This window comes from Mobula hypostoma, unplaced genomic scaffold (genome assembly GCF_963921235.1).
Source record: "Mobula hypostoma unplaced genomic scaffold, sMobHyp1.1 scaffold_60, whole genome shotgun sequence".
Classification (NCBI taxonomy): domain Eukaryota; kingdom Metazoa; phylum Chordata; class Chondrichthyes; order Myliobatiformes; family Myliobatidae; genus Mobula; species Mobula hypostoma.
The window spans coordinates 10435-82523 of record NW_026948213.1 but is presented as its reverse complement, the minus strand read 5'-3'; the positions used below and the strand labels follow the sequence as shown (position 1 = coordinate 82523).

The 72089-nt window shown below is 42.7% G+C and overlaps 1 protein-coding gene, 1 non-coding gene and 1 pseudogene across 2 annotated transcripts; 2 read left to right on the top strand and 1 right to left on the bottom strand.

The window, feature by feature from the left end:
* The first annotated feature begins 33290 nt into the window (after positions 1-33290).
* trnac-gca (transfer RNA cysteine (anticodon GCA)) lies at positions 33291-33372 on the top strand. The gene has a single exon. It is a non-coding gene; the product is annotated as a tRNA-Cys (tRNA).
* A 2920-nt stretch (positions 33373-36292) lies between these two features.
* LOC134341877 (NACHT, LRR and PYD domains-containing protein 3-like) lies at positions 36293-61437 on the top strand (annotated as a pseudogene).
* Positions 59690-69699, bottom strand: LOC134341886 (pancreatic secretory granule membrane major glycoprotein GP2-like). The gene is made up of 4 exons (XM_063039824.1): positions 69566-69699; positions 69184-69260; positions 65826-66032; positions 59690-59745 (listed from the first exon to the last, which is right to left on the bottom strand). Exons 1-4 carry the CDS (start codon positions 69637-69639, stop codon positions 59690-59692), a joined length of 414 nt encoding a protein of 137 aa, XP_062895894.1. The 5' UTR covers positions 69640-69699.
* Positions 69700-72089: the final 2390 nt, after the last annotated feature.

Here is a 72089-nt window from a genome sequence, read left to right as displayed (position 1 = left end):
GCTTTAAGTTCCTTGGCAGAAACATCACCAAGGATCTCACATGGTCTGCCCATACCGGCTGTGTTGTGAAAAAAAGCACAATAGCAACTCTTTCACCTCAGACGGTTAAAAAAGTTTGGGATGGAGCCCCAAATCCTAAGAACTTTCTACAGGGACACAATTGAGAGCATCCTGACTGGCTGCATCACTGACTGGTATGGGAACTGTACTTCCCTTAATCGCAGGAACCTGCGGAGAGTGGTGCAAATAGCCCAGCGCATCTGTAGATGTGAACTTCCCACTATTCAGGACGTTTACAGTGACAGGTGTGTCGAAAGGGCCCAAAGGATATTGGGGACCCGAATCACCACAACCACAAACTGTTCCTGCTGCTACCATCCAGGAAATGGTATCACAGCAAAAGGACCAACAGGCTCCAGGACATCATCTTCTACCAGGCCATCAGACTGATTAATTCATGCTGATACAATTGGATTTCTGTGTTATATTGACTGTCATATGTACAAACTATTTATAATATATTACACATTGCACATTTAGACAGAGACGAAACATAAAGATTTCTACTCTTCATGTATAGGAAGGATGTATGTGATAAAGTCAATTCAGTTCAATTCACCCTCTCCACTATCTGTTCTCTCATTCTGGCTCCCATTCCCTCTACAATTTATATTAACCACATCACCCCCTCTCCCCACACTAGCACTAGCAAGCCTTACCACTGGGATATTAGTCCCCTCTTGTTCTGTAACCCTAACTAACAAATCCCCTATCAGCCCTTTGACTTTCCTCTGCCAGGTAATTCCACCCCACTCCAACAGTTTCTAAAGTGGTCCACCTCTTGTTGTTGGGGGTGGCCACAAGAGTACTCTGCAGTGGCTATTTAACCTCATTCCCCTTCCTGACTCTCACCCAGTTTCCTGTGTCCCTGCACCTTCGGTGTAACTCAGCTCTCTTCATGTCATATCTATCACCCCCTCCAACTCCTGGATGATCCGGATTTCATCCATTTCAAGTTCAACTCCTTGAGTACAGGGTTACAAGCTGCAGCTGGATGCACATCTTGTAGGTGAGGGCATCAGGGACACTGGAGGTCTCACCGCCTTCCCACCAATGTCCCTTCTAATTTGCAATGACCAGTGTGCACATAAATCTTGTACTGTGCATTTTTCACCCAGTGACAACATGTGCACAGTTAATTTTATATAGAGAGGTATTCACTTGAGCAGCTAGTCGATAGGAACTGTAATCTCATCTGGGTATGATCGAGCAACACACATAAAAGTTGCTGGTGAACGCAGCAGGACTGTTAGTCCTGACGAAAGGTCTCGGCCTGAAACGTCGACTGCACCTCTTCCTAGAGATGCTGCCTGGCCTGCTGCGTTCACCAGCAACTTTTATGTGTGTTGCTTGAACTTCCAGCATCTGCAGAATTCCTGTCGTTTGGGTATGATTGAGTTCATCTGCACTCTCACACAACCTACATAGCAGGCTTGTAACGGGTAATGAATGATTTTCTCACCAGAGCTTTTGCACATTGTCCATATGTGGTTTGCTTGCTAAATTATGCTTTAAAAAGTTAGATTTCAAAATATCACTCCACTCCTTCCCACTTGCAAATTCTCCAGCAACTTTTGCATCACCGCAATACACACAGGTAATACCAGTTTCTGTATTGTACATAAATATTTCCCCTGAACCCTCCCCCAAATCTGGTGAACTCACTGATGGTAATGCCAATGAATATAAAGGGAAGCACAGCAGTCTGTCTCATTGGAGTCTGGTACATTTGTGATATGAAAGCTATTTGTTGCCCAGGACGAATGTGTTTGATGTCATTATGTACCCAGACAGAATGGGTCAAAACATGTTCTCACGGGTAGAAAGGTCCAGAACAAGAGGAGGTAGAACAAGCAACACACACAAAATGCTGGAGGAACTCAGCAGGCCAGGCAGCATCTGTGGAAAAGTCTACTAATGCTGAATTCCGACATTTTGTGTGTGTTGCTTGGATTTCCAGTATCTGCAGATTTTCTCTTGTTTGTTTTTGGAGGCAGAACAAAGGTGATTTTCTCAACAGCTGATGTAAAAGATTTTGTTCCCTTTCTCCGAGTCCCCAATCCTTGCATTTAGACAGCTGGAGCTCAGCTCTGTCTGAGAGATCCATCGGTTCCCATTCCCTCATCAGCCGGAAGCTCCCCGGGGCCCGTGTACGGATCGTGGGGCTGAGAGAGAGGGACGAGAGACTTCCGGTAGCGCTCATGGAGTGAAGTCGCGTTCTTGACTCGCTCCATTACCTCTGAGTTTTTTCTCTCTATGGTCAGCTATACTTTAATTAACTATTAAGGCATCAATTTTTACAATACTTTGAATTAAACTGAATTATCTGACAATTGGATGATACTGAGATCGGCTATGTCTAAGAACGGGAAAGACGGCAAGGATGGTAAACCTCCGGTTAAAGCGAAAGCTACGGATCTCCCTCCGACTGAATCACCGGTGACTTTGAAAGCTATATCGGAGTTAATTCAGAGGGAAATTTCAACCTCTGTTAGGGAGATGATTCGTACAGAAATTATGGGCTCTGTTAAAGACCTGATTCATACGGAAATCTCAACTAAGTTCCAGAAAATTGCCGATTTAATTGATAAGATGCAAACATGTATTGCGGAACATCAGTCGGCTATATCTGATCTTCAAAAATCCGCGCAACAAAGTGAGCTTAAGATGGGGAAAGTCGAAGAAACAATTAATGTAATGAAGAAGAAACTTGACTTTTTGACTTTTAAAAACTCTGACTTGGAATCTAGAATGCGACGGCAGAATTTACGAATGATTGGCGTCAGGGAAGCCGTGGAAGCTAACAACCCTATGAAATATTTCTCCCAACTTTTAAAAGATGCATTCCCTACTGTATTTCCTGACCAACCACCGCTACTGGATCGTGTTCACAGAATCCCATCATACTCGTCTAGGTCAGATAGACCTAGGCATGTTATCTTACGTTTTCATTACTTTCAAGACAAGGAGAGACTGTTTCGATTCGCTCGATCTAAAGGTTTCATTGATTTTTCGGATCTTAAGTTCCGATTCGTGGAAAATTTCAGTAAACCAATCTGGGACCAACGGGTCCGTTACAGATCCGTGATGTCGGAATTCTATAAGATGGATTTAAGACCAGCGCTGCTGTACCCTGCACGTCTAAGGATTCGCATGTTAGATGGAGCCCTTCGTTTTTTTGATTCTCCATCGGATGCCCAGAGTTATCTGGATCAACTTTCATCTTCAACATCTTAATTGCCTTTTTTTAATTTTCTCCGTTGATCGGAGGCTGTGAATTGGTTGGTTTTAACTTTTCTGTGCCCTATTTGGGCAGAAAAGTTTACTTTCGATTTCTTAATATGGCTGCTAAACTTTCTTTTTAACTGCGTCATTTCTTTCTTTTCCCAGGGGATTCTGGGTGGTTACTTCCCTTTTGTCATCTTACGTATTTCCTGTGCGGCCTTAAATTTTGTAGTTTTTTTTAAATTTTATTCTGTTTTGCTTTTTATAATCATTTTATGTTAATAATCCTATTTTTTTTGTTGCTGTGTCTATTCATGAGTTTGAGGTTTATTGTGGGTTTTTTTTAATATATACTTTCCGGCTTTTGTTCTGTTCTGTGTGTATTTTAATTGAGCTAACTTTTTTTTACTTATTTTTTTACTGTTTTACAATTAGCTGATCCTTTTCATATTTATACCTTTTTTTTAGGGAGCGTATACCGGAAGTCATGGGGGTAGTTTTAGCGCTTGCTTCTTTCTGGCGGGTCTGCTTTAGATTTCGCCTTGGGGTCTTGGGGTGGGGGGGGGTGGGAGGGGCTTCACGTTTTAGTTTGTTTCTCTTTGGGCTATATACATTATTGAAGTATTGGTTGCGTCCTTTTCCCCGGTATCTTTTGTATGTTCTGTTTCCTCTCCGGGTTTGTGGGTCGCGCCTATTGTCAATCCTCCTTGTTATGGGTTGACTTTAGGATTTATGGAGTCTATTATTAATTTTGTCTCCTGGAATACTAATGGTCTTAATCATCCTATTAAAAGGAAAAAAGTTTTTAAAGTGTTCCGGAGACTTAAAGCACAAATTTTATTTTTACAAGAGACCCATGTACGGAGGGGGGACAGACTACGTTTTTTCAAATTCTGGAAGGGACAACAATTTCATTCGAACTCCAATGCTAAGATTCGAGGCGTCTCTATTTTTATAGACTCCTCAGTTACTTTTATACAACAGGATATTATCTCTGATCCGAATGGTAGATTTTTATTGGTTAGTGGTTTACTATTTAATAAAAAAGTAGTTTTGGTTAATGTTTATGCTCCTAATATGGATTGTCCGGAATTTTATAAATCATTGTTTGATCAGTTTCCGAATTTGAACGAGTTTTCATTGATTTGGGGCGGAGATCTTAATACCTGTTTATCTCCAGCTTTGGACCGTTCGGCTCCTTTACGGACTTTACCTAATAAATCTGCAAATTTGATTAATTTTTTCCTTTCTGATTCTGGGTCGACGGACATTTGGCGTTTTCTGCATCCTCAGGAAAAAGATTTTTCCTTCTTTTCACATGTTCATCATTCCTATTCAAGAATTGATTATTTTTTCATTGATTCTCGTCTCATTCCTTCAGTGATTAAATGTGATTATGATTCTATAACCATTTCGGATCATGCTCCACTTAAGCTTTCTATTAAAATTATGGCCAATATACCAAACAATAGACAATGGCGTTTTAATTCGCTGTTGCTTCAGGACTCGGACTTTGTTAATTTTATGAATGAACAGATTGAGCTTTTTTTTACAATTAACCATACAGAAGATATTTCGGTTAACACTCTTTGGGACACTTTTAAAGCCTATATTCGGGGTCAGATTATTTCGTATTCCGTAGCTTTGAGGAAGAAACAGAAGCAGGAGGAGATGGTAATTGTGGACAAGATTAAAGAAATTGATAAGAAATATGTTATGGCTCCTTCTGAGGAGCTATACAAACAAAGAACTGAACTTCAAATGGAACACAGTTTACTACTCTCGTCCTCGATTGTAAACCAATTAAAGAAAACAAGAAGTGATTTTTATGTTCACAGTGATAAAATTGGCAAGCAGCTGGCTAATCAATTGAAATCTAATTATGTTAAATCTCAAATCAATCAGATTTATAACCAAAATGATCGATTGATATTGGATCATGTGGGGATTAATCAAACCTTTTGTGATTTTTATTCTTCTTTATATCAATCAGAGTCTCCTCGAGATTCTAAATATATGAATGATTTTTTAGATAAGTTAGACTTCCCTCTGATTTCACAGGATATGTCTTCTTTATTAGATACTTCCATTACAATGGATGAGATTAAGAATGTTATTTTTTCTATGAATCTGGGGAAAGCTCCTGGCCCTGATGGGTTTACCGTTGAATTTTATAAATGTTTTGCTTCTTTATTGATTCCTTGGCTCTATAAGGTTTTTGAGGCTTCTTTGAAACTTGGTAAACTTCCGGAATCTTTTAATAGAGCATCAATTTCTTTAATACTAAAGAAGGATAAAGACCCTGTTCAATGTGCATCTTATAGACCAATATCTTTATTAAATGTTGATTCTAAAGTTTTTTCTAAGTTATTAGCAAATAGACTAGAAAAAGTACTTCCTTCTATTATTTCGGAAGACCAAACGGGTTTTATTAAAGGTCGTTACTCTTTTTATAATATTCGTACATTGTTAAATATCGTTTATACTCCCTCACAAAATGTTCCTGAGTGTGTTATTTCTTTAGATGCCGAGAAAGCTTTTGATAGAGTAGAATGGCCTTATTTATTTAAGGTGCTTGAAATGTTTAATTTTAGCTTGAAATTTATATCCTGGATTAAACTGTTATATCACTCCCCTGTAGCCTCGGTTCGTACTAACTCCTTAAACTCACCTTTTTTTCCTCTCTTTCGTGGTACTCGACAAGGCTGTCCTCTTAGTCCCCTATTATTTGATATTGCATTAGAACCTCTTGCAATTGCTATTCGAGAATCTTCAAATATTACTGGGATAACTCGGGGATTAAAGTCCCATAAATTATCACTCTATGCTGATGATTTACTTTTATATATTTCTAATCCTGAGAGATCCATTCCTGCTGTTTTAGAGTTATTAGCACAATTTGGTCTTTTCTCAGGTTATAAATTAAATCTTAGTAAGAGTGAACTTTTTCCGATTAATAAACATCTTCCCTTATATTATAAATTTCCATTTAAATTGATTAATAATTACTTTTCATATCTTGGGATTAAAATTACTTGTAAACATAAAGATTTATTTAAGACTAACTTTTTACCATTAATAGACCATATTACTCAACTTTCATCTAAATGGTTTCCCTTATATTTAACTTTGATTGGTCGTATTAATGCAGTTAAGATGTTTTTTTTGCCAAAATTTTTATATGTGTTTCAGGCATTACCAATTTTTGTTCCTAAATCTTTTTTTGATAAAGTTGACTCTAAAATTTCTTCATTTATTTGGCAGAATAAGAATCCGAGACTGGGTAAAATACATTTACAGAAAGCTAAGAGAGATGGAGGTTTAGCATTACCTAACTTTAGATTTTATTATTGGGCTATTAATATTCGACATATGAAATTTTGGTTACTTGACCGGGACATACTATCTATTCCTAAATGGGTAGCATTGGAATTACAATCTGTTCAGGGTTATACACTTGGTTCTATTTTAGGTTCCTCTCTTCCTTTTGATTCGAAACGTCTTAAGCAGGTCTCTAACCCGATAGTTAAATATGCTTTGCGCATTTGGTTCCAATTCAGAAAATTTTTTGATCTTAATCAATTCGGGTTAGCGATTCCTATTTTAGGTAACATATTTTTTCCTCCCTCTTTTACGGACCGCGCTTTTCAAACTTGGAAGACTAAGGGTATTTTACGGTTTTTGGATTTATTTTTAGATGGTTCCCTTATGTCTTTTGAACAATTATCTAATAAATATAACTTATCAAGAATACATTTTTTTAGATATTTACAAGTTAGAAATTTCCTAAGTACTATACTTTCTTCCTTTCCAATGCTTCCTCCTATATATATTTTAGATTCGATAATTAATCTTAATCCATGTCAGAAAGGTGCATCGGCTATGATTTATAATATTATTATGAAACTTAGGAAAGCTCCATTTGATAAGATTAGGGTAGATTGGGAACAGGAATTGGGGCTTACCATTTCTGTGGATGATTGGGGGCAGATTTTACAATTAGTTAATACTTCCTCTATTTGTGCTAAACATTCCCTAATTCAATTTAAAGTGGTTCATAGAGCACATATGTCCAAAGATAAGTTAGCGCGTTTTTACTCGCATATTAATCCTTTCTGTGATAGATGTTCGGGGCAGATAGCCTCTTTAACTCATATGTTTTGGTCTTGCCCTACTTTGGAAACTTTTTGGAGAGATATTTTCAATATTATTTCTAAGGTATTAAATATAGATATCTCTCCTCACCCTATTACTGCTATCTTTGGACTACCTAAAATTTCTAGTAATCTTTCCCCTTCAGCCCGTAGAATGATTGCATTTCTTACTTTAATGGCGAAAAGATGTATTTTACAACATTGGAAAGAGCTTAATGCTCCAACTACCTTTTTTTGGTTTTCTCAGACGATTTTATGTTTGAATCTGGAGAAAATTAGAAGTAACCTTTATGATTCTTCATTTAAATTTGAACAGATTTGGGGACCTTTTATTCGATATTTTCATTTAATGTAATATTTACCCTTCTTGTTTTTTCTTCACTGTTTTAATGGAGGTCGGGATTGAGGACGTGATTTTAAGTTTAACTCTGTTTGGTTTCAAGTTAGCCCATTGCTTTGCTTTGCTTTTAGTTAGTTGCACGGTGGGTTTTTTTTTCTTTTTTTTTCCATTGATATATATAAAATCTAGTATACTATTATGTTATCTTGGTTTCTTATGCTTAAATTACATTGTTTGTAGTATTTTCTTTTTGGTATTGTTATCTTTTGGAATTTTATTATACTTTAACATTGTATTAATGTTTATATGGCTTACCTTTTTTGTATACTTACTCAATAAAAAGATTTAAAAAGAAAGAAAGAGAGGGACGAGAGCAGGACTGTCCCGAGATTGCGGACACGGTGTTCGTATCTCAAAACAAATGCCCCTCAGTCGGTGTTAAAAAGGCTCGCCCCGAGATTCTCTCTTACCTGCGCCCAAATTTCGCCGAGGCCTTTTGAATACTGTGCGCATGCGTGATATTCGGGCCATCCGCAGCCCTGACGCCTGCGCATTCGATCGATGCTTCAGCGACGGTGAGAATTGTTAAAGAGCTTTCAAATTAATCTCGGTGCCATAGAAAGTTTCTGCAAGCACCGGTTCAAGTACATACACGTTTTCTTTTGTGTGTAGAAAACTCAGCAGCTCTTTTAAAGCAGAAAGCAACTTCCATAAAATAATACAATTAATAACAGCAAACTTTCCGTGTGTTTAATGCCACAGTAGAACCTTCTTAAAAATGCAGATATAAAACACAAGAGATTCTGCTGTTGATGGAAATGTAGACACATACACACAAAATGCTGCAGGAACTCGGTAGATCAGGCAGCAACTAAGCAGAGGAGTGCACAGTCTAGATATGCTGAAGGGGCTCGGCCTAAATGTTGTCTCCTCTCCACATTTGCTGCCTGATCTGTTGATTTCCACCAGTATTTTGAAGAAATTAACCACCTTTTTTTTTCGATCAACCAGTTTCCAATGTGACAGGATCCTGAATTACCCCTATGAACTGTATTTCGAAAAGAGAGAGACAGAGAGAGAGTTATTGAACACCAACAAATTGTTTGTAAAAGAGAGAGAGAGACGAAGACTAACGGTTGGACTGTCACCTTAAGGCAATGAAAGTAACTTTGGGTTTCTACTGAGTTGGAGTTGGAGACAGCACCAAGCAGCTCGTAAGTTGCCATTGTGACCGAAGGCAGCGCTATTTAATGGACACCCGATGTTATAATTTTAGGCAGGTTGCTGATACTTTCTTCAAGGATTTTTGCCTGTTTGCATTTCTTTCACAGAGAGAGGAAGGAGGGATTATTTGAATGACAGTTGATGCTCAGCACAGGAAGATAAAATAGATGTCAGATGATAGACCTGAGACACAGGTTCTGGACACTGAATGAGCATTGTTGTGCCCGCATGAAAAGTAGGTTTTGGAGGATTGATCTTTTGTTCTTGCAGTGAAAAGAGGAAAGGGGATGACTGGTGGGGAGTTGTCCATGTGTCCACCCTTGGCTGGGAGATAGCTCCACCACAGAAAACCGGTCCCTTTTGTTAAATTCACAGTCGGTGACTTTTAAAGGATTTCAAAGGAAAACTAGAAGATCGACGGCGTCAGCTCACTTGAAGACTCAAATCTCTCCCTCTCTCTCTGTCATTACTCAACTCAATACCACAAACTGAAACTGAATTGAACTGAACTTTACTCATCATTGTAAGGCTGTATCTTTTAACCCTAGACTTAAATAAGCTGCGTTTTTCATACAGGGTGACTTGGATAGGTTAGGTGAATGGGAAAATTCATGGCAGATGCAATTTAATGTGGATAAATGTGAGGTTATCCACTTTGGTGGCAAGAACAAGAAAACAGATTATTATCTGAATGGTGGCCGATTAGGAAAAGGGGAGGTGCAACGTGACCTGGGTGTCATTGTACACCAGTCATTGAAAGTGGGCATGCAGGTACAGCAGGCGGTGAAAAAGGCGAATGGTATGCTGGCATTTATAGCGAGAGGATTCGAGTACAGAAGCAGGGAGGTACTACTGCAGTTGTACAAGGCCTTGGTGAGACCACACCTGGAGTATTGTGTGCAGTTTTGGTCCCCTAATCTGAGGAAAGACATTCTTGCCATAGAGGGAGTACAAAGAAGGTTCACCAGATTGATTCCTGGGATGGCAGGACTTTCATATGATGAAAGACTGTATCGACTAGGCTTATACTCGCTGGAATTTAGAAGATTGAGGGGGGATCTTATTGAAATGTACAAAATCCGAAAGGGATTGGACAGGCTAGATGTAGGAAGATTGTTCCCGATGTTGGGGAAGTCCAGAACGAGGGGTCACAGTTTGAGGATAGAGGGGAAGCCTTTTAGGACCGAGATTAGGAAAAACTTCTTCACACAAAGAGTGGTGAATATGTGGAATTCTCTGCCACAGGAAACAGCTGAGGTCAGTTCATTGGCTATATTTAAGAGGGAGTTAGATATAGCCCTTGTGGCTAAAGGGATCAGGGGGTATGGAGGAAAGGCAGGTACAGGGTTCTGAGTTGGATGATCAGCCATGATCATACTGAATGGAGGTGCAGGCTCGAGGGGCCGAATGGCCTACTTCTGCACCTATTTTCTATGTTTTTATGTCTCTATATTTCCATACTTACTGATTTACTTACTTATATAGTATATAATCATTGCAAACTTGTTTGATTTATTTACATTTATATTACTGTGTTGCGTAGTTAGCAATAAATATTATTCGTTTATAGCAATACTGGACTCCAAAGTGTTTTCCACCTCTGCTGGTTGTTTATCCCGTCACGGAGTACGTGACATAAATTGGCGCCTGCATCCGCGATATGAACAAATTGGTCGAGAGGCTGGTTTGAATTGATTGGGGGAAATCCCTTTTGATTTTGCTGTGTGGAAATACAGCAGAAATGGATGTTAGTGTTGAGAGGTTTCTGTTGGAACCAACCCCGGCAGTGTTGGATGATGCTACGAGGGCCGTGCTGTTGGGAATTGCTCTAAAGTTAAAACTAAAGCTGACCACTAAAATGAGGAAACCTCAGATGCGGACGGTAATAGCCCAGCATTATATAGATAAGGGAACGTTTGATGAGGTGGCGTTAGAGTTGTTCGTGGAAGGTGAATCTGCTGAGGATGAGCTTCAGCTTCGGTTGGAAATATTAAGAATGGAGCATGAATTGAAATTAAAACAGTTCAAGAGAGAGGCAGAAAGACAGAGACAGCTCGAGAGGGAGAAATGGCAACGAGCAGATCACGTGGCAGACAAGCAGAGGCGGTTCGAGCTGGAAAGGATAGAGAGGTTGCAGCAAAGAGGTTCAGTGTCGGACCCTGATAATTTTTACAGCTCGGAAGGGCTTGTTTTGTGTGAGGGCATACCCAGATGCAGAGGCGGTTCGAGCTGGAAAGGATAGAGAGGTTGCAGCAAAGAGGTTCAGTGTCGGACCCTGATAATTTTTACAGCTCGGAAGGGCTTGTTTTGTGTGAGGGCATACCCAGATGCAGAGACGGTTCGAGCTGGAAAGGATAGAGAGGTTGCAGCAAAGAGGTTCAGTGTCGGACCCTGATAATTTCTACAGCTCGTAAGGGCTTGTTTTCTGTGAGGGCATACCCAGATGCAGAGGCGGTTCGAGCTGGAAAGGATAGAGAGGTTGCAGCAAAGAGGTTTAGTGTCGGACCCTGATAATTTTTACAGCTCGGAAGTGCTTGTTTTGTGTGAGGGCATACCCAGATGCAGAGGCGGTTCGAGCTGGAAAGGATAGAGAGGTTGCAGCAAAGAGGTTTAGTGTCGGACCCTGATAATTTTTACAGCTCGGAAGGGCTTGTTTTGTGTGAGGGCATACCCAGATGCAGAGACGGTTCGAGCTGGAAAGGATAGAGAGGTTGCAGCAAAGAGGTTTAGTGTCGGACCCTGATAATTTTTACAGCTCGGAAGGGCTTGTTTTGTGTGAGGGCATACCCAGATGCAGAGATGGTTCGAGCTGGAAAGGATAGAGAGGTTGCAGCAAAGAGGTTTAGTGTCGGACCCTGATAATTTCTACAGCTCGGAAGTGCTTGTTTTGTGTGAGGGCATACCCAGATGCAGAGGCGGTTCGAGCTGGAAAGGATAGAGAGGTTGCAGCAAAGAGGTTTAGTGTCGGACCCTGATAATTTTTACAGCTCGGAAGGGCTTGTTTTGTGTGAGGGCATACCCAGATGCAGAGACGGTTCGAGCTGGAAAGGATAGAGAGGTTGCAGCAAAGAGGTTCAGTGTCGGACCCTGATAATTTTTACAGCTCGGAAGTGCTTGTTTTGTGCGAGGGCATACCCAGATGCAGAGGATGCCGCTACTTTTACTTTATACTTTATTATCTCCAAACAATTGATACCAGAACGTACGATCATCAGAGCGATATTTGATTCTGCGCTTCTCACTCCCTGAATTACAAATCGATAGTTAATATTAAAAATTCAAATTATAAATAATAAATAGAAAATATAAAAATGAAAAGTAAGGTAGTGCAAAAAAACCGAGGTGCAGTTCCGGATATTTGGAGGGTACGGCCCAGATCTGTGTCAGGATCCGTTCAGCAGACTTATCACAGTTGGAAAGAAGCTGTTCCCAAATCTGGCCGTACGAGTCTTCAAGCTCCTGAGCCTTCTCCAGGAGGGACAAGGGATGAAAAGTGTGTTGGCTGGGTGGGTCGTGTCCTTGATTACCCTGCTACCCTGCAGTGGTTTGATAAGAGAGCAGATGAGGAAGTTTTAACCCACGAGGTTGAGTTTACTCCAGGAAAGTGGTTGCCAGAGAATAGCTGTGAGGTTCGGGTGACCTTGAATTTGAAACTGGGACAAGTGGTGACAGCCCAGAAGAGGCAGCTGTTCCGATTGAATGTGTTCAGATTGTGTAAGTACCTGTGAGTTCACAGGAGTCTTAAACTTGTGTTAAAGCTCAGTTGAAGTCGGAGGTGTCTGAGTTGGTTGGAAAGGAATGCAGTTTCTGTGTGTCAGCTGATCTTGGTTCAGTGAATAAGGGGTTAACCTTGAGACCAGTGGAATGTGAGGATTTTCAGTCACTTGTATCAGGCCGTGTTTTAAAAGTTGGTGAAGAGGTAGAAATTGGATGATTGGGGGCAGATTTTACAATTAGTTAATACTTCCTCTATTTGTGCTAAACATTCCCTAATTCAATTTAAAGTGGTTCATAGAGCACATATGTCCAAAGATAAGTTAGCGCGTTTTTACTCGCATATTAATCCTTTCTGTGATAGATGTTCGGGGCAGATAGCCTCTTTAACTCATATGTTTTGGTCTTGCCCTACTTTGGAAACTTTTTGGAGAGATATTTTCAATATTATTTCTAAGGTATTAAATATAGATATCTCTCCTCACCCTATTACTGCTATCTTTGGACTACCTAAAATTTCTAGTAATCTTTCCCCTTCAGCCCGTAGAATGATTGCATTTCTTACTTTAATGGCGAAAAGATGTATTTTACAACATTGGAAAGAGCTTAATGCTCCAACTACCTTTTTTTGGTTTTCTCAGACGATTTTATGTTTGAATCTGGAGAAAATTAGAAGTAACCTTTATGATTCTTCATTTAAATTTGAACAGATTTGGGGACCTTTTATTCGATATTTTCATTTAATGTAATATTTACCCTTCTTGTTTTTTCTTCACTGTTTTAATGGAGGTCGGGATTGAGGACGTGATTTTAAGTTTAACTCTGTTTGGTTTCAAGTTAGCCCATTGCTTTGCTTTGCTTTTAGTTAGTTGCACGGTGGGTTTTTTTTGGGGGGTTTTTTTTTCTTTTTTTTTCCATTGATATATATAAAATCTAGTATACTATTATGTTATCTTGGTTTCTTATGCTTAAATTACATTGTTTGTAGTATTTTCTTTTTGGTATTGTTATCTTTTGGAATTTTATTATACTTTAACATTGTATTAATGTTTATATGGCTTACCTTTTTTGTATACTTACTCAATAAAAAGATTTAAAAAGAAAGAAAGAAGAGGTAGAAATTGATGAGGTCAGTGTTACTGGGAATAATGGCAAAAGTGCCGTTCCTGGACTTCTGGATAAAGTGCTAGAAAAGGTTGGATTGGTTGCGCGACCTTTGACCCTGTTTGCAGGTCAAAGGCCTGCTGAGAAAGGATGTGCTACTCTGTTGAATTTTGTTTGAACATTTGAACACCTGCAAGGTCATGCTGTTATTCAGGGTGATGTTATGGAAGCGAGTTGAAGGGAAGGTCGTAATCAGATGGGTGGATTGTTTGGTCTCTTCCGTAATGTATACATGGTTCTCATAAGCCTGATGATGGTGCTGAGTTTAGTAAACAATGGAGGCATGTTGGCACCTCTCCAAGGTAAGGTTGATATGGCTGTTCAACTGACGAGCAGAGCTGCTGTTGGAGCCTATGATAGCAAAACCACAGGTTTAAAGTACGATAATGTGACACAGACTTTTCTACCATCCATATTTCAACAGAACTTAGAGGGTAGTAAGGCTGAGACGAGTAAGGTGTATGAGAAAGGTTTGTCTTTATTGAGGAAGGAATTTACAGAGAAACAGAAGCGAGATTCTGGAATATTGGCTTTAAGGGAGGTGGCTCTCACAGGAGAGGAGGTTCAGAGAGAATCAGTAGGATATTACCTTAAAGATGGGGTGTTGATGAGGAGCTGGAGACCAGCCACAGTGCCTGCAAGTCACGTGGTTGTTTTGAAAGTTTATAGGGCTGAAATTTTAAACATGGCTTACAGTATGCCTTTAGGTGGACCTCGTGGAGTGAGAGAGAAAGTGAACAGGATTATGAAGGAATTTTACTGATCCAGTTTAATAAAGGATGCTGTGAATTTTAGCAGGACTGACCATACCTGTCAAGTTGAGGGGAAATCTAATCAGGTTATTCAGGTAACACTACTTAAACAGATATCTGCTTTTAGTGAACTTTTTCCTAGGGTCATAGTGGATTGTGTAGGCCCATTGTCAAAGACTGCAGCTGGTTATCAATATGGGTTAACAATTGTGTGCTGTGTCTAGGTCCCCTGTAGCAGTGCCTTTTGAAAACACGGAGGCCAAGTCTGTGGTAAAAGCATTCAGTAAGTTTTACACTCTAGTAGGTTTGCCCAAAGAAATTCAATTTGACCAGGGCAGTAACTTTACTTTGAGAACATTCCAGGGGATAGTTAGAGAATTGGAAGCTAAGCACATGGTGTCATTTACATGTCACACAGTGTCCAAGGGAGCCTTGGAACGACTAAACTCAACTCTTAAGACCATGATTAAAGGGCATTGTGTAAGAAATGGGAAAAATTGGGATGAGAGGTTCCCCTTCTCTTATTTATTGTTGGAGATTCAATTCAGAAGGCAGTGAAGTGTAGTTTGTTAGAACCTGTATTCAGTTTCAGGTCAAAAGGACCTTTGACCCTACTCAGAGAACTATAGTCTGATTTAGAAAAATGTGTCAGTGTGTTCAAGTATGTTTTCAAACTCTGGAAGAGATTTAGTAAGCTTTGTGTCCTTGCAAAGGAAAGCTTACAAAATGGTCGAAACAAAATAAGACACCTGTTTGCTAGAATTGCAGCTGGGAGAATTGTTATGGAACAAAATGCAGTCATGGAATCTGATAATGTAGTGGAAAAACATGTTTACCCACTCAATCTAGTCTCACCAAAATGTCAGAATTCCATTGTTTTGGAAAATATTACTGATAAAGTCCATCAGTTGGACCCAAAACTGCAAAAACAAGTAAACGCATTAATTGGTATTTTGAAATGATGCACAGGTGCAGTGCATCACATCATTATAAATTCAGCCCAGCCTATGAAACGGCATCTTCACAGTGAGAACTTTGAGAAAAGTAAAATAGTTGAAGAAGAAATTAGAAACAGGAAAGAAGAAGGAAAGAGAATGGGTGACTGTATTGATAGAGAGGGGAAGGCTAAATACCTTATAATGATTGACTTGTTAAAAGGATGCTGGGGTGTTCCTTTAACAGAGAAGGCTAAAGAGATATCAGTAATTGTGACACCATCTAAACTGTATGAATACAATGTTTTACACATCGGGATGAAAAATGCTCCAGGGACATTTCAAAGAATGATCAATTCTGTGATTGGGGGGTTAGAAAGCACAGGGGTTTATATCAATGATTTAGTGGTCTGGAATGACACGTGGGAAAAGCATATTGCAGCTGTAGAGAAACTGTTTGAGAGACTTTCCAAAATCAATCTTGCCATGAACCTTGATGAGCGTGAGGTTAATCATGCTACTGTTATTTATCTTGGCTACGTAGTAGGCCGACGCCAACTGGCTCCTGTACAGGCCAAGGGCAAGCTATTGCTGAAGTTCCTGTTCCGGCTTTGAGAAGGGTTTTAGGAATGGTTAGGTATTATTGTAAGTTATGTAAGAACTTTGCTGACATCGTTCTCCCCCTAACAAAACCCCTAGGGAAGAGTGAAAGATTTGTATAGAATGACCTTTGCCAGGAGACATTTGAACGTCTGAAAACCATCCTGTGTAATCATCCTGTGCTCAAAACACCTGTTTTCTCAAAGCAATTTTCTATAGCAACGGACGCTAGTGATGAAGCTGCTGGGGCAGTACTGTTACAGAAGGGTGTGGATGACATTGAATATCCAGTAGTTTATTTCACAAAGAAACTTAATGTACAGCAGAAAAATTATTCAACTCTTGAAAATGAATTATTAGCACTTATTCTGATCTGACAACATTTTGAGGTCTATGTGCAGAGGCCTCGAAATCTTTCTGTTGCCCAGAGACCACTTGTGGTTTACATGGGTTATAATCTGTGGGTGTTTCTAATTAAGATGAAGGATAAGAATAGAGGATTGTTAAATTGGAGTCTGATATTGTAGGAAGGTGACTTAAAAATCAAACATGTGAAAGGTACTGACAATATTATAGCTGATTAGTTATCCAGATATTAAGTTACAAATTATGCACCTTTTTGCTGTGTTATCTGATAATTTAACCTGTATTGTTGCAAACTCTGTAATTTACATTTAGTCAAAAAATCGTCTTCGTCATTTTTTTCTCTGAGGAAAGGGAGTGTGACGGAATCCTGAAGCATCCCTATGAACTGTGCTTTTGAAAAGAGAGCGAGACAGTTATTTAACACCGACATGTTGCTTTGGAAAGAGAGAGAGAGAGAGAGACGACGACTAACTGTTGGACTGTCACTTTAAGAACTGGCTAACTTTTGGATTTCTGCTGAGTCGGAGACAGCGCCGAGCAGCTAGTAAGTTGCTATGGTGACCAAACGCCCCCGTTATTTAATGGACACTCGATGTTACGATTTTCGGCAGGTTGTTGGCACTCCTCAAGGACAGTTCGCCTGCTTGTGCATTTCTTCACAGACATAGGAAGGAGGAGTTATTTGAATGACAGTTGATGCTCAGCACGGGAAGATAAAATAGGAGGTCAGATGATAGACCTCAGACACATGTTCTGGACATTGAATGAGCATTGTTGTGCCCGCAAGAAAAGCGGGTTTTGGAGGATCGATCAGGCGGATCGATCCATCGCTCTTGCAATGGAAGGAGGAAAAGGGTTGACTGGTGGGGAGTTGTCCATGTGCCCACCCTCACCTGGGGGATAGCTCCACCACAGAAAACTGATCCCTTTTGTTGAAGTCACAGTCGGTGACTTTTAAAGGATTTCGAAGGACAGCAAGAAGATCGATGGCATCAGCTCACCTGAAGACTCAAATCTCTCCCTCTCTCTCTCTCTCCATCAGTATTCAACTCAATACCACGAACTGAACTGCACTGAGCTGAACTTTACCCATCATCGTAAGACTGTACCTTTTTACCCCTAGACTTAAAGAAGTTTGTTTTTTCATAGATATATTTCCACACCTACTGATATACTTATATATATAATCATTGCTAACCTGTTTGATTTATCTGCATTTATATTACTGTATTGCGTAGTTACTAATAAATATTATTAGTTCATAGCAATACTGGAGTCCAAAGTGTTTTCCATCTCTGCTGGTTCTTTATTCCCGTCACGGGGTTCGTGACACCAATCATCCCTTTGATATAAGGAACCCATCCTAATCGAAATCACACCTGCTACAGATCCTTTACGATGCAATCGAACCTGGTCGTTCTCCAATTTTTGGATCTCGAACTCAGTACCAATCCAGTCATTCTTCAAGCTAACGACAGTAAGATCATTGGGCACACGTTTTCTCGTACACACACTTCCGCCACCTGCCCTGTCTCATTCCCTAAGAGGGGGACCGGTATCTCGCTCTCTCTAGTTGGGACTGCTATATAATTTTTAAGAAAACTTACTTGAACATATTATGCAAAGTTTACCCCTTCCAACAATTTACAGTATCCGAGACGCATTCATCACGTGGAAAATTAAAATCATCTTCAATCACAACCTTATTTCCTTTTCAACTATCGGAAACTTCTGCAATTTTTTTCCTCTAAATCCCGCTGATCTTTGATACAATCTGAAAAAACACGATCATGAGTTAGTTTGTATTCTGTCCTTCTCATATAGACTCGTTATAGAAGCCCTCGAAGTGGTCCTGCATGAGCACTGTTATAGCATATTCCATGACGAGTAACGGCACCATTTCCCTCATAAATATCCACCTCCATTCGTTATGAAACAATAGAACCTCGGAACAGTGAACTTCGAGCTCTGCCCTCTTGCATGTAATTGTCACTAATGATCGCACCTCAGAATCCACGTGCTGATCCAACATATAATATCACTGCCTTATCAACAGTACTCATTGTACTGAAATAGAGGCAACTCAGAATATTTGTCCCACAATGCGCAAATCTTCGGTCATGTCTTTGCATGTAGGCCTAAACCCTACTTTCCCCACAACTACTTCACCAGCTATCCTGCCACACGGGTTTCCATATTTCTGCAGCTTTCGTTCAAATGTCCATGAGTAGGACCGGAAACCTTTACTGCAAGGATAATGGTCCCAATGCAGTTGATGTGCAATCTGTCTCTGTTGGAAATGTCCTAGCTTCTGTGGAGGAGACTCCAAAGATCCAAACCTCTGTAGTTCTCTCTCCTGAACTATCTGTTGAGCTACGTGCTAAACTGTGTTATGTTCATATTCCGAGCGTCTGGGGCATTTGGCATGCTTACAGATCTCGAGATAATCAACCTTGAGGTCTGGTCCCCTAATATATCACCTAACAACCTAAACTCACTTTGCAGGACATGGTTACACTCTCTGCCCGTAGCATTGATACCCCCAAGGACCACGACCTCATGCTGCTCGCCCACTCCCATTCCCACTTAAGAATGCTATGGACATTATCCAAGATTTCTCCGACACTGGTAAGCCTGGAGGTTTATGATCTTTGAATATCGTTCTCGTTCACAGAACCTGTCTGTCCCTATAAAAATTGAATCCCCTGTCATTACTATTTGTCTGTTTCCAGTCTGTTCTGTGTCAGAGAGTCAGACCCGGCGGCTTTGTTTTGCTAGGGCGTCACTCCTCACAGTATCCGATGTGATACACTTGTTATTAAGGGGAAGGTTCCCATGGGTTCTCTGTTCTGGTTGCCGATCCTATTTCCATCCCATGATGATCACACACTTCCTCGTCCCCTGCGCCGCAGATGTGTTGTCCTTCTCTGCTTTCAGTTGATCTCTGTAAATCTCTGCCAAAGTTAATGACCACATACTTTTCTACCTGAATATCCTATCGATCACCCTACGGCTGTTTCCTGGTCTGCTCTGTTGATTTGAACACTGTCCTTCTGCTTCAGGGAACACGTCTCTCGCTTATTCTGAGGTCACGGCAGAGTCACAACCCTGCCCAACAATGTGCTCAAGAACTTCTTGAATGCCTACTTCACATTCGCCTCTGCCACAACTCGCCCATACTCGGTACTAACCAGTATCTCTTAATAGACCTTTGAAATTACCTCCTCTAAAATACATGATCTCTGATGATATGCATTTCAATGCTGCCAAATTAATACTGACTCACAGTTCTACCTATGCCTCTCATAATCTCATGAATCTTTCTCAAATATCCACTCAGTTTTCACAGTACCAAACATAGCAACTGATTTTATCCAAACTCCCCGATAGCACATGCCTTCTAATTCAGGCATCATCTGCTTCATTATGAGAGCCTCCACATACTTACTGAGATGGAGCGACCAGACCTAAATGCAATACTCCACTGCCACCTCACTGGAACTTCATAAAGATACATCATAAACTCCCAATCTCTGGATGGTCAGTTCTTTCACTAACAATGGCAAATATCCCACATGCTTTCTTTACTACTCTGTCTACATGTGTAGACATTTTCATGGCAGTATGAACTTCGATACCAATATCGGTCTTCGCGTAAACATTGTTAAGTGTCTCGACACGAACATTATGCTGCCTCTTTGGATTTCGTGTCAGAAAGTGCAAAAGTTCATAACTGAACTGATTGAATTCCGTCCTGACGAAGGGCCTCGGCCCGAGACACCCACTATTGTTTTCCACAGATGGTGCTATAGATGCTGCTGCCCAGCTGAGTTCCTCCAGCATTCAGTGTGTGCTGAGTGTGAAATGTTCCACCTTCTTTAGGAAAGTGCAAGGAGACGATACACTATTAAGGGCAAGTTCATTGCAGAAGTTGCCGGGGGCCCTTGCAGAGCTATTTAAATCATCCTTAGCGACAAGAGAGATGCCCGCGGATTGGAGGACAACCAATATTGTTCCACAATCTAAGAAATAATCTAAACATAAACCAGAACGTTCTAGGTCTGTTATCAGTTGTCGGAAAGTTATTGGAATGTATTCTGAGGGACTGGATATATAAGTATTTGAATAGGCATGGACTTCGTTCGTGGTAGGTAATGTATAACCATGTATAATCAGTCCATGTCTATCCAAATTCTGACTACGGATCAGTGCTAGGTCCGTTGTTATCTGTCATCTATATCAATGATCTGGATGATAATGTGGCCACAGCGAGGAAGGTTATCATAGCTCACAAAGGGAACTGGATCATCTGGGAAAAAATGGGCTGAAAATGGCAGATGGAATGTAATGCAGACATGTGCAAAGTATTGCACTTTGGTAGCACCATCCAAGGAAGGTCTTTTAAAGTGAACGGTCGAATTAGGGAATGTTTAGCACAAATAGAGGAAGTATTAACTAATTGTAAAATCTGCCCCCAATCATCCACAGAAATGGTAAGCCCCAATTCCTGTTCCCAATCTACCCTAATCTTATCAAATGGAGCTTTCCTAAGTTTCATAATAATATTATAAATCATAGCCGATGCACCTTTCTGACATGGATTAAGGTTAATTATCGAATCTAAAATATATATAGGAGGAAGCATTGGAAAGGAAGAAAGTATAGTACTTAGGAAATTTCTAACTTGTAAATATCTAAAAAAATGTATTCTTGATAAGTTATATTTATTAGATAATTGTTCAAAAGACATAAGGGAACCATCTAAAAATAAATCCAAAAACCGTAAAATACCCTTAGTCTTCCAAGTTTGAAAAGCGCGATCCGTAAAAGAGGGAGGAAAAAATATGTTACCTAAAATAGGAATCGCTAACCCGAATTGATTAAGATCAAAAAATTTTCTGAATTGGAACCAAATGCGCAAAGCATATTTAACTATCGGGTTAGAGACCTGCTTAAGACGTTTCGAATCAAAAGGAAGAGAGGAACCTAAAATAGAACCAAGTGTATAACCCTGAACAGATTGTAATTCCAATGCTACCCATTTAGGAATAGATAGTATGTCCCGGTCAAGTAACCAAAATTTCATATGTCGAATATTAATAGCCCAATAATAAAATCTAAAGTTAGGTAATGCTAAACCTCCATCTCTCTTAGCTTTCTGTAAATGTATTTTACCCAGTCTCGGATTCTTATTCTGCCAAATAAATGAAGAAATTTTAGAGTCAACTTTATCAAAAAAAGATTTAGGAACAAAAATTGGTAATGCCTGAAACACATATAAAAATTTTGGCAAAAAAAACATCTTAACTGCATTAATACGACCAATCAAAGTTAAATATAAGGGAAACCATTTAGATGAAAGTTGAGTAATATGGTCTATTAATGGTAAAAAGTTAGTCTTAAATAAATCTTTATGTTTACAAGTAATTTTAATCCCAAGATATGAAAAGTAATTATTAATCAATTTAAATGGAAATTTATAATATAAGGGAAGATGTTTATTAATCGGAAAAAGTTCACTCTTACTAAGATTTAATTTATAACCTGAGAAAAGACCAAATTGTGCTAATAACTCTAAAACAGCAGGAATGGATCTCTCAGGATTAGAAATATATAAAAGTAAATCATCAGCATAGAGTGATAATTTATGGGACTTTAATCCCCGAGTTATCCCAGTAATATTTGAAGATTCTCGAATAGCAATTGCAAGAGGTTCTAATGCAATATCAAATAATAGGGGACTAAGAGGACAGCCTTGTCGAGTACCACGAAAGAGAGGAAAAAAAGGTGAGTTTAAGGAGTTAGTACGAACCGAGGCTACAGGGGAGTGATATAACAGTTTAATCCAGGATATAAATTTCAAGCTAAAATTAAACATTTCAAGCACCTTAAATAAATAAGGCCATTCTACTCTATCAAAAGCTTTCTCGGCATCTAAAGAAATAACACACTCAGGAACATTTTGTGAGGGAGTATAAACGATATTTAACAATGTACGAATATTATAAAAAGAGTAACGACCTTTAATAAAACCCGTTTGGTCTTCCGAAATAATAGAAGGAAGTACTTTTTCTAGTCTATTTGCTAATAACTTAGAAAAAACTTTAGAATCAACATTTAATAAAGATATTGGTCTATAAGATGCACATTGAACAGGGTCTTTATCCTTCTTTAGTATTAAAGAAATTGATGCTCTATTAAAAGATTCCGGAAGTTTACCAAGTTTCAAAGAAGCCTCAAAAACCTTATAGAGCCAAGGAATCAATAAAGAAGCAAAACATTTATAAAATTCAACGGTAAACCCATCAGGGCCAGGAGCTTTCCCCAGATTCATAGAAAAAATAACATTCTTAATCTCATCCATTGTAATGGAAGTATCTAATAAAGAAGACATATCCTGTGAAATCAGAGGGAAGTCTAACTTATCTAAAAAATCATTCATATATTTAGAATCTCGAGGAGACTCTGATTGATATAAAGAAGAATAAAAATCACAAAAGGTTTGATTAATCCCCACATGATCCAATATCAATCGATCATTTTGGTTATAAATCTGATTGATTTGAGATTTAACATAATTAGATTTCAATTGATTAGCCAGCTGCTTGCCAATTTTATCACTGTGAACATAAAAATCACTTCTTGTTTTCTTTAATTGGTTTACAATCGAGGACGAGAGTAGTAAACTGTGTTCCATTTGAAGTTCAGTTCTTTGTTTGTATAGCTCCTCAGAAGGAGCCATAACATATTTCTTATCAATTTCTTTAATCTTGTCCACAATTGCCATCTCCTCCTGCTTCTGTTTCTTCCTCAAAGCAACGGAATACGAAATAATCTGACCCCGAATATAGGCTTTAAAAGTGTCCCAAAGAGTGTTAACCGAAATATCTTCTGTATGGTTAATTGTAAAAAAAAGCTCAATCTGTTCATTCATAAAATTAACAAAGTCCGAGTCCTGAAGCAACAGCGAATTAAAACGCCATTGTCTATTGTTTGGTATATTGGCCATAATTTTAATAGAAAGCTTAAGTGGAGCATGATCCGAAATGGTTATAGAATCATAATCACATTTAATCACTGAAGGAATGAGACGAGAATCAATGAAAAAATAATCAATTCTTGAATAGGAATGATGAACATGTGAAAAGAAGGAAAAATCTTTTTCCTGAGGATGCAGAAAACGCCAAATGTCCGTCGACCCAGAATCAGAAAGGAAAAAATTAATCAAATTTGCAGATTTATTAGGTAAAGTCCGTAAAGGAGCCGAACGGTCCAAAGCTGGAGATAAACAGGTATTAAGATCTCCGCCCCAAATCAATGAAAACTCGTTCAAATTCGGAAACTGATCAAACAATGATTTATAAAATTCCGGACAATCCATATTAGGAGCATAAACATTAACCAAAACTACTTTTTTATTAAATAGTAAACCACTAACCAATAAAAATCTACCATTCGGATCAGAGATAATATCCTGTTGTATAAAAGTAACTGAGGAATCTATAAAAATAGAGACGCCTCGAATCTTAGCATTGGAGTTCGAATGAAATTGTTGTCCCTTCCAGAATTTGTAAAAACGTAGTCTGTCCCCCCTCCGTACATGGGTCTCTTGTAAAAATAAAATTTGTGCTTTAAGTCTCCGGAACACTTTAAAAACTTTTTTCCTTTTAATAGGATGATTAAGACCATTAGTATTCCAGGAGACAAAATTAATAATAGACTCCATAAATCCTAAAGTCAACCCACAACAAGGAGGATTGACAATAGGCGCGACCCACAAACCCGGAGAGGAAACAGAACATACAAAAGATACCGGGGAAAAGGACGCAACCAGTACTTCAATAATGTATATAGCCCAAAGAGAAACAAACTAAAACGTGAAGCCCCTCCCACCACCCCCCACCCCAAGACCCCAAGGCAAAATCTAAAGCAGACCCGCCAGAAAGAAGCAAGCGCTAAAACTACCCCCATGACTTCCGGTATACGCTCCCTAAAAAAAAGGTATAAATATGAAAAGGATCAGCTAATTGTAAAACAGTAAAAAAATAAGTAAAAAAAAGTTAGCTCAATTAAAATACATACAGAACAGAACAAAAGCCGCAAAATATATATTAAAAAAAACCACAATAAACCTCAAACTCATGAATAGACACAGCAACAAAAAAAATAGGATTATTAACATAAAGTGATTATAAAAAGCAAAACAGAATAAAATTTTTTAAAAAACTACAAAATTTAAGGCCGCACAGGAAATACGTAAGATGACAAAAGGGAAGTAACCACCCAGAATCCCCTGGGAAAAGAAAGAAATGACGCAGTTAAAAAGAAAGTTTAGCAGCCATATTAAGAAATCAAAAGTAAACTTTTCTGCCCAAATAGGGCACAGAAAAGTTAAAACCAACCAACTCACAGCCTCCGATCAATGGAGATAATTAAAAAAAGGCAATTAAGATGTTGAAGATGAAAGTTGATCCAGATAACTCTGGGCATCCAATTTCAATATTATTTGAATATTATTTCTAAGGTATTAAATATAGATATCTCTCCTCACCCTATTACTGCTATCTTTGGACTACCTAAAATTTCTAGTAATCTTTCCCCTTCAGCCCGTAGAATGATTGCATTTCTTACTTTAATGGCGAAAAGATGTATTTTACAACATTGGAAAGAGCTTAATGCTCCAACTACCTTTTTTTGGTTTTCTCAGACGATTTTATGTTTGAATTTGGAGAAAATTAGAAGTAACCTTTATGATTCTTCATTTAAATTTGAACAGATTTGGGGACCTTTTATTCGATATTTTCATTTAATGTAATATTTACCCTTCTTGTTTTTTCTTCACTGTTTTAATGGAGGTCGGGATTGAGGACGTGATTTTAAGTTTAACTCTGTTTGGTTTCAAGTTAGCCCATTGCTTTGCCTTGCTTTTAGTTAGCTGCACGGTGGGGGTTTTTTTGGGGTTTTTTTTTTTCTTTTTTTTTCCATTGATATATATAAAATTTAGTATACTATTATGTTATCTTGGTTTCTTATGCTTAAATTACATTGTTTGTAGCATTTTCTTTTTGGTATTGTTATCTTTTGGAATTTTATTATACTTTAACATTGTATTAATGTTTATATGGCTTACCTTTTTTGTATACTTACTCAATAAAAAGATTTAAAAAGACTTTTAAAGTGAACGGGCGAGTACTGAGGAGTGTGGTAGGACAAAGTGATCTGGGTATACAGATCTATAATTCGTTGAAAGTGAAGGCAAAGTAGTTAGGATCGTAAATACAGTTTTTTTTTGCAAATTCGGTTTCATAAATCAATGTATTGATTTATGCAATGTAAGAAAAAATCCTAGAAGATATCATCTGCACTCACTTGAAATGATTCTGTCATCACCATAAAGCGGTGAGCTGGATTGCAGTACCGTTTAGCATTGCACCGTGACGTTGCAATATAACGACTCAACATTTCAGTTCTAGGCCCAGAATTACAGACACAATCATGTCGCCAATCTTCTTCATCGCGCAGTTAATCATCTCTCATAGAAAGGGCAACCTTCGTGGAACTACAGTATTGGCATTCCTCGGTGCAAACAATTTACTCTGTGTATTTACTGCTTACGTTACTGGAAGCTCCAAAATTCATTACCGCTAATTTGTTCGAATTAAATTCCATCTGCTAGTGCTCCAAATTTACAACATATCCATGGGGAATTCTATGCAATACTCCCCTGAGTTTCAGATTGGAGTCCATTCGTGAATTTGCAATTTATTATGTTAATTAAAAATCTGGGATTGAACGCAGTGCAGAATTTTCGATATTGATTGTCAAGATCAGACGCCAAACATTGATCAGTAGGGCGACCCGTGAGCTACCTATTGCTGATAGGGAAACGATCTCTCAGTTTGTCCGCTCAGTTTCTATAGATAGCTCTTTGTGATTTTCGATGCTTCTTCATGGAAGAAAATGTATAACAGTGAGTTATGAACTGTAATTTAATCCGCGATTTATGCCGAGTGTGGATTGCTAGGTCCTTGCCTCCCCGTCTGCGTGTCTCCCCATCCTCTCGCGGCCGTGGTCGATCCACTCCACAGGCCTTGTTTCATCCTCGTCAATAGGCCATATAATAACAATCTATTGCGTGTAAACATCAAATTTTAAACTTTCCTTCCTGAGGCGCAACAATCAGGCTTCCAGAGAAATGGGTGGTAACCGATAAATATAATGAACAGAAACGCGGTCTATCTCAGTTCCTTCCGTATCCACCTGACACAGAATGCAAGAAACTGTGATACCCCATAAAGGAATAGGATTAGTGAATACATGCGAAACACGGAAAAGGCGATAAATCGCCAGTCCTGAAACCGAGTTTCGATGTGAAACGCCGACATTCCTTTTCCCCTCTACGGATGCTGCTCTGTCCGAGTCCTCGACGTGATTGTGTGCTGCTGTGGAAAACTTGACCTTGGCCGGGGTATTGAGTCGGACAGCAGGCCTAGTACTTCACGGAGTGCAAGCAAGGTACCAGGCGGTACCCTCCATTTACACCGGAGAAGCGAGTGTACCTCTGAGTGAAGAGAGTATTCAAAATAGATTTTACAAACAAGACATAAAGCATTGAACGGGTGTAAAGGACGATATAATGGTGGAGGGCTAATGGTCGGAGAGTTAGAGATTCACGGCCTTTAAAACGTCAAAGTATGCTTTTCCAAAGAATCAGTGTCTCTCATTTGGAAGGCGCTGCCTAATAATGTGATGGAGATAGATTCGCCAGGAGTATCTGAAGGCAGCTACATACGCAGATCATATTGCGATTAGATGGAGCTTTGGAAACGGGGCAGGGAGCAGAGATATCCAGTCTGCTCATAGAGTTGTCAGCGCATAGAAGATGGGGCAAGTGACCATAATTCAGTCGCGATCAGCGATTAGTCACTTCCCAAAACCTGACCCTTTCTCTTTTTAGACTCGTTTCTCCATTCATAATCAGGACAATTTCACTTTATCGTCTTGGTAATAGCGGGTTTAGCTTATTGTAGAGTTCTACTGCCGACAGGAGACCCGTGAAATGTCGCACGAGAGGCAGCGTCTCAAGCATTGACATTTATCCAGTCCGGAGGGGGTGTGCGCTCAGTTAGATAACTGTATGTGTGTGTGTGTGGTGGGGGGGGGGGGTTGTTAGTAATCTGCGTTGTTGCAGATGTAAAAGGTGCCAGTGGGTGAGTGGGGTCTGTGGTTGCTGAACGACGGGGTTTACAGGGAGTTATGGGGCCGGAGGATCGATAGGCCTTGTTTCGCTGGAGGTGCTGGTGTGGTGTTGGTGGAGAGGTATGGGAACCGTTTCAGGTCTGGTGGGTGAGATCCGGGCTGAGTGTGTGGGCGAATGTGGTGTACGAGAGTGGTGTGTGGTCAATGTCAGACGCCCAGGAACTGTGGAGTCTGTTGGGGTGGTATGGGCGCGGTGTAAACTGATGTGGAAGGCTGTACTCAGAGAGAATATGCGAGGTGTGTCGTTATTGGAAAAGTGGAGAGCTGGGGGTCAGTGAGAAATAATCGACAGGTTGTGTGGCCATAAACTACAGTGATGGTGTGTGATTACTGAGGACGTGGAAATATGTAACGTCATTGGGGGTTCGTGGATGTGGTGTGGCGCTAGTTGTAATGTGGAATAAGTGTGCCGTCAACAGGAACTAGTGGGGTGTTAGAAGGTGGAGGAATTATGTTGTCAGAGATAACATATGGGAAGTTGTGTGACCACTCGAGGTTGGTGTAGAATTGTGGGGTCATTGGGAATTGTGGTTATGAGCGGGCATTAATAGGGAAGTGTTGGGACTGTGTTCCGCTGGGGAGGAGTGGTTTCAATGGAGCTGTTCCAATTGTTTTGGGCCAGAGGAAGCTGGTAGGGAGGTGGCGGCCGTGGAGGCTGGTGGGAGGTGGAGACTGGTCGAAAGTGGAGGTCGTGGAGGCAAGGTGGGTAAGTGAATCCGTGGAGGCCGGTGGGGAGGTGGATTTAGTGGGAACCGGTAGGCGCACGTTGGGGTCAGTGGGAAATGTATCCTGATGTGTGTGTTTAGCAGACGAACTGCTGAGAGAGCTGGTCAATGGAGGGACTGCGCAATCAGGGTTAATGGGGGGCCGTGGCTGCAGGGGTGCATGCTGCTGGATCTGATGAGAACACTGGGGAAAGCTGATAGAAATGATCAGATTCATTACTATATGTTGATCGGGAAGAAGTAGATTTAGGAGGAGGATTCGGTGATGTAATGTGTGGTCTTTGGGTATGTGTAAAACGTGTGGGATTCATAATTTCAATGCGAAGGCACTGTGATGATGGAATGGGCTCACTGGGATTTGTGTGGGAGGGTTCGGCACAGCAGGATGGGCTGCTGGGAAGATGCGTGGTTATTGAGAGCTGGCGGAGAAAGGGTGTGTTCAATTATAGAGCATGGTGAGGAGGAATAGTCAGTGGTGGAGAATTGCGGAGAGACCGGTTTCAATGGGTACAGCTAGTGCTCAATCGTTAGGTAACTTGATGAGGTTAATGGAGGAGTTAATCTGTCTCTGGAGGCCTATATGGTGCCGAAGGTGGGGTCAGTCTGTGTGGCCACTTGGAACCACGCGTAGTCAGTTGGAGAGTGTGGTGCAGGAGGTCTGTTTTATTATTGGGATCAAAATATAACATGATGCTGTCATCAGCGCTGAATTTCATCTGTCATATTCCCCGTTAGTCCGATAACCTTCCTAAATATTACAGTTATGCTCCTCCATACTTTTCCCGCTCCATCTACTTTGACTCTACCCTTCAAATTTTCATAAAACCCTGGCAAATTCCGTCACAGTTTTTCATCTTCCACGGATAATCTAACCCTCACTCCAATCTCTCCATATCACTGAAAGGTAATGCTCTTGGCATTCAATCACAAACAAGCGAAAATGTGCAGATGCCGGAAATCTGAGCAGCACACACAAAATGCTGAAGGAACTCAGTAGGCCAGGCAGCATCTCTGGAAAAAAGTACAGTCGACGTTTCGGCAGGACTTAAACCTCGATTGTACTCTTTTCCGTAGAATTCTCTTAGCATTCAATTTTGATGTTTATCGTTTAATTGGCAAGAAAAAATATTTGCATCAATATTAAAGCTTAACGCTGATTTATTTTGCAAAAGTGAAATTAAAAGGGACACATAGCTGTACTAAAGACAATGACCAATACGGAAATCAATCACCTTCATATCAGTAAGTGACGGATGACTGCCGCCTTCCGGAATAGTTAGAGTGCCGCATGTTCTATTCGTTCAATGAGCTGACAGGTCTCTCTCATTTCTTTTCATATCCCTCCTCAGACCGGCCAAGCCTGCAATTATACAAGAAGTGGATCAGCTGCACGAACTTCCTTCCGAAACTTTCATATCGTCCTATTCACGAAATAAGGTGGAAATGCTTTTTACGTCATTTATTTACCATACATGAATAACCAAACAAAGGTTCTGGAAATATGAATCCAATGAAACAAAATCCCCCGCCCACTTGGTCTGGAAAGTTAGTTCCCCGGTGACAGGTACATTTCATTTGGGTCTTCGGGAAATTTCAGCTGTGTAAACCTGCAGGCCGGTCTGCTCCGGTCCAACAACAACATAACGACTTTCACTGCCAACTGATGTTTACACGTGAACGATTCACTTCATTTATCATTGGGATTTGATATCGTTGCCGCCCGTGTCGGCGATCCACACCAAGTAAAGGGAGGAAGTGGATTGAGAGGTTGAACAATGGCGATTGTAGAACAAGGCACCTGAAACATAACTGCAGGAGAGCGACTGACTCCGGAAAATCTGGATTTAATTTGTTTCATCTGTCTTCAGTGCCGTAGGAGTTCCATTGGCAATAACAACTGTTGTGCATTCTCCAGGTTTGTCCGTTTTAATCTGCGAAAACTGTATAATGGAATTGGTTTACATGTATTGGCAACACACTAACACTCCCTAATTCCAAATACTACCCCTGCGGATAAAACTATTGAGTGGGTCTCCATTACCACTGACGGATCTTTTGCTCAAATTGTTGTATTTTTAATGGGGATTCTTCGCAGACTGACATTTAGCGCCATCGGATCATTTTGCAGCTCTATAGCAGATTGCGCCCTGATCACCTTACCGGGTGATCTTTGAAGTACAATTATCAGATGTGCAGGGGGCATACCCAGCAACTTCCAGTAGCTTCAGCATTTCAAATCTGTCTGTCTCATCAATATGAAAGTGAGACACGGCTTTGCCGGTTGGAGACGGTATTCTCACTTTTAGAACCAAATACCCAAATTCATCTATCTGCATTTTAAAGCAATAGTCAAACACTGATTTCAGCTAACAGTAGAAGTGAATTCTGGAATTTGCTGCACATCAGGTTTTAAACATTTTAAAGGGAACTGAACGTACAACAAATCTGCCCTTTCTGTGACATTTTTTTTTACAAAAGGCCAATATGAAATAAAGCGATACAACATATGGAGGATGGAAACACGAGGGAATCTGCGGATGATGGAATTTCAAGCAACACACACAAAAGTTGCTGGTGAACGCAGCAGCCCAGGCAACATCTATAGGAGGAGGTACAGTCGACGTTTCGGGCTGACACCCTTCGTCAGGACTAACTGAAAGAAGAGATAATAAGAGATTATCCATTAGGCCACACGGTTGTGTTATGTGAGAAACGCCGAGGGGAAAAACGGGGAACTGCTGCAAGGAGATTAGAACATAGAACATAGAATAGTACAGCACAGTACAGGCCCTTCGGCCTACAATGTTGTGCCGACCCTCAAACCCTGCCTCCCTTATAAGCCCCCATCTTAAATTCCTCCATATACCTGTCTAGTAGTCTCTTAAACTTCACTAGTGTATCTGCCTCCACCACTGACTCAGGCAGTGCATTCCATGCACCAACCACTCTCTGAGTAAAAAACCTTCCTCTAATATCCCCCTTGAACTTCCCACCCCTTACTTTAAAGCCATGTCCTCTTGTATTGAGCAGTGGTGCCCTGGGAAGAGGCGCTGGCTATCCACTCTATCTATTCCTCTTAATATCTTGTACACCTCTATCATGTCTCCTCTCATCCTCCTTCTCTTCAAAGAGTAAAGCCTAGCTCCCTTAATCTCTGATCATAATGCATACTCTCTAACCCAGGCAGCATCCTGGTAAATCTCCTCTGTACCCTTTCCAATGCTTCCACATCCTTCCTATAGTGAGGTGACCAGAACTGGACACAGCACTCCAAGTGTGGCCCAGCCAGAGTTTTATAGAGCTGCATCATTACATCGCCATCCTTAAACTCTATCCCTCGACTTATGAAAGTTCACACCCCATAAGCCTTCTTTACCAGCCTACCCACCTGTGAAGCAACTTTTAGCGATCTGTGGACATGTATCCCCAGATCCCTCTGCTCCTCCACACTACCAAGTATCCTGCCACTTCCTTTGTACTCTGCCTTGGAGTTTGTCCTTCAAAGTGTACCACCTCACACTTCTCTGGGTTGAACTCCACCTGCCACTTCTCAGCCCACTTCTGCATCCTATCAATGTCTCTCTGCAATCTTTGACAATCCTCTACACTCTCTACAACACCACCAACCTTTCTGTCGTCTGCAAACTTGCCAACCCCCGCCCCCCCCGTCTACCCCCACATCCAGATCGTTAATAAAAATCACGAAAAGTAGAGGTCCCAGAACAGATCCTTGTGGGACACCACTCGTCACAATCCTCCAATCTGAATGTACTCCCTCCACCACCACCCTCTGCCTTCTGCAGGCAAGCCAATTCTGAATCCACCTGGCCAAACTTCCCCGGATCCCATGCCTTCTAACTTTCTGAATAAGCCTACCGTGTGGAACCTTGTCAAATGCCTTACTAAAATCCATATAGATCACATCCACTGCACTACGTATAGAATGATTTCTTGCCAGAGATAAAACTACTCTTATGCAGTGATTTCAACCCAGGTGAACATTCGACCATTGCTGTTAATATCTCTCCATTCATTCCTGCTTTGGGATGTTCTTTTAAATTCAATATTTAGTTTCTGTCACACAGAAAGGAATTCTAAAAGGCACACACCACTATCCTTTGCGGCTGCGTTATATTATGGGATTGGAATAAGTGATAATGGTCCACCACATTCAATACATTATTGATAGAGTGAACTCGATTTCTTTTCAGGTTTTCAGCCGTTGGTTTGGTATCCCGAACCGAGTAGCCATGTGTATGTGTCGGGTAAGCGTTAGGGTGTTCGGATCTGCGGCTGCGCACAGCCGGGCGTGCCGTCAGCGCGTCATAATGTGGTAACTATCGGGTTATTGTATTTGCCCAAAACAGGGAAAATCGTCATTCTCGAACCAGATGGCAAATTCCTATAATATCTGTTTACTTGAAATCAAGCAATATGATAACAAAGCTATTTAAATTTTATTTAATACAACATAAATTTGTTTCATTTTACATCTCAAAATATTCAGAGTTTCTCCGAGTTACAGAGCACGGAATCGATACTTATGCCGCAGCACGTCCATAGCGTTTAAAGTGCCTGCATTAGTGACTTCCATCTTTCCTGTGGTTGGTACAAATCTCTTTAAACTGTCCTTATCCACGTCCATGAATTCTGGTAGGCACGGCGAGCAAAGTTAATTGACATAGAATCTGAACACAAATGTTTTGACGATAAGTAGAGTCTGTAAGTGCTCTGAAGAAATTCAGAACTTAGAAACAAGAGAGAGTAGAGCAGACGAGGTGGCCGAGAGGTTAAGGCGACGGACTGCAAATCCATTGTGCTCTGCACGCGTGGGCTCGAATCCCATCCTCATCGCAACATGTTTATCTGGGAGACTCTTTGTTGAATCTGTCACTTTAAAACATCCAAGCTCCAACTTCTGTCACAGGGACGCCAGACGGTTTGTTATATAAGTCATGAAAAACAATATTCATCATTAGTTTATCGCCAAATTTTGCCTCAATGCCAAAGATATACTGTAGGAGCAGGATTAGGCTGTTCGTCTCATCGATGTTTCTCCGCTATTCCATCACGGCTGAGGACTTACTTTGAGTATTGTCAACAGTTTTGGGTCCTCCATCTCAGAGAATATGTACTATCTTTGGAGAGAGTCTAGAGGAAGTTCACAAGGATGATTCCAGGAATGAAAGGGTTATACGAGAAACATTTGATGGCTCTGGGTCTGTACTCGCTGGAATTCAGAAGGATGAGAGGAGGATCTCATTGAAACTATTCGAATGTTGAATGGACTAGACAGAGTAGATGTGGAAAGGGTGATTCCCATGATGGGAGAATCTAGGACAAGAGTGCACAGCGTCAAGATAGAAGGGCTCCCTTTCAAAACAGAGATGCGTAGAGATTTCTTCACCCAAAGGGTGGTGAATTTGTGGTATATATTGCCACATCCAACTGTGGAGGCCAGGTCGATGGGTGTACTTAAGGCAAAGATTGGTAGGTTTCTGATTAGACATGGCATCAAAGGATACGGGGAGAAGGATGGGGACTGGAGTTCGTGAGGAGAGAAAAAAATGATCTGCCATGATTGAATGGCGGAGCAGACTCGATGGACCAGATGCCCTAATCCTACTCCTATGTCTTATAGCCCTGTGGTCATACATATTATCAGTCTCAACCCCATTCCCTTGTCTTCTCCTCGTCACATTTGACAACCTTATTACCTGCCCTCCTCCTCAACCGTGGCTTTAAGTATGCCCAATTACTTGTCATTCATGGCTACCCGTGGCAATAAATTCCACAAACCCATAACTTTAAGCTACAGAATCTGTTTCTCTAAAGTGACGTCCTTATCTGAGGTTGTGCCTTCTGGCCCTCGACTCTAGCACTACATCAAAATTCTCTCCAGGTCCATTTTAACTCGACCTGTCAATATTCGATAGATTTCAATGAGATCCCCGACTCATTCTTCCAAATTCCAGCGACCAAGGCCCGCGGTCCTAAAATATTCCTCATAGGTAACTCTTTTATTCCGGGCGTCATTCTCGTGACCACCCTCTGGACTCTGTCCAATGCCAGCACATCCGTTTTAGATAAGGGATCCAAACCATTCACCATATCCCAACTGCGGTCCCACCGGAACCTTATAAAGGCTCAGCATTACATATCCATTTTTATTTTCTAGTTCTCTCGAAACTAGCGTGGTCACGTGGCCAAGTGGTTAAGGCATTGGACTAGCGACCTGAAGTTCGAGCCCCAGCCAAGGCAACGTGTTGTGTCCTTGAGCAAGGCACTTAATCACACATTGCTCTGCGACGACACTGGTGCCAAGCTGTATGGGTCCTAACGCCCTTCCCTTGGACAACATCGGTGTCGTGGAGAAGGGAGACTTGCAGTATGGGCAACTGCCGGTCTTCCATACAACCTTGCCCAGGCCTGCGCCCTGGAGAGTGAAGACTTTCCAGGCACAGATCCATGGTCTCGAAAGACTAACGGATGCCTTAACTCTCTCGAAATAAATGCTGACACTGCATTTACCTTTCTTACTTCCGTCTCAAACTGTCAATTAGACTTCAGAGAATCCCGCACTAGGTCTCTGAATTCCTGTTACACCTCTTCTTTTCTGATTTGTTCTGATCAGGAAATAGTCTTCACCTTTATTGCTGCTAACAAAGTGTTTTTCCATACAATTCCCTGCAGTACAGCCCATCTGCTATTTCATTGCCTACTCTCTTCACCTGTCCAAGGTCTTCTGCAAACTTTCTGCTTCCTCAAGACCACCTACCCTACAATCTATGTTTGGATTGTCCGCAAATTTGGCCACAAAAGGACCAGTTTCATCATCCGGATTCATTGTCATATGATGCCCTAATTCCGACTAGTCACCGGCAGCCGACCAGAAAAAAAATTCCCCTTTATTCTCACTGTCTGCCTCCAGCCAGTCAGCCATTCGTCTATCTATGGCGGTATCTTTACTGTATTATGAGGAACGTTTATCTTTTTTAGCAGACTGATGTGCATCACTTTGTCAATGACCTTCTGAAAATCCAAGTAAACAACATTCAGTGACTCTCCTTTGTTTATTCTGCTCCAATTTATCTCTCAATATGTTTCGTTCCGCACTCCACAGACCCTCGATGGACAAGGGAAGGAACTGCTGCAGGCAGGCACAGGAGAGGGCGCGCTGAGGTCATAGTTCAGCTGCGGAAAGTGACTGAGAGGTCAAACGCCCTGCTCTGAATTCAATAAAACAGCAGCCAGACCTGAGAAATAAGTGACCCAGTGAATTTAATGTCCCTAGTCTTTCCATCACTTACTGAAGAGATGTATCTATCAGTTAAATATGATGGATGCAAATTCATCCGCGGGAAATGGCCGTGATGTCATATGATTGGTGCTGTGATTTGGGTACCTACTGTTTCCAGTAAGAGCAGCCATCTGAAGGGGAAGGGCGCGCCTATGTTGCTGTCGCCTTTGACCGGTAGTTATCTCTGGGAAGTGTAATCTCGGCACAGGTGCTACTTTGCCGATTGCTGTAATGGTGCAACTGGGTGCAACTGTTGAAGACAGTTTTATTATCGGGCTGACTCTGAGACCAGTGCGGCTCCAGGCAGCTGGGCCAAAGTTAAAGCCAGGAGAGGGTAAATGTCTCGTGTTCAAAAGGAAAAAAAAATGAAAAATGCATAATAGTTCATGATATTTCACAGCGTCCTTCCTTCTGCTGCCTCTGAGTAATACGTCCACAGCGGACTTCGCCCTGAGCTGTGACTGGAGTTTATAGAGTGACAACAAACTGGTCCCAAGCTGAAGAATAAATCAGAGCGCCGACACCAACCGAATCGAACCAACTGCAGGTTGCGATTCCTCTCTGCAGTAGACCAATTTTTCTAGAGAAAACGTGGCCACTGCTATGGTGCTCTGAATTAATATTTTTTGAGTCGGAACACGTTACAAAGACTCATTGATGTAAAATGAGTACCTGCGTGTTTTAAGAAAAGCGTGATGAAACAGGGTGAAGTTCAGGTTATGAGTGTGTTATTATCTGAAGGTGTGTTTACCTACTGTTAGGGTCCATAAAATTTTAACGAGTTTATTCGCTGAAGCAGGTCTAAGGCCGCTGATACCACAGAACATATTGACAGATGAAAGATCCAGCTAATTTTATGTTCAGGAGTTTTCTATCGACCACTGACGCAGAACGGTAAGTGTATGCATAATATAAATTAGACATCAGGCAAATTCACAGGCGAGAATGGTCGTAATTTGATATGATTGCTGCTGTGATATGGTAACGTGTTTCCAGTGTGTGAGTAGTAAAGTGAAGGAGAAGGGGGTTCTTAATCTGCTGTCGACTTTGACCCGTAGCTATCTGGGAGAGATGGTAATCTCGGCATGTTTCTCCCCAACTGGCCCATTATTCCAATAGACCACCATCAGACAACTGCTAAAGCTGGCTTTATAAACGGGCTAACTTTAAGATCAGCGCAAGTCTACGCGATGGGAGAGCAGTTAGGACTGGAGAAAGGAAGGATCCAGTTTTCATAAAAATATATATATTCCAAAGGCAAAATATATGATAACCCCTCACAGAGCTCTTCCTTCGGCGGTGCCTGTGCAGTAAACACGCAGCGGTCTTTGCCCTGAGCTGTCACTGGAGTTTATAGTCTGGCAATAAACTGGGCCCAGGGTGAATAATAAATCAGAGCGCCGACACCAACCGAATGGAACCAGGATCCGGGCTGTGATTGCTCTCTGGAGCAGATCAAATTTTCCAGTGAAAGTTACTCATTACAATTGTGCACTGTCGTAGTAGCTCGGGTTGGAACCGTATGTTAGAAATGCGCATTCAAGCGATACAAATGCTTTAACATAGGCGTTGTTGAACAGGATGTGGCGTTACGTGCTGAAAAGTGTGCTGTTTAGGTTTATGAGCGTGTTATCAACTGACCCTTGCTCAGGGTGTGTTCCCTTACACTTCGGGCACATAAAATTCAGCTCAAACACGAGGAAATCTGCAGATGCTGGAAATTCAAGCAACACACATCAAAGTTTCCGGTGAACGCAACGGGCCAGGCAGCAACTCTCGGAAGAGGTACAATCGACGTTTCAGGCCGGGAGCCTTCGTCAGGACTAACTGAAGAAGGAGCTAGTAAGAGATTTGAAAGTGGGAGGGGGAGGGGGAGATCCAAAAAGATCCAAAATAAAATTCAGCTGCTTCGATACGCTGGGACCAGACTCGGGAGTTGAGCACAAGGTAAGGACAGAGACTATACGGGGAAAAGTCACGGTGTTTCAATGCGCCCACTCGTCACGGCAATCCGTCTAGTGTTACTACCAGATCAATACGGTCTCTAAAATTGCATGGCTTTATGGATCTGTTTTTTTTTGTATGCGTATTTTTTTCAGCAATAATGGGGTACAGCAGGTAATGGTATTTAATATCAATTTTCTCCAAGTGAATTCACTGGCTGTTGATAAAAACGTACCGAAGTGCAGACACAGTGGGCGCTTTATTATGTTCGTTCTGTACCTAATGAAGTGGAAACTGAGTCTATGTTCGGGGCCTTCTGCTACTGTTGCTCGTCCAGTTCAATGCTCGGTATGTTACCCGTTCAGTGATGCTGCACTGCACACTACTTTTATAACGTGTGCATATTTCATTTGCTGCTGCTTTCCTATCAGACGGAATCAGTCTGGCCAATCCCCTTGATCTCTCTCATTAGAGCCATGTTCTCGCCCACAGAACTGTCGCACACTTGATTTGTCTTTTTTTTTGGCTTTTGTTTTTTGCACGATTCTCTGTAAACGGAACAATTTGTGCGTGAATGTCCCAGGAGCTGAATAGTTTCTGAGATATTGGCACCAACAATCCTCCCACGGTCAAAGACGCTTGGATCACTTTTGTTCCCCATCTTGAAGTTTCCCCTAAACACCCTTCATACGGATTGACCATGCCTGCATGTTTTTATGTTTTGAGCTGCTGCCACATGGATCGCATTGACGAGCTGGTATACATATCCACCGAATAGAGTGGCTAATGGTTGTATTTCCTATTCAGACAGCCCTCCCCTATCCCGAATATGAGCATTTATGAGATCTGGACCTAATTATTCCCGATGCCCCTGTTTTCAAAAACATAGCCAATTAACAGTCCAATTCTGTGTGAGGCGTCGCGGCATTAAACCATAAGATATAGGAGCAGAAGTGGGCCATTCGGCCCCTCGATTCTGCTCCGCCATTCAATCGTGCGCTTCTCCACTTCATCCACTCACGCCCACTCCCCTGCTTTCACCCCATACCCTTTAATGCCCTGGCTAATCAGGAACCTGTCTATCTCTGCCTTAAATACACCCAGTGACTTGGCCTCCACAGCCGCTTGTGGATTTCCACAGATTTACCACCCTCTGATTAAAGTAATGTCTCTGCATTTCAGTTCTAAAAGGACGTCCTTTAATCCTGAAGTCATACCCTCTTGTCCTAGCATCCCCCACAATGGGAAATAACTTCGTCATATCTAATCTATTCAGACCTTTTAACATTTGGAATGTTTCTATGAGATCCCCCCTCATTCTCCTGAACTCCAGGTAATACAGCCCAAGAGATGTCAGACGTTCCTCCTACAGTAACCCTCTCATTCCTGGAATTATTCTCGTGAATCTTTTCTGAACCCTGTTCAATGTCAGTATATCCTCTCTATAATAAGAAGCCCAGAATTGCACAATACTCCAAGAGTGGTCTTACAATTGCCTTATAGAGCCTCAACATCACATCCCGGCTCTTATGTTCTATACCTCTAGAAAAGAATGCCAGCATTGCATTCGCCTTCTTCACAACCGACTCAACCTGCAGGTTAACCTTTCAGGCATCTTGCACAAGGACTCCCAAGTTCTTAGCATCTCTGCATTTTAATGCTTTCCCCATCTAAATAACAGTCTGCCCGTTTATTTCTTCCACCAAAGTGCATGATCATACACCTTCCAACATTGTATTTCATTTGCCAATTCTTTGCCTATTACCCTAAACTATCTAAGTCTCTCTGCATGCTCTCTGTTTCCTCAACACTACCCATTACTGCATCTATCTTTGTACCATCGGCAAATTTAGCCACAAATGACAATGAAAGAGGACTGCGTGTCCTCATAATCTAATCTAATCTAAATCCCTTAATACCATCGTCCAAATCATTGACATACATCGTATAAAGTAACAGTCCCAACACTGACCCTGTGAACTCCACTGGTAACCAGCAGCCAGCCAGAAATGGTTCCCTTTATTCCCACTCTTTGTTTTCTGCCGACCAGCCAGTGTTCCATCCATACTAGTAACTTCCCTGTAATTCCATGGGCTCTTATCTTGCTAAGCAGCCTCATGTGTGGCACCTTGTCAAGGGCCTTCTGAAAATCCAAGTACACCATATCTACTGCATCTCCTTTGTATTCCCTGCTTATAAATTCTTCAAAGAATTGCAGTACGTTTGTCAGGCAGGATATTCCTTTCAGGAAACGATGCTGGCGTTGGCCTATCTTGTCATGTGGCTCCAGGTACGCCGTAATCTCATCACTAACAATCGATTCCAACAACTGCCCAACCACTGATATCAGGCTAACAGGTCCATAGTTTCCTTTCTGCTGCCTCTCACCCTTGTTAGGTAGCGGAGTAACATTTGCAATTTTCCAGTCATCCGGTACAATGCCAGAATCTATCGATTCTTGAAAGATCATCGTAAACGCCACCACAGTCGCTAGAGCTACTTCCTTCAGAACCCGTGGGTGCATTCCATCAGGTCCAGGAGATTTATCCACCCTCAGATCATTAAGCCTCCTGAGTACTGTCTCAGACGTAAATTTCGCTGCACGAACCTCACTTCCCGGACACTATTGAATGTCCAGTGTACTGCTGACGTCCCGGTGAATTAATCTGAGTGCATTAATCCGAGCAAAACCGAATACAGTAAATGCTTGTGGTGCGGGGTGGGGGTAGGGTGGAGAAGCGTGTCGACTGATAAAGCCGTCTTTTTGTTTCTGATTATCAAGTGGAAGTAATATTTACTCCGCAGACCACATTTACCCACAAAAACAATAACGGACTCAAAGAGATCCGAATCGGGAGACCCAGTACAAGGTAGGTTACTGAGAAATATATATTTCAGTCACAAAACAAGCGATCTGAGAATGTTGGAAATCCAGCGCAACACACACAAAACTGAGCAGGTCAAGCAGCACCTCGGGAGATGAATAAGTAATCGACGTCCGCATCAAACGTCTCGGATCTGAAATGTCGACCGTAATATTCCTCTCCATAGAAGCTGCCTTATCTGCTCAATTCTTCCAGAAGTTTGTGTGTGCTGCTCTCTTACTTTCGGTGAAGGTATTCCTATGAAATACAGTCATTTCACAGATGCACGCAACTGTTCAATAAGCTTCAGATATTGCGGAATTGTTGTCCGGATAACTAAGAAACACGTGGCCTTAAATGTATTATTTCTCTGTTCGGTTTCATTGTCAGCGAGCTGCAAGGAGAGTTATTCACACAACGCAACACCACCACAACCATAACAAGTCCGCACGGCGCCCCTATCCCCAGACCGCGTGTCGTCCCGATCCCCAGGTCTGTGATTTTATCAAGGTGTGGTGACTGCCACTCGGCAGTCAAAGTGTCATCTCAGGTGCAGACCCAATGAAACGAGATAAGGGACGCATCGAGGTTATGCTCCATGCTGTTAGTTTCGTACTCTATCTAATAAAACATTGAAAATTGTCGCATTAGGGAAATCGAATGGTATTCCAATAGTCTTGCTTAATTTTGCAGGATTCTTTTTACAGTCAATTGACGAAATTCTTATCCATTAAATAATTAAAATAAATCTTCGGTGAGGGAAATGTGAAACGTAAACAGAGTATACTGGAAATGTTCAGCAGATTGGGGAACAGCTGTGGACAGGCTCAATTCTGATTATGGTCCCTCGACCTGAAAACAATATATACAATGCCTGTCTTGTTGAATAATTGCCGCATTTAAAATTATTTTGAAGATTTTTTGTAAAACTTGCTGTATTGGATGTAACGATCCAGTGGTAACCAGATGATATGCTCCAATAAATCCTGACAGCAATTTAGGCGCTGACCCCTGCCGGTGAAAATATAGTGGTTTAAGGCAAGACGTCGCGATGCTGTACACGGGCCTTTCCATATTGCCTGAAACAAGATATGTAGTCTTGCCAGTGACGTCAATACTTCGTAATTTAATAAAAATGGAAGGAGACTCTGAGAATCAGGTGCGATGGAGAAATGTGTACAATTTGGCGAAGTGAGGAATAGATGTGCCAAGGTCAGCAGAGGTGTTTGAGCACTCGCTGTTGTACTAGATGTCCATTGATCACCATAGCGCCACTAGTGGTCGGAGGGCACAAGCTGTATGTGCTCCCTGCTCAGGACCTCCAACCCGCATTGACGTTCAGTTGACTTGACAAGCCGGTGTGACATCTCACTCTTGCTCCATGCCACGGGATTGCCTGGAAAAGCACGGGCATCTCATCCAGTAATCCGGCCATAAAGTATATTCCAGGAGTTGTCTGGGTGTGTGCAGAAGGATCAAGCCATATCATGATTTCATTGGGAAGGACTATATTTTTGGCAGTATGTTGTTCTATACAGATATTAGCTTTCTCCTTTATACCTAAATTAATACCTGACCCTACTCTTGATTTTGTTTCTTGCAGAGAACCGGAATCTGTTAACATCCATCTTCACAATGGCTGATGGAGCCGACGAGGGACGAGACTCAGTGGCGTCAACATCAGGAAAACACCCAGGTACGCAGCCGTCCTGTCATTTCCACCAAAGTGGCCAGTCGTATATTTGTTATTCGTACTGTATCTGCTAGGTATTTCTCAACTTCCCAGACAAATTTAAATCTGTCGCAGCCTGTCTCTTCGATTCTCGCCTTCCATCCAGATTTACGTCATACAGAAACATGGAGATGTTTCATTTATTTCCCTCATGGAAATAGCCTTTCTGAATAGCTCGGGTCCTGGCATTGATTCCGGTGGTACCACTCCTCACTCATTGCCATTCGGAAAACAATCAATTTATGCCTAGTCTATGTAATTCGACCAACACGTTCGTGTCCGTATCATTACTTTATCCGCTACCCCTCGTGGTTTACGCTTGCCTGATCATCTGTAATGCGTGATTTTACTGAAAATCATAATATTCTACATTCGCTGGTCTCGCCTTATATATTCTGCTAGTTGCATCCTCAAAAGTATTCCAAGGGGTTCAGCCAGTGTGATTTATGTTTCACAAAGCATTGTTGAATTTGTTAGCTCTTTTGAATTTTCTCCTGATACAGCTTCTACAATGGCCGAGAATTGTTCACGTCACTGATGTTTAGACTAAGCAGAATACTGTTCCTAATCTTCGTTTTAACTTTTACTTTCACAAACCTGTATAATGTTAACTACCTCAAACCATTCAGCTCAAGAAGTGGGAAATGCAGGTGGGGTTAATGAGAATTGAAATATATTGAAGCTGATCTAAGGTGCAACTGCACGCAATAATCCAAACAAGAGCTCACGAACGACTCATACAGTTCCAATTTCTCTACTCAGTAGCTAGGTTAATAAAATTCAATGTTCCAGGGCTCTCTTTAATACCCTGTCTCCGCGTGACACCACTATCAATTAATTAAATTCCTTGGAGTTGGATCTATATTTCTCAGTGCCATATCTTTCACTGTGTAAGTCCTTCCCTGATTTGTGCTTCAAAATGGTCACACCTGTGTGTGTCTATTTCTGATTTTGTTTGGTAACATGGTGCACCGACCTTAGGTTCTAGATAGAAAGGTGTTGAGCAATAAAGGTTCGATAATGTCTTTAGTTTCCTTCGCTTCGCTTCACAGGTCCGAGTTCAGTAATCACCGAGCTCCTGGCAACCTGGAGCGATTTCAAGCTTCTGCAGTTGATTGACTTCTACCGGGACAGGCTGGAGTAGGTGATGGAAGGAGTGGTGCACGGAATGAGCCAGGCGTTAACGTTCGAGAATCAGTTAACTGAAGAGGAACATCGGGTAAGTGAGCGAGAGAACGGGTTTGAATGTTCACACATCATAGGTGTCCGAAATCTGACTCATCAGATATTAAAGTAGATAAATGTACAACTGGGAAATAAATACTGAATATACAGTGGCATGCAAAAGTTTGGGCACCCTTGGTCAAAATTTCTGTAACTGTGAATAGTTAAACGAGTAAAAGATGACCTGATTTCCAAAAGGCATAAAGTTAAAGATGACACATTTCTTTAATATTTTAAGCAAGTGTTTTTTTAAATTTCCATCTTTTACAGTTTTAAAATGACAAAAAAGGAAAAGGGCCCGAAGCAAAAGTTTGGGCACCCTGCATGGTCAGCACTCAGTAACACCCCTTTTGGCAAATATCACATAATGTAAACGCTTTCTGTAGCCAGCTAAGGGTCTTTTAACTCTTGTTTGGGGGATTTTCGCCCATTCGTCCTTGCAAAAGACTTCTAGTTTTCTGAGATTCTTGGTCCGTCTTGCATGCACTGCTCTTCTGAGGTCTATCGCCAGATTTTTGATGACATTTAGGTCGGGGGACTGAGAGGGCCATGACAAAACCTTCAGCTTGCGCCTCTTGAGGTAGTCCATTTTGTATTTTTGAAGTGTGTTTAGGATCATGATCCCATTGTAGAAGACAGACGGTGTGATGTTTGCTTCCAGAATTTTGTTGGTATTTAATCGAATTCATTCTTCCCTCTACCATGGAAATGTTCCCCATGCCACTGGCTGCAACGCAAGCCCAAAGCATGATCGATCCACCCCCGTGCTTAACAGTTGGAGAGGTGTTCTTTTCATGAAATTCTGCACCCTTTTTTCTCCAAACATAACTTTTCTCATTGCAGCCAAAAAGTTCTATTTCAACTTCATGTTTCCAAAATGCACTAGGCTTGTTTAGCCATTCCTTTGCAAACTTCTGACGCTGAATTTTGTGGACGCAGAAAAGGTTTTCTTCTGATGACTCTTCCATGAAGGTCATATTTGTGCAGGTGTCGCTGCAGAGTAGAACAGTGCACCGCCTCTCCAGAGTCTGCAAAACTTTCCTCAAGGTCTTTTCCAGTCAAACAGGGCTTTGATTTGCCTTTCTAGCAATCCTACGAGCAGTTCTGTCGAAAGCTTTCTTCGTCTTCCAGACCTCAACTTGACCTCCACCGTTCCTGTTAACTGCCATTTCTTAATTGCATTATGAACTGAGGAAACAGCTACCTGAATACGCTTTGCTATCTTCTTATAGCCTTCTCCTGCTTTGTGGGCATCATTTATTTTAATATTCAGAGTGCTAGGCAGCTGCTTTGAGGAGCCCGTGGCTGCTGATTGTTGGGACAAGGTTTGAAGATTCCAGGTATTTATAAAGCTTTGAAATTTGCATCACCTGGCCTTTCCTAACGATGATTGTGAACAATCCATAGCCCTAACAAGCTAATTAAGGTCTGAGACGTTATCTGAGAGCTCAAATCTCTTGGGGTGCCCAAATTTTTACAAGGTGCTCCTTTCCTTTTTTTCACTCTAAAATTGTACAAAAGAAAAATAATACACTAATCTTGTTTAAAATGTTGCAAAGAATGTTTCATCTTTACTTCATGTCTTTTGGAGATCAGATCATTTTCTATTCACTTAACGATTCACAATAACAGAAATTTTGAACAGGGGTGCCCAAATTTTACATGCCCTGTACAATCACAAAATTATGAATCTGCACCAATGACAGAAGAGGGGTGAAAATATCCCCCGGACTGGTGGGTGATTGCTCATTTTCACAGCGAGGGAAGCGGGTAACTGTTGTGTAGGTTTAACATAATGGAGATTAAATAGAAATATGATACGATATTTCGGTTTAGGATGATCGCAGAGCGTGATCGTAGGATTTCAGTGAAAACCTGGGCATCATCTGTGGGTGTCACAGGAGCTCGACAGTGTTCTCTTTTGGGTGGAGGTGCTTGTGTTATAATTTGTAACTGCAAACTGTGTCATTAGCGGTGTACTACCATGTTGCGATGTTGTGATGTAAGCACTGAAAAAACGCCACCAAAAAAGGCAATGGAAATACAGTAGGTGCCAGCCGCCGTCATGTTGGATACTGGCAGACTGAGCAGTTTAATCGCATCATCTTTTCTGTAACTTCTCTGAGACCGATTGTGTGTTATATAAAAAAAGCTTCTTGACTTCTTTGTTCATCTGCTTTATGATAAATCATATTTTATCATTTCTTATTGACACTGTCAAATCTGATGAGGAATTATTTAAGGGTTGGAATCACTGTAACAAAGCTGTCACAGACCAACCAGGATCTCATTGACTGGTGGGCCAGTCCCCTCTCTGTGCTCTGCTCTGAATGTACAGCCCATCTCCAGAGAGGATCGGCAACCGGCCGTGTGATCCCGATAAAGGGCACATCGTTTACTTCGCATTCTCTGTGAATCTGGCAGTCCCCAATATGTTCATTTCTACACCTCACAGAAATTCTCTGATCTCGCTGATAAGGGAGAGTTGGCGGACGGTTCTAAACTCCTCTTGAGCCTGGTGATTGAGAGGGGCTCCCGCGCCCGGAGGGTGATGTGGGAATTGTTTGTGAAAATGCGGAATGGCGTCCCAAAGTTGGACAAAATACTTAAAGAAATACAGGAATATGGTGAGATAATAGCAGAGATTAATCTCAATTTGGATTCAAACAATGCACACTTTATAATTTAACACATCTGATTTCACCAAATTGTTTAAAATTAAACAGGTTGTGCACCGTGCGAGCGATCAGACCCCACTCAAGGTTTACGGGAGATCCCCAGTGAGCTAAAAGGTAGGTGAAGAAAATGCTGTTTCCACCAACCGCTGATACTTGTGCAGAACGGTTATGTTGATGAGCCACGGAGGTTTGACCAGGTAAATGTTGTCACTGTGACACAGTACATATTAAGGCACATAGAAACATTGTCTCCTGGAGGAAGAGCTTTCAAAGGACATAATGAGGAACGAGGCTGAGAGTCGGGACTTGAGGAAAGGGGTGGCTCCTCTCTGGTGCCTGGAACTACAGCTGCTTCCACCGGGGTCAGAGCAGGCAAAGGAGCAATCCGGTGGAGGGGAAATCTGGGAAACCTCGGCACCCCAAAAGGTCAAAACCTCACCCTACCTGCCTCTCTCCCCCTTCCCCACTGCCGAACATCCCTCATCCTAAATCATTTCTCTAAACTCCGTCAGTCCCCACAGATCATCAGTTCTTCGAGTTGGACATCGATTGAAGTTCTAGCCACAGAATACCAGTAACAGCTTCCCTTTAAATAGAAAACCAGGTCATATTCCAATTAACCTGTCCAATCCCGCCCCCCCCCAAAAAAAAGCAACTGTAACCCAGTCTGGTCGCATCTGCACTCTCTTAATGCAAACAGTGGGAAGTCCATTAGGAGACAGTGGAGGTGAGGGGAGGGTGGGGGGGGCAGTGGGGGTTGCAAAATCCACAGATCTGAAATTCATGTCTGCCTGTGGTGTGTGATGGAAACTGTGGACGGGTAAGAGCTGTCAATTAGGTCAGAGAAACCCAGTGTTGTGTTAATGCGATGAGGAAGCTGAGAAGAACTGAAGAAATCGATAAAAAAAATGTTGAGATAAATTAAATTGCGCCAGACTGATGAGAAGCTCACTTCATTCATAAGCACATTGCGTCTGTGAAAATGGAGCCTTGGGCAGTGCAAGGGCTCAGAGTCCGAGAAGCTTCATATTCACAGACAGTGTTGTATCACCCAACTGCACATCTAACAGAGGAGAGGGTGAAGGAAAGACAGATATTGCAACAGTTATTAATCTTACAACAGCCCATGTTGTATCTCAGTATTCGAAAGTGTTCATCAGAAACATGAGGGATACCTGCCAGTGCCCTGGTTCAGCGTCTCTCATTTCCAAGAACAAATTCAAAATGTGTTATTGTTCTTATAGGATCCAAGACAGGCTAATTAGAAATTGTAGAAAGACTTCACACTTCCATAATTATTGTTTCGGTCCATATTCAGACAACAACTCAGTTTCCTTGCACCACTGACTTAGTATATCTCTACAAATTGCTTGCAAAATTATTCTTCAATGTTCTTCATGCTGCTTCCCAAGGGAACAGAAACAGCTGTGGAATTCTCACACCTATTTAGAAACATAGAAAACCTACAGCACAATGCAGGCCCATCGGCCCTCAATGTTGTGCCTAACATTGAGTAATGTTAGTTACTTCAGAAATTACCTATGCTTACGCATAGCCCTCTATTTTTCGAAGCTCTATGTACCTATACATGAATCTCTTAAGAGACGCTATCGTATCCACCTCCACCACCGGCAGACCATTCCAAGCACTCACCACTCTCTGCGTAAAAAAAACTTATCCCTGACATCTCCTTTTTACCTGCTTCCAAGCACCTTAAAACTATGTCCTCCCTTGCTAGCCATTTGAGCCCTGGGAAAAAGCCTCTGACTATTCACACTATCCGTGCCTTTCATTATCTTGTACACCTCTATCAGGTCATCTCTCATCCTCCAGAGAGTTCACTCAACCTGTTCTCAAAATGCATACTCCCTAATCCAGGCAACATCCTTGTAAATCCCCTCTGCACCCTTTCGATATTTTCCATATCCTTCCTGTACTGAGGCGACCAGAACTGAGCACAGTAATCCAGGTGAGGTCTGACCAGAGTCCTATGTAGCCGTAACATTACATCTCGATTCTTAAACTCTGTCCCACGGTTGATGAAGGCCAATGCACCGTATACCTTCTTAATTACAGAGTCAACCTGCGCAGTAGCTTTGAGTGTACTATGGACTCGGACCCCATGATCCCTCCGATCCTCCACACTGATGTTATATTTTGCCATCATATTTGACCTACCAATATAAACCACCTCAGGCTTATCTGGGTTAAACTCCATCTGCCACCTCGCCGCCCAATTTTGCATCCTATCGATGTCCCGCTGTAACCTCTGACAGCCCTCCACACTATCCACAACTCTCCCAAGCATTGTATCATCAACAAATGTATTAATACATTACTCCACTTCCTCATCCAGGTCAATGATAAAAATCACGAAGAGTAAGCGTTCCAGAACAGATCCCTGAGACACAAAACTGGTCACGGACCTCCATGCAGAATATGAACCACCTACAACCACACTTTGTCTTCTGTGGGCAAGCCAATTCTGGATCCACAAAGCAATGTCCCCTTGGATCGCATGACTTCTTACATTCTCAATAAGCCTTGCATGGGGTACCTTATCAAATGCCTTGCTAAAATCCATTATCCTCTACATCTACTGCTCTACCTTCACCAATATGTTTAGTCACATCCTCAAAAAAATTAATCAGGCTCGTAAGGCACGACATGCCTTTGACAAAACCATGCTCACTATTCCTAATGGTATTATGCCTCTCCAAATGTTCATAAATCCTGCCTCTCAATGTCTTTTCCATCAGCCTACCAACTCCTGAAGTAATATTCACTGGTCTATAATTTCCGGGACAATCTCTACTCCCTTTCTTGAATAAGGGAACAACATCTACAAACCTACAATCCTCTGGAACCTCTCCTGTCACCATTGATGATGCAATGGTCATTGCCACAGGCTCAGCAATCTTCTCCATCACCTCCTGCAGTAACCTGGGGTGCATCACATCTGGTCTCGGAGACTTATCCAAATTGATGCTTTCCAGAAGCTCCAACACATCGTCTTTCTTCATGTCCATATGCTCAAGCTTTTCAGTTGGCTGTAAGACATTCTTGCAATCACCAAGATCCTCTTCCATAGTGAATACTGAAGCAAAGTATTTATTAGGAACCTCTGCTATCTCCGCCAGTTTCATACTCACTTTTCCATTGTCACACATGATTGGTCCTATTCTCTCATGTCTTATCATCTTGCTCTTCACATATTTGTAGAATGCCCTGGGTGGTTTCCTTAATCTTGCTCGCCGTGGCCTTCTAAAGGTTCCCCTCTGGCTCTCCTAATTTCTTCCTTAAGCGCCTTCCTGCTAGCCTTATAATCTTCTAGGTCCCTATCATTTCCTAGATGTTTGAACCTTTCGTAAGCTTTTCTTTTCTTCTTGATGAGATTTTCAACAGCTTTTGTACACCACGGTTCCTGTACCCTACGCACCTATGCAGAATGCCACGCAAATATTCCCTGAACGTTTGCCAAATTTCTGCCATACATTTCCCTGAGAACATCTGTTCCCAATTTATGATTCCAAGTTCCTGCCCGATTACTTTATATTTCACCTCAATCCAATGAAATGCTCTCCTAACTTGTCTGTGCATACCCCGCTCCAATGCTATGGTAAGGGAGATAGAATTGTGATCACTATCTCCAAAATGCTATTCCACTGAGAGATCTGACAATTGACCAGATTCATTTCCCAATACCAGATCAAGTACAGCTTCTCCTCTTGTAGGCTTATCTACATATTATATCAGGAAACCTTCCTGAAAACACCTAGCAAACTCCACCTCATCTGAAACCTTTGTTCTAGGGTGATGCCAATCAATATTTTGGAAATTAAAATCACCCACCGTGCCAACCCAGTTATTCTTGCATCTTTCCAGAATCTGTCTCCCCATCTGCTGCTCGATGTCCATGTTACTATTGGGTGGTCGGTAAAAAATGCCCAGTTCCTGTTTATAACTTCCACCCACAGAGACTCAGTAGGCAATTCCTCCATGACTTGCTCCTTTTCTGCAGCCGTGACATTATCTCTGATCAGCAGTGCCACGCCCACCCCTTTTGTCTCCCTCCCTGTTCTTTCTGAAACACCTAAAGCCTGGCACTCTAGGTAACCATTTTGGAACATGCAATAGATACTCCCCTGGATCTTTGAAGGACAACTTCTCTACTAGTTTGCCATTCTCTAATGTAACTGTAAATGTAATACAATCCACGCTTTCCTACGTTCCGTGTCTCACTCGAATACATTGAATGAATGACTACTGAGAAAACATGCCTGCATTGTTTAGCGCCAGATCACCGCTGTTTTCCTCAGAGCTCTCAACTTTCTAAGAAGATGGTATAAATGCTATTTGCTGGCCCCGGATACATGGTGAAGACTAAAATGTCATTTTCAAGATCCGCTACACAATAAACCCCTATGTAGAGTATACCTGTTATTTGGAAACCCCACACACCCCTGGTAGGATCCTAATGCGCTGTGAAACCCTGCACATCTCTGGCAGGGTACTGACACACCGTTAGACACCACACACCCCTGGCAGGGGCTGACACGCTGCGAGACTCCACAAGCCTCTTGCCGTCTACCTACACGCTGCGAGATGCCATACACTCCTGCCAGAGCCGTCACACAATGTGAAACCCTTTACCTACTTTACAAGGCTCTGGCACATACCTGTCAAGATCCTGACATACCGTGAGGTTTCACATTCTTCAGGTGTACTTTCACTGCAAGTAACTTTCCCACACCTCATCCAGACCCGGTCCTACATTGACATCGGCTATCCCTTATTTCAGGACGGGCTCGGGATTCAGTGGGAGAGGTTTCGGGAACAATTGTGACGAGAATACACATAAAATTAAGATGTTTGCTGGCCTGGGTTAGCATCAGTGGCATCAGCAGTTGGTCTGCCACCTGCCCTCAGGGGAAGGAGAGATAAGGAACAATGGAGCAGCGTCTGGAGATGTGTAATGAAGGGACGTGGGAGAGAGAGAGCTGTCTGGAGCGGCTCCCCCTTTGAACCCTGAACTGTTTGAAGTGATGGACAGGCGATACCCCAGCAGGGGGATAAAAAGGGACAGGTTCGCTAAGACAGACACACGCCACCCGAGGTAACGAGACCCTGGAAGCGGTGCGCCTCTCACGAGTGGGTGAGAAGCATCAGACAACGACAAGGGTGGAAAGGTACGATCAGCGGGAACCCGGTGTGTGTCCGCCCTTGCCTGGGTGCCGGGTTCACTGCAGAGGATCGACCGCATCTGGAGGAGGGGTCACAGTCGGTGACCTCAGGTGACATCACCAAGGACCCGCCCAAAAGTTGCTTGTGAGCCATCTCGCCGGTCTGTGAGTGAAGCCGTGTCTGAATGATCAGTTGTTCCTGTTCCCTCTCTCTCTTCCCCCACGTTGTCCATCACCATGGCAACGATTACTGCGAACTGAACTGGACTGAACTTTGAGTCACTTTGAAATTTGGTCATTTACCCCTAGACAACGATAGAGCTTGATTGATGCTGTTATCTTAATTCTGTGCACATGTGTGGTTATCATTGCTGAACTGTTGCATTTATTATCCTTTCGATTACTGTGTTGCTTGTTTCTTTAATAAAACTTTCTTAGTTCTAGTACTCCAGACTCCAACTGAGTGATCCATTTCTGCTGGTTTGGCAACCCAGTTACGGGGTATGTAACACAATGAACACAACTCAAGTTCTGAGATGGTTATGAATAAGGAGAGGTCTGCAGCTTAGGTGATACACAGTGTGGGGATGTTAAATTGGGGAAGGCAGATTAAATGGTTGGGGTCAGGTTGGCAGCAGCTGTTATAGGACAAATCCCCGTCTGGTGAGAGTCGATACATATCAGCTGATCAGAGTTTTGAACCAGCATGTTCCAAAGAGGATTAGAGCATAGTTGTCACCGTCCCGTGACCATGACGGGAAATGTAAATTTAGTCTGAAAATGAAATATATGGTTTCTGAAGCTGAGGTGAGACAATGATTAATGGAGAGTGAAGAAGTGTCTCAAAGAGTCCAGTGGGGTATCATCGTGGCTATCCTTCCAGGTCGAGGATGCTGGTCTTCGTTCTGAAGAAGTGGTCCCCAGAGCAAAGACGCCTGTGCGTGAATTTGTTTAACGAATACTTGATATTGCACTCCAAAAAGTACACGATGCTTCACAAATCAACCAACTGACTCCAATGGCGTGGAAACCACGACGATTGGAGCTGGTGGATTTGTTGCAGCCTTCATCCGCCTTCACACCTGTTGAGTGGGGTATAGATCAGTTGCAGGGGCGGGTGGGCAAATGGCAGATGGAGTTTAATCCAGAAAAGTGTGAGGGTATGGGGGATGTTTAAAGTAGCTGGCAGACGCTAACATCATTGAGGTGCAGAGGGAGTTTGTTGTCAATGTCTGTAGCTCGCTAGGTGTGACAACACAGGTACATGAAGAAGATACCATCACATAGTTCACTTCATTATACGGAGCACTAAGTCTATCGAAGCTTTAGGTTACAGATGTATGAAACTTTGGTTTGGCTGCACTTGGAGAATTGGTTCAATTCTGTCGGTCCATTACAGGCAGGATCTGGAGAACTCGGAGAGGGCGCAGGAGAGTTTTACCAGATGCTACCGGGATTGGAAATAATCCTGCTTTTCAAAATTTTAGTTCGATTTGAATAATAGATCTGTAGCATCCACTCTCTCCCTTTCTCCAGAGCAGTGGTGTGCCTTGGGGATCTGTTGTGGGATCCCTACTGTTCGTGATTTTTATAAATGATCTGGATGAGGAAGTGGAGGGATGGGTTAGGAAATTTGCTGACGACATGAAGCTTAAGGGTGCAGTGAATAGTGTGAAGGACTGTAAGAGGTTACAACGAGACAAAACTGGGCTGAGAAGTGGCAAATGGAGTTTAACCCAGATAAGTGTGAGATGGTTTATTTTGTTAGGTCAAATATGATGGCAGAATATAGCATTAGTGGTAAGATTCTTGGAAGTGTGGAGGATCAAAGGGATCTTGGGGTCCGAGTTCATAGGACACTCAAAGCTTCAACGCAAGTTGACTCTGTGGTTAAGAAGGAATATGGTGCATTAGGCCTTCATCAGTCGTGGGATTGAGTTTAAGATCCAAGATGTAATATTACAGCTATACAGGACAGTGGTAAGAGCCCACTTGGAGTACTGTGCTCAATTCTGGTCGCCTCAGTACAGGAAGGACGTGGAAACCATAGAAAAGGTGCAGAGGAGATTTACAAAGATGCTTCCTAGATTGGGTAGCATGCCTTACAGTATGAGTGTGCTCGGACTTGTTTCCTTGGAGCGACGGAGGTGACCTGATAGAGATGTACAAGATAATGAGAGGCATTGATTGAGTGGATAGAAAGGCTTTTCCCCAGGGCTGAAATGGCTAGCACGAGAGCACATAGTTTTAAGGTGCTTGGAAGTAGGTACAGAGGAGATGGCAGGGGTAAGTTTTCTTTCGCAGAGAGTGGTGAGTGCGTGGAATGGGCTGCTGGCGACGTTAGTGGAAGCGGAAACAGTAGGGTCTTCTAAGAGACTCCTGGATGGCTACATGGAGCTGAGAAAAGTAGAGGGCTATGGATAAAGCCCAGGTAATTCTAAGGTAGTGACATGTTCGGCACAGCATTGTTGGCTGAAGAGTCTGTATTGTTCTCTAGGTTTTCTATGTTTCTATGTTTTTATTCTCCCTGTCCTGCTGAGTATTTCCCATGTATACTGTTTAGTGGACATGAGACTGCGGATCTGCAGGGCCAGGCATTCTTCTGGATGATCTCGGTGAGTTGTCCAGCATTCGTGGTATAGTAGGGTGAAGAAATTATTTATCTTTGATTAGAAACGCTGAGTCAGCTTTGCGAGACCTTGATAACTAACCCCCACCACCCCTACAACGTTGCTGATCGACATGCAGTAGGTTTCTTTTGTTTTATTCTGTTACGTACCCTGTAACTGGGTTGCCAAACCAGCAGAAATGGACCACTTAGTTGGAGTCTGGTTTAACAGAAATTAATAAAGTTTTATTAAAGAAATAAGTAACACAGTACTCTAATCGTAAGGATGTAAATGAAACAGGTTAGCAATGATAATACACACGTGTACACAGAACTAGGGTAACAGGAATCAGCCAAGCTCTATCGCAGTCTAGGGGTAAAATGATCAGTCTCAAGTGACGCAGAGTTCAGTTCAGCTTCGTACAGTTTGCAGTAATCGCTGTTGTGCTGTTGGAGAGAGAAAGAGAATGCAAATTTTGATTCAAACAGACCTTTGATGTTCTTCGCAGTTAGCTTTCGGGTGAACCCTTTTATGTCTTTTGTGGTCACCGACTGTGACCCCTCCGTTCCGGATACGACCGTTCTTCCGCGGTGAACCTGGCACCCAGGCAAGGGCGGACACACACACCAGCTTCCCGCCGATCGATCCTTTTCACCCTGTCAGTCTATGGTCGGTTCCCTCGAACCAGACCTCCAACTTCCACCAACTTGTAGGGGGACAACGCTCTTCCAGGGTCTCGTTATCTCGTGATCTCGTGGTGTGTGTCGTGCCTTAGCGAACCTGTTCTTTTTATCCCCCTGCTGGGGTATCGCCTGTCCATCAAACTTCAAACAGTTCATATTCAAAACAATCGATCTGTCAATATCTGAAATGAGTTTCTTTCTCGTTAATCTCTCTCTTCTCTCTTATTAGCATTTTGAACGTTTCTCCATTGTTTCCCTTATCTCTTTCATCAGCATCAATCTTCTGATAACTTGGTTTTTCGTCACAATTCTGATTCACTGCAACCAAATTTACTTTAGTGTATGAACATATTCTGATAAATTAAATTGATACAAGAGCTTTGTGCTGCACTATTTGTTGTTTACTAAGTTCTGAGTTGAGGCGTCTAACATTTTGACTCTTTCTTTGTTCCCATGGAAGATGTTCAACAGAAACACAAGGAGACTCTGCGGGCACAAACTTAAACACTGAGCGTGAACACGATCCTGATGATGGAGAAGGTGAATGTTTTCCAGCTGGTTGATCGATATGCTGAGCTCACAGTCATTTCTACTATTCGTGATTGGAGACTGGCGGAACACGAGCTGCTGGCGAGAGGCAGAGACCACGAGGAGTGGAGAAAACAACATCTTCGCAGAGAGCTGGAAAAACTCCGGACTGATCAGTTGTTCCAGAGCAGCTTTTCCCAAAGTAAATGCAAATCTGGGAGTTCGACAGCATTGGCTGGAGTCCCGGGGATCGGGAAAACAACAATGGTGCAAAAGATTGTTTATGACTGGGCCACGGGGAAAATATACCAACAATTCCAGTTTGTCTTCAGTTTCAAATTCAGGGATTTAAACTCCATTAACTGCAGAATAAACCTGAGGGAACTGATTTTGGATCAGTATCCTTACTTTGGCAATTTCCTGAGACAGGTTTGGAAAAACCCAAAGGATTACTGTTTATATTCGATGGCTTGGATGAATTCAAACATAAAATCGATTTTGCTGACAGTCGGAGAGACACAGAACTTCAGCACCAGTGCCCAGATCCGGAGTGGTGGTGTGAAGTGTCGGATATTGTGTACAGTTTAATCCAGCACAAGCTGCTGCCAGGCTGTTTAGTGCTGGTGACCACCCGTCCCACTGTGTTACATTTATTAGAAAAGGCAGAAATCAATGTCTGGGCTGAAATCCTGGGATTTGTCAATGAAGAACGGAAGGGATATTTCATCAGGCATTTTGAAGATAAGATGGTAGCAGAAGCTGTTTTCAAACACATGGAGGAGAACGAGATCCTGTACACCATGAGCTACAACCCCTCCTACTGCTGGATCCTCGCTCTGGCACTGGGACCCTTCTTCACACAAAGAGTCAGGGACCTGCAGCGGGTTCCCAAGACCATAACTCAACTCTATCCCTACTATATTTACAACATCCTGAAAAACCACGGCCGTGAGATTGAGAACCCCCATGACGTGTTACTCAGGGTTGGTCAGATGGCCTTCAGAGGTGTGTTTGACAAGAAGATTGTAGTTACAAATGGAGATTTAATCAACTACAATCTGAAGCCTTCCCAGTTCCTGTCTGGGTTCCTGATGGAGCTTTTGGAGAGAGAGGATTCTCCCTGATGTGTGGTGTACACATTCCCACACCTCACCATCCAGGAGTTTGTAGCTGCACTCGCACAATTCCTGAATCCACATCCCGGGGATATCCTGAAATTCCTCACTGAAGCCCACAACACAACAGATGGCCGATTTGAGGTGTTTCTCCATTTTGTTGCTGGCCTCTCCTCTCCAGTGACAGCTCGGGGCCTGGAGGAGTTTCTGGGACCATTTCCCCGTCAAACAACCTGCCGGGTGATTGACTGGGTGAGGGAGGAGGTTAAACACCAGAGTGGGAACACGAGGAATAACGGTGGTAAAAGGAGCCTCCTGAACACACTGCACTACCTGTTTGAGTCTCAGAATCGTGGGCTGGCTCAGGCCGCACTGGAATCTGTGGAAACACTTTCATTCAGTAGAATGACACTGACCCCGATTGATTGCGCGGTCCTGTCTCATGTCATCGGACTCTGTGATACAATAAAACATATCGACCTAATTGGCTGCCACATTCAGTGTGAAGGAATCCAGCGGCTGGTACCTGGGCTGCACAAATGCCAGGAGTTGGGGTAACTTCACTTATTTCTCAGTCTGATCTGTGAAAGTATTTCATTATTTTGTTTTAACGTAAAGGTAAAGCAGATTATGAGTTTTTGTGACAAATTGCTAGGCGATCGGTCAGTAAATCAAGAACGGGAGTGCCCTGTGGTTTCGTGTATAGAGATGTTGGAGACTTCAGATGAGCGAACAATGGCCGTTGGTTTAATGGTAGTAAATCACACGAATGGCCGTGTTTCTCACTGCCTGTGACAGGTCCATTGACAATGTTCCTTCTCACTGACATCGACACCAGCACTGACTGCAGCAGGTGTGACGGATCTGCGCACCCTCTTCCCGATGAAGTACAAGAGAGGGTCAGAGGAATGTCCCAGTGAGAGGGAGAGAAATACCTCTCAGAATATCCTTCCCAACCCCTCTCCCTGCGTGGGACTATTACGATCACTCCAGCAGTATGACTTCATTCACTGCCAGATACCCAGCACTCATGTGGGCATCACCTCTTCCAATTGTGGGGTTCAATTCTGACCAACCCTCCCCGTGCGATCTACGTCTGCATCACATCCTGTTGTGGAATCTCGCTTCCCCATCCGCCTTCCACCTATGGGATCTCTCTCTTTCATCCGCCTTCCTCCTATGGGATCTCTCTTCCCCATTCCCTTTCCTCCTATGGGATCTGTCTTTGCCATATCCTCTTCATCTTGTGGGATGGCTCTTTACTTATCTTCCTTCATTGTGGGATCTCGCTTCCCTATCCCACTTCCTCCTCTGGGATCTATCCTCTGCATACATTTATCCTCCTGTGGGATCTCTCTTCTCCATTCTCCTTCCTCCTGTGGTAATTATCCACTCAATCCCCCTTCCTCCTGTGGCATCTGTCTTCCACATCCCCCTTCCTCCTGTGGGATTTCTTTTCTCCATTCCCCGTCCTCCCATGGAATCCCTCTTCTCCACCCCCCTCGTCCTGTGGGGATATCTCTTTCCCATCTCCCTTCCTTCTGTGGCATCTTTCTTCTCTATTCCCCTTCCCTCCCGTGGTATCTCTATTCCACATCTCCCTTCCTCCTGTGGGATTTCTTTTCTCCATTCCCCGTCCTCCCATGGAATCTCTCTTCTCCACCCCACTCGTCCTGTGGGGATATCTCTTTGCCATCTCCCTTCCTTCTGTGGCATCTTTCTTCTCTATTCCCCTTCCCTCCCGTGGTATCTCTATTCCCCATCTCCCTTCCTCCTGTGGGATTACTCTGCCTATCTCTTTTCCCTTGGCGGGCTTTTCTTCCGCCATCTCCCATGGACACGTTCTCATCCACAACTCTTCCTCCCTGTGGGACTTTTTCCAGCCCTTCAACACTGCAGCTTTCTACCATCTAGTCAGGACTTTTTTTCCAAACATCGGGGAATGAGACAGAATATAGAAAGTTTACAGAGTCACACCGACAGGCTAAATTACTAACATTCGGAGCTGGGCAGTGAGGGACATTGACAGTCATGTGAATTGGTCAGTGATTTACTGAAGGGTTTAATGATTCCTGAAATACCGGGTGAGAGGAATTCCCTCAGAACTATTGTCTGAATCAATTTGTTCATGGATTTGTCTGTTTGTGTTTAGACTTGGGATGAATAAACTGGGAGATTCAGGAGTGAAACTGCTGTCTGCAGCTCTGAGGAATCGAGAGTGTAAAATACAGACACTATGGTAAGTGCCAGACTATATTGCAGTTATAGTCACTGGGTATCTGACACTGAACATTAAGCTGATCAGTAATTGTATTACTGATAAACACTGGGAATTTCTAAATCTCCTGTCTCTCTGTGGCCTTTACCCACACTCTCCCTTTCATCTACAGGCTGAGCAATGTCGGTCTCACAGATTCTGGTGCCGAGCATCTTGCCTCCGCTCTCAGTACAAACCCTTCACTGACGGAGCTGAACCTGAATGAAAATGAACTAGGAGATTCAGGGGTGAAACTGGTGTCTGAAGCTCTGACGAACTCGGAGTGTAAAATGCAGAAACTGTGGTAAGTGTAAGACTGTGGGAGATTGTGTTTACAGTCACTGGGTGTCTGATGCTGAACATTAATGTGATCAGTAATTGTCTTATTGGTAAACATTCGAGATTCATAGCGTCCACTGTCTCTCGGTGTCCTTCACCCTCACTCTCTCTCATCTCCAGGTTGTACAAGGTCGGTCTCACTGATGCTGGTGTCGATGATCTCGTCTCCGCTCTCAGTGCAACCCAATCACTGGCAGAGCTGGATCTAGGATCAAACTCGCTCACAGATCAATCTGTCCCCGCTCTTCGCCGCCTCATACTGGCCCTCCCGAGTCTGGAGCGGATCTGGTGAGTGATTGTATTCATATTCAATGTCATAAAGTATCAGCGGATCCGCCGGGTTCCCGTTTGTGTTTGTGAATGTTGTTGAAACATTAACCCTAGTCCTCTGTTGCTGACACTGTTGTGTAATCTGTTATTTCCTCTTCATTCTTCCATCTGTTTCAGGCTGTGGGACAATCGGATCAGTTGGACCGGGGAAGAGGAACTGAAGTCTCTGCAGGAACTCAGATCCGGACTGAGTCTGATACTGTGAACATCTGAATGTGTGCACATCCCCACCCACAGTTTGACAGACTCTCCGCCCACCCCCTCCCCCGCACCTTTAATGGCCGCGTGACAGATTTAATTCCCAAAGTTTCTAACGGATCCCGTCTCCAGCAGCGCGCTCTGTGACGTCAGAGTCAGTTCCAGAGGACGTAATTCCACCTCCGGATCAGCGGAACTGCCTCCGATGTATGTTCAGTTCGGAGAGCTCCCCCAAGCGATGCCCTGGGTAATTACACAGACAGTAAGAGCCCGGAGGCAGTGCTCATGGGACACCAGTCCCGGGATGGGGTAATCCGGGGAGTGAATCCTTTTGCTCACTTTGCTGAGGACGGTACATTCTGCAGTGTGGCCGAAATAATAATGTTAAACTGACAAATACCCACAACCTCAAATTGAAAAACAAACTGTAGCCACATGTCCTTTAGAATTATCCCCATCTGATCTTAAATTCATGGCCCATTCTACTTGAAATTTCAACCCTGAAGAAAAGATACTGTGCCGCTCATAAACTCAGAAACATCAGTCAGATCTACTCTCAGCCTTCTCCGCTCCAGAAAAAACAGTCACAGTTTGTCTCAACTCCCGTCATCGCGCATGCCCTCTAATCCAGGTAGCATCCTGGTTAACGTTTTCAGTATCCTCTACAAAGACTCGACATCCTTCCTCTAGTGGGGCCACCAGAGTAAATGCATTACTCCGGGTGCGACCACACTTTGTTAAGCTCTCCACCTTTCTTGTAATACCACGAGCACTTACCTTATTAAGCAGCCTTATGTGCAGCACCTTATCAAATGTCTTCTGAAAATCCAAATAAACAATAACCACTAACTCTCCTTTGTCTGTATTTGCTGTTATTTCCTCAAAAACTGCATCAGGAAAGAGAGATTTCCCTCCCAACCACAATCTCCTGTCTTATCTTCATATCCTTTCATGCTCTGACTAATCAAGATTCTTCAGAGGCTGCCAATGGAAGATCTAATAAGGAGACAAATTAATGAGTTTCATAACAGAATAAGTACGAAGAAGCTAATTTCCAAGGCTGAAGTATGTAAAATGGGAGACCATAGATTGCAGGTGAGGAATATGAGTTTTAGAGGAGAAACAAAAAAAAATTCTTATCACCCCTTGAGTGTCTGCATTCTGAAACACATTGCCTGAGTTGTTGGTGAACAGACACTCATTCAGGGCTAGGCCAGCACTTGTGTTTCTTTGTTTTGTGGCTGCCTGTGAGAAGATGAATATCCAGTTCATAGATGGCAGACATACTTTAATCATGAATATATTTTGAAATTTGAAATTGCCATGACATTGTCAGCTATGAACTTTGGTCAGCCTGGATATGATGGGCTGAATAGCCTGTTTCTGCTCTATGGGAAATGGGTAGAGTCAAAAAGTACGTTGGACTGAGACAAAATATCTCTGACTGTGTTGCTTTGACCTCAATCATCAGAGGAAAGCATATTGAAACTCATCTTCTCACCTCGCAGATTCCTTTCTCTCCAGCCCTTTATCTTTCCCAGCTACCTGGCTTCACTTATCATCTTCCTCCTTTCCCCCATCCCCATCTTTTTATTCTTCTGTCTTCCCCGTTCCTTTCCAGTCCTGGAGAGGGTCTTGGCTCAAAAAGTCGACTGTTTATTCATTTTCACAGATGCTGCCTGACCCTGTGTGAGTGTGAGTGTTGCTTTACACACAAGTTCAGACATTTCTGGGCTGTATAAAAGTGCCAGGTTAATAATGACTGTGGATTTCAATCATCCTGTCACTATTGTGCAGGAACAGAAAGAAGAGTTGGAAAAGAGCCAAGTTGTGGAATGTGATTGAGAGCACAGTCTTTAATCAGCATGTGGCAAACCGAGCAGGAGAGGAGGTGGTTCTGAACCTACACTTAGAAGATGAACTGTGTCTAACAGAGGAGTTGCTAGTGATATATTGTGCGGGGGGGGGGGGGATGGATTAAACTGGAGAAAGGGCAAATGTATTTCAAAAAGGATTAAAACCAGACTAGATTCAGTGAGAAAGGAAATTGAGAACAGTCAAAGTTATTGAAAGATGAGATAATGAAATGCAAAGAGAGAAACATCCCAATTGAAAACAGTCGTAAAGCCCAATGTCCATATATGTTATCAATCACCCATGGATGAAGCAATACAGAAGTGGCTAAGGACAGATACTAACAGCTGATGACCAGGTGTGTGCAGGAGTGAGACTAAAATTGAAACTGGAATGGCAAAGTTTGCAAGAAAACACATTCAGCTGAAATCAATTGCACCTTTTGATATTGGATTGGTATTGAATTTGGGTCCTGTTAGTGACCATCGGTGAAGGGGACAAGATACAAGTAAATACCCAATCACTTCTTTGTATCGGTCTCTGTGTAAGATGGGACTGATATTAGCATTTCACTAAATGCTAACGTAAAGCTGATGCAGGATCTTCAACCTGAAATGTTAGGATCACAATCAGGTTTAATATCACTGGCAGACAGTATGAAATGTTATGAAATTTGTTGTGTGTCAGCAGTTTTGGTTCAGAATGTTGTTCGCTTCAATTGTTTGTATGATTTGTGTTTTTTTTCTTTCTCTTGTGCATTAGGTTTCGTTTTTTTTTTAATTTGTATTTTTTTTTAAATTTGGTCTTGCTTTATGGCTACCTGTTAGCAAACCAATCTCAAGGTTGTATAATTTATGCATTCTTTGATAATAAATATACATGATTGACTTGAAATTTGTTGCTCAGTGGCAGCAGTATGTGGTAATACATAAATATTTATTTACTCTAATTGGTCATTCTTAGTAAGAGGTTAAATTAGTACACAAAAAGAGAAATAAAATAGTAAGGTTGTGTCTGTGTCCGACACTGAGTGATCAGCAGCACTGAGGCTCCACAGCGGACTGTCTTGTCTCCCTTTCTCTTCACCATTTACACCTCGGACTTCAACTACTGCACAGAATCTTGTCATCTTCAGAAGTTTTCAGATGACTCTGCCATAGTTGGATGCATCAGCAAGGGAGATGGGGCTGAGTACAGGGCTACGGTAGGAGACTTTGTCACATGGTGTGAGCAGGATTATCTGCAGCTTAATGTGAAAAAGACTAAGGAGCTGGTGGTAGACCTGAGGAGAGCTAAGGCACTGGTGACCCCTGTTTTCATCCAGGGGGTCAGTGTGGACATGATGGAGGATTACAAATACCTGGGGATACGAATTGACAATAAACTGGACTGGTCAAAGAACACTGAGGCTCTCTACAAGAAAGGTCAGAGCTGTCTCTATTTCCTGAGGAGACTGAGGTCCTTTAACATCTGCCGGACGATGTTGAGGATGTTCTATGAGTCTGTGGTGGCCAGTGCTATCATGTTTGCTGTTCTGTGCTGGGGCAGCAGGCTGAGGGTAGCAGACACCAACAGAATCAACAAACTTATTCGTAAGGCCAGTGATGTTGTGGGGATGGAACTGGACTCTCTGACGGTGGTATCTGAAAAGAGGATGCTGTCTAAGTTGCATGCCATCTTGGACAATGTCTCCCATCCACTACATAATGTACTGGGTGGGCACAGGAGTACATTCAGCCAGAGACTCATTCCACCGAGATGCAACACAGAGCGTCATAGAAAGTCATTCCTGCTTGTGGCCATCAAACTTTACAACTCCTCCCTTGGAGGGTCAGACACCCTGAGCCAATAGGCTGGTCCTGGACTTATTTCATAATTTACTGGCATAATTTACATATTACTATTTAACTATTTATGGTTCTATTACTATTTATTATTTATGGAGCAACTGTAACGAAAACCAGTTTCCCCCCTGGGATCAATAAAGTATGACAATGACTATTCATGAGTTCAATGTGCATTCAGAAATCTGATGGCAGAGGGGAAGAAGCTATTCCTGAATTGTTGAGTGTGTGCCTTCAGGCTCCTGTTTCCCCTTGTTACTGGTGTCACGAGCAGTTATGCTGTAAGGAAGGTGAGGATACATCAAGGTTGCAGGATCTTCATGTCGGAAACCTGCTAGACTGGCGCAAAGTCCATCCTGTCCTTTAAATGAGGCAAGAGAGGAAATAGGGCAAGCTGTATTTTCCAATGCTCAAGATGTAATAAAATATGGTACGTACATAGGGTATGATATTGGCATGATACCAGGGTATGGCGTTGTAATTGCAATGACAGAATGATTCATTGGCTTTAGAAAACCATTTGAAAATAGTTGGAAGTGCTAAAGTTGGAGGTCTGTTGGGGTGTAAGTTCATCAATTGCAGTCAACACAAACCTGCAAAGAGATGTTATCCTCAACAATGCTAACTCGTTGTTCTTTTGAGAAAGCCAATCGGGTGGATTGATGGTGATACTTGATACACAGATTCTGACTGATTGATCCAAAAGCACAGATTCTGACTGATTGTTGCCTGTGCTATCCTAGGGAAAATGGCATAATAAAAATGTAAGTGAATGAAAGGATGCTTCAGCTGTTGTTCTGCAAGTCTCAGGGACTCGCTGGTCCTTTACTTCATGCCGTTAATATGAAAAATGCAGCTAACAGGTTTTCTGATACCAACAACATTCTTTGCTTTGAAGAATAAAGGTCTGCAGGAAAACACTGTGGAAAGTTTAGATGGGAACACAAGCAGCAAACAGAAATATTCCTGGAGAAATCCGATAAAATCAGCACAGAGATATTCATACAAGGTGAGGCAACATGGAATAACTGAAGCATAGTAAAAAATGTAGAGGGACAGAGGATCTTGAATACATTTAATCCTGCAGTCTTGCAGCTCCAAGAGAACAGAACCCATGGGAGAAAGGGAAGGGGGAGGAGCACCAGAAGGTAATAGGCAGGTAAAGAGGTAAGATCAGAGACAGAAATAGGAATGGGTAAACGGTGAAAGGGAAGTAATCATGGAAGTTAAAGTGAGGATCCAACGGAGGATAAAGTGGGATAGAGTGTAAACAATCTCAGCAAGGTAGGTCTCTGAAGAGAAGTCTTTGAAGATCATAGCTTCCCTTTGCACAGCAGGGGACTGGAGACATTTGGCATTACAAGCATGCTAATGAAGGATTCAAGGGTAACAGTTACTATACTTATCTGTAACCGCTGGTCAATTTCTGTATAGAAATAGCATTTCTGTGTTCAAATTTCTAAACAGTGTGTGGCCAGAGGCAGGCTGTTCTCCTTGTGCATAAGTAAATGAAAACTGATTGAGGAGTTAATTGGTGATGACAAAGCCACTATCCAGGCTAAGCAGATAAGAAAGTGAAAGACTACTGAGATTCACTGGTATTCAGAGACATTCACGAGTCTTGAAATCATATTGTGGTGAAGCACAGCTGTAAATGCTCTGCTACTTCAATATTCAATTCCATTGAATATTGAGGGACTTGACCTTGTTTAACAAACTCTCAATGCTTCTCCAGTGCAGATAAAGTCAGTGTGGAGTCTTCACTGATGATTTGGGAATCCCCTGTGCTCTAGTTTCTTCCCTCATGCCAATGAAATGCGAGTAGGTGAAATGGATATTGTAAATTCCCCATCATTCCATGCTGATGGGAAACAAGCACAGGGGAACTCTTAGGAGACTATGAAAAATAAAAAGTTGCAGGGTTACGATGAAATAAGCAAGAGGGGGATAACGTAGAACACTGAAGGGTAGCATTAACAAAACGGGAGGAATAGCCTCTGTCATTCCCTGAAGGCGCAGTCAGTCATTTAGAAACAGTCTCTTGCCTTCTGCCATACGAGTTTTAAATGGACCTTGAATCCATGAACACTACCTCACTACTTTTTAAATATATATTGTTCCTGTTTTTGCACTCTTTGATCATTTAATTATGTATATATATATACTACTGGAATTGATTGATTTTTTAAAATTTTTTTTCTTTCTATATTGTCTTCTACTGCTGCTGCTAAGTTGACAAATTTCACGACACATGCTGGAGATAATAAACTAGATTGTGATTCTGACATGACTTGTACAGAAGGCAATTGTTCAGTGTTCATGTTGGAACTATGAGTCACTCCAACAAAGAAAAGATGCAATGGTAAAACTGAATGTGCAGAATCCATGTACGAGGAAGCACTCTCTTGCTTGGATTTTAGACTTACCTGTATCAAGTTATGACAGTGTAATTGTAAGGATCTAGCCACATGTGCAGACAACCTGCTGCATCAAACTGTACATGCTGGACAGTTTGCTTCAGAGGAACATATGGGGCAGAGTCCATTACGGAGACTGATGACTCAGGATATCACAGAACTTCCGCTCACCCCTGACACCTCTGTGTGAATGAGAGCAGGGACATACCTGTGCAGTACACAGTGTTATCACCAGGTGTCGGCTTCAGCAGATACACAAAGTAGCCAATGCAATTTTTGATCTTAATATCCAGACAAGCGTTGCTGTTTTGACTCGTGCCCTGTCCACTCACAACAGATTCAGGATTGGTGTTTCCATTCTCGGTGAAGCAAACCCTTCTCATCACCTCCCCCTCTGCCACAGCAGGATGGGAACCTGGAATAAGGATAATACAAGTTTAATTATTATTCAACCATCCATGAATACAGCCAAACCAAACAATGTTACTCCACAGCCAAGGTGAAAGAAAACATTGCCAACAGTAATACACAGCAGAAGGCACATATAACATATATCGGATAGCAGTTAAACAGTCACTCAATACTATAATACAGCCCAATTCCCCGAGCCCATGAATGGCAAGAGCAAGCCCACAGCAATATGCAGTCAAACCCAGTCCAGCTCATCTTCCACTGAGTGGCCACTGGAGGGCAGCACCGATGCCAACACGATCACCACGTCACACTGTCTCCGGCACTGACTCCGATGTCTCTCTCCTGGACGGCTGCAAACAGGCGACACCACAGCATGATGCCCGGTCCTCACTACAGCTGATCCCACCAATAAACCAGTGAACCAGACATCCAGCATTCCATATTACCAATGTCCAACAGGGCCTTGCGATCATAGGAGAAACAACTAAAACCCTATCACTGGCTGTTAGACTGCACACCACCTTCGTACACCAACTCTGACGGCAACACGGACCCCAACAAGTCCAGCTCCTCCACCAAGGAGCAACACGCTGATGGAGTAGACCTGCAGTACTTCAAGTAATTCTGAATGTCCAGCTTGTAATTGAAAGAAAAGATGTTTTAAAAAAGACAAGATTTTATTGGCTCTGCATCTGTGTGTGCTGCCATCTTACCAGACGGCAAACAGAGTAACTTGTACCCAGTGCCATGGGGAATGTGAATTTGCACCATTCTAATGCAGGTTTCAGATTCACCCATGATCTTTCAACCCCACCCCACCCTGCAATCCAAACTCACTGCTACAGATCCAGGTCCCTGAGATCAGCCCCTGCTGGTGAGAGCCTGTGGGCCCAGGGCTTGGACAAGAAACTCCAGCCTCACCCCGATGCACATTAGACAGCTGGTGAAGATGCACCACCAGGCCAAATGATCACATTTCAAACAAAACATTGTTTCACAGAGAGATGGTCACTTGTTGAACACTTATTGCAGTTAACCATAATACAGGACCAAAATAAACATGATCAGTTCACCCTCTACAGTTGGCTCCAGCTGCTAAGGCCTTGTAGTTCTTCAGGTTTACCCTGGCAGTCAGGGAAGTATTGGAAGATGCAGCAAGGCAAGGGTTAAGGTAGTGTTCAGGCAAAGGTAGTTTATGCAACATGCAGAAAATGCTGGAGAAACTCAGCAGCATCAATGGAAAAGAGTAAGTGATTCAAGCCGAGAATTTTCATCAGGACTGGGGAAAAGAAAGATGAGAAGACAGAACCGTAAGGTGGGGGAAGGGAGGAAGAAGTACAAGGTGGTAGGTGATCGGTAAAACCGGGAGAGGATGAGGGTTGAAGTAAGGAGCTGGGAAGTCGATTGCTTAAAGAGATAAAGGGCTGAAGAAAGGGGAATCTGACAGGAGAGGGCAGAAGCCCATTGAAGAAAGGGAAGGGGGAGGAGCACCAGAAGGTAATGGGCAGGTAAGGAGTTAAGATGAGAGAGGAAAACAGCAATGGGTGAATGGTGAAAGAGGGAGCAATTAAGGAAGATAAAGTGTAGAGCCAACAGAGGATAAAGTGGGATAGAACAAGATGAGTCTCTGAAGAGAAGTCTTTGAAGAGCATAGCTTCACTTTGCACAGTAGGGGACTGGAGCCATTTGTCATTACAAGAATGCAAATGAAGGATTCTATGGTAACAGCGTATACTAATTCTGAGTATTATTGGCCTTTTATTAGAGATTATATTGATGGTTAATATCAGTATTATTGTTGTGTGATTAGAGATTCATCATACAAATAGGCTTTGAACAAACACAATGTTACCAATTGGTCAATATCTGTAATCACTGGTCAATTTCTGTATAGAAATGGTATTTCCGTGTTCATGCAAATAGAGGTTTGAACAAACACAATGTTACCAATTTGTTAATATCTGTAGCCACTGGTCAATTTCCATACAGAAATGGCATTTCTGTGTCCAAACTTCAGAACTGTGGTGTGCATAAGTAAATGAAGGATGATTGAGGAGTTAATCAGCAACAAAGCCACTACCCAGGCTAACCAGATAAGAAACTCAAAGACTATTGAGATTCACTGATATTCAGAGACATTCACTGGTCTTGAAATCATATTGTGGTGAAGGACAACGTTAAAGGTTCTGCTACTACAGAATATTGAGGGACTTGTACTTGTTTACAACCTCTCAATGTTTCTCCAGTGCAGAGTTGAAATGTGAGGGACGTCCACTTAACATAAAGTAAAGAAATTATTTTTTGATTAAATTTATTTTTACTTAAAACACACCCTATCCATACTTACTGCAAATAATATAAATACATATGCTTCTGTACTTGGGAAAACATTTTACATTTAATCTTAAAATTGAAACAATTTAGATATAAATTAAGCATAAAAACAAATTGGAACACAAAGATTTAGAAAACACAAATTAAAGACAGATAATCGCAATGAAAAGCTGAATTTACATGATTTGAAATAGAAACAGCATCACTTTCAGTAACTATATTAGTTCATGATCTCTGGGTGCCCTGAGACAGGCCGGGCTGTTTGGGAACTGCTCCTCAACGGCAAGCAATGGAGACACAAAACCTTTCCTGGTCTGACCTGGAGCGATGTCAAAGCTCAAAGTTCGAAGTTCATTTAATAGCAAAATATGCATACTATATACAACTATTAGTTTGTATCCTTACTGGCAATCCCAAACAATAGGAAAAAAAGCTATAGAACCTGTTTTTTTTAAAAAAAGATTGTCAACAATCCGATGTTACAAACAACATAAGTAAGCAGATGGCATTCTGAACTGAAGTTTACAAAAGAGAATCCACAGCTGAATCAGGAACCCAGTTGTTCCAGTCCGTAGTCTCAGTGTGGTCAGCAGGCAGACCCACAACACCACTGCCAGAGAAGAACAGGAAGGTGGCACTCCACTGCCAGACTGCATTTGGATTCAGGGCCGGTGTATGGTTTGAGTGACTGTGGGAAGCATCTTTGACAGACGTGGAGATCAGTGTCCATGTTCAGGGGCTTGTTCAGAGACCTGGGTCATTATTCTGACCCTCCTCTCAGGAAAATTAAGCCCTACTGTTGTGAACTCTGAGCTTACCTTCCAACCAGCCTTGTCTCTTCCTGCAGCAACAACCTTGTGGAACTGCTGTCTCGGGGAGTTTCCATCTGCCGGAACTGAAATAACAATTGGAGAATGGAATGTGGCAGAGTATTCACTTTGAGAAATGAACCCTATCCTCACCCTGTCTGCTTTCAACCTTCCCCCATGCCATATAATTTTCTTTTTTAATTCTCCATCCCTATTTTCCATTTCTCCCTCCAGGTCACTCACTCACTGTGCAGAATGTGTCAGCTCTCTTATCCCTACAGTTGCCCGCTGACCCATTGTGACGACCAATAATCGGTCTTCCAGCAATTCCCCTTCCCACACCCTTCAATCTCCCTTCATGCTGGGTTTGAAGACATTATTCCCTCATTACCTGCTGAATCTGTACCATCCTTGTTCAAGGTTTTTGTCAGACGTACATTCTCCACTCGTGCTGGGAGAATTCATTCTCCTCCAGGACTGATCCAAGATGCTGTAATTTACACACGGATCACCCAGTGCAGAGTCTGTAACTGAGGGACAGGATGACAATGATTAGTTTTTAGGGTCACCTGATACTACAGAACATCTTATTCACCCAGCCCACTTCCACTATCCGCACAGGACAAGCAACAGTCTTGTTCTCCAATCAGTGATCAATCCCACAAATGAATGGTGGAAACTTTGCCTCATTCCACAACTTGGCTCCATTGCCCTTGGTCCATCACACCCACAAACTCACACCAGTGATAAACTGATGGGGAACAGAAAGAGCAGCCCAGCCATTCACCCTGGGTGTACTGGAGAACATTAGTCAACTGCACTCAGAGTTGTGGTAATGCAGGAAGCCCCATCATCAATTTCTGCTGAAATGGTCGCCTACATTCTATGCTCTGATGCTGATCAAAGTCCTGAGGGCCATGTCACCACTTCCCACCACCATTCCCCAGAGTTATCCTCATCCACAACTTCACTCTCTCTCCTGTAACAAGTGCCATCCACACTCTTCTTCTCACAGAGCATTGCCTACCTCTGTTCCCTGCCACACTCCTGCAACCTCTCCTCAATCCTGTCCATCGCTCTGCTACTCTTCTCTGTCTCTCCTCCATTCAGTACCACCATTCCAACGTCTCTCTCCTATTCTCAGATTTTATTTATTTATGCTTTCATTTTTATTTTTCAGATACAGTGTGAACAGACCCTTCCAGCCCTTCATTCTGCATCAGCCAGCATCTTTCAATTTAACCCGAGCCCGACTGTGGGACAATTTACAACGACGAGTTGGTACATCTTTGGACCGTGGGAGGAATCGGGAGCACTGGAGGAAACCCGTCCTGTCACAGGGAGAACGTGTCGGTGCATCTTTGGACCGTGGGAGGAATCGGGATCACTGGAGGAAACCCGTCCTGTCACAGGGAGAACGAGTCGGTACATCTTTGGACTGTGGGAGGAATCGGGATCACTTGAGGAAACCCGTCCTGTCACAGGGAGAACGTGTCGGTACATCTTTGGACCGTGGGAGGAATCTGGAGCACTGGAGGAAACCCGTCCTGTCACAGGGAGAACGAGTCAGTACATCTTTGGACCGTGGGAGGAATCTGGAGCACTGGAGGAAACCCGTCCTGTCACAGGGAGAACGAGTCAGTACATCTTTGGACCGTGGGAGGAATCGGGAGCACTGGAGGAAACCCGTCCTGTCACAGGGAGAACGTGTCGGTGCATCTTTGGATCATGGGAGGAATCGGGAGCACTGGAGGAAACCCGTCCTGTCACAGGGAGAACGTGTCGGTACATCTTTGGACCGTGGGAGGAATCGGGAGCACTGGAGGAAACCCGTCCTGTCACAGGGAGAACGTGTCGGTACATCTTTGGACCATGGGAGGAATCGGGAGCACTCGAGGAAACCCGTCCTGTCACAGGGAGAACGTGTCGGTACATCTTTGGACCATGGGAGGAATCGGGAGCACTGGAGGAAACCCGTCCTGTCACAGGGAGAACGTGTCGGTACATCTTTGGATCATGGGAGGAATCGGGAGCACTAGAGGAAACCCGTCCTGTCACAGGGAGAACGTGTCGGTACATCTTTGGACCGTGGGAGGAATCGGGATCACTGGAGGAAACCCGTCCTGTCACAGGGAGAACGTGTCGGTACATCTTTGGATCATGGGAGGAATCGGGAGCACTCGAGGAAACCCGTCCTGTCACAGGGAGAACGAGTCGGTACATCTTTGGACCATGGGAGGAATCGGGATCACTGGAGGAAACCCGTCCTGTCACAGGGAGAACGTGTCAGTACATCTTTGGACCATGGGAGGAATCGGGAGCACTGGAGGAAACCCGTCCTCTCACAGGGAGAATGTGTCGGTACATCTTTGGACCATGGGAGGAATCGGGAGCACTCGAGGAAACCCGTCCTGTCACAGGGAGAACGTGTCTGTACATCTTTGGACCGTGGGAGGAATCGGGAGCACTGGAGGAAACCCGTCCTGTCACAGGGAGAACGAGTCGGTACATCTTTGGACCGTGGGAGGAATCTGGAGCACTGGAGGAAACCCGTCCTGTCACAGGGAGAACGTGTCGGTACATCTTTGGACCGTGGGAGGAATCGGGAGCACTCGAGGAAACCCGTCCTGTCACAGGGAGAACGTGTCGGTACATCTTTGGACCGTGGGAGGAATCGGGAGCACTCGAGGAAACCCGTCCTGTCACAGGGAGAACGTGTCGGTACATCTTTGGACCGTGGGAGGAATCGGGATCACTCGAGGAAACCCGTCCTGTCACAGGGAGAACGAGTCGGTACATCTTTGGACCATGGGAGGAATCGGGAGCACTGGAGGAAACCCGTCCTGTCACAGGGAGAACGTGTCGGTACATCTTTGGACCGTGGGAGGAATCGGGATCACTCGAGGAAACCCGTC

Coding starts and splice junctions, on each gene's coding strand:
- LOC134341886 (XM_063039824.1), bottom strand. CDS start 69,639: ATGAATTCTCCCAGCACGAGTGGAGAATGTACGTCTGACAAAAACCTT. Junction 69,261..69,565: donor GGATGGTACAGATTCAGCAG/GTAATGAGGGAA, acceptor TTGTTATTTCAG/TTCCGGCAGATGGAAACTCC. Junction 66,033..69,183: donor GAGACAAGGCTGGTTGGAAG/GTAAGCTCAGAG, acceptor TCCTTATTCCAG/GTTCCCATCCTGCTGTGGCA.